The sequence below is a fragment of the Apium graveolens genome, chromosome 1 (assembly GCF_009905375.1).
Source record: "Apium graveolens cultivar Ventura chromosome 1, ASM990537v1, whole genome shotgun sequence".
Taxonomy (NCBI): domain Eukaryota; kingdom Viridiplantae; phylum Streptophyta; class Magnoliopsida; order Apiales; family Apiaceae; genus Apium; species Apium graveolens.
This window is the reverse complement of record NC_133647.1, coordinates 192,362,397-192,434,485: the sequence shown is the minus strand read 5'-3', so window position 1 is coordinate 192,434,485 and position 72,089 is coordinate 192,362,397. Positions and strand designations below refer to the sequence as shown.

At 35.8% G+C, this 72,089-nt stretch overlaps 4 protein-coding genes and 3 pseudogenes across 4 annotated transcripts; 6 read left to right on the top strand and 1 right to left on the bottom strand.

The window, feature by feature from the left end:
- The first annotated feature begins 8,540 nt into the window (after window positions 1-8,540).
- On the top strand, window positions 8,541-10,021 carry LOC141714274 (heat shock cognate 70 kDa protein-like; annotated as a pseudogene).
- A 529-nt stretch (window positions 10,022-10,550) lies between these two features.
- On the top strand, window positions 10,551-17,478 carry LOC141723497 (heat shock cognate 70 kDa protein-like; annotated as a pseudogene).
- A 622-nt stretch (window positions 17,479-18,100) lies between these two features.
- On the top strand, window positions 18,101-19,820 carry LOC141723487 (heat shock cognate 70 kDa protein-like; annotated as a pseudogene).
- Window positions 19,821-32,321: 12,501 nt separating this feature from the next.
- Window positions 32,322-36,878, bottom strand: LOC141674493 (putative peroxygenase 4). Its single transcript, XM_074481200.1, has 4 exons — window positions 36,733-36,878; window positions 35,420-35,514; window positions 34,110-34,235; window positions 32,322-34,010 (listed from the first exon to the last, which is right to left on the bottom strand). Exons 1-4 carry the CDS (start codon window positions 36,757-36,759, stop codon window positions 33,863-33,865), a joined length of 396 nt encoding a protein of 131 aa, XP_074337301.1. The 5' UTR covers window positions 36,760-36,878; the 3' UTR covers window positions 32,322-33,862.
- A 9,145-nt stretch (window positions 36,879-46,023) lies between these two features.
- On the top strand, window positions 46,024-48,013 carry LOC141714258 (heat shock cognate 70 kDa protein-like). Its single transcript, XM_074517790.1, has 2 exons — window positions 46,024-46,230; window positions 46,356-48,013. The coding sequence occupies exon 2, from the start codon at window positions 46,409-46,411 to the stop codon at window positions 48,011-48,013; it is 1,605 nt and encodes a 534-aa protein (XP_074373891.1). The 5' UTR covers window positions 46,024-46,230; window positions 46,356-46,408.
- Window positions 48,014-48,337: 324 nt separating this feature from the next.
- Window positions 48,338-49,880, top strand: LOC141714253 (heat shock cognate 70 kDa protein 2-like). Its single transcript, XM_074517784.1, has 2 exons — window positions 48,338-48,404; window positions 48,952-49,880. The coding sequence occupies exons 1-2, from the start codon at window positions 48,338-48,340 to the stop codon at window positions 49,878-49,880; spliced, it is 996 nt and encodes a 331-aa protein (XP_074373885.1).
- A 16,362-nt stretch (window positions 49,881-66,242) lies between these two features.
- LOC141674482 (heat shock cognate 70 kDa protein-like) lies at window positions 66,243-68,569 on the top strand. Its single transcript, XM_074481189.1, has 2 exons — window positions 66,243-66,691; window positions 66,883-68,569. The coding sequence occupies exons 1-2, from the start codon at window positions 66,481-66,483 to the stop codon at window positions 68,538-68,540; spliced, it is 1,869 nt and encodes a 622-aa protein (XP_074337290.1). The 5' UTR covers window positions 66,243-66,480; the 3' UTR covers window positions 68,541-68,569.
- Window positions 68,570-72,089: the final 3,520 nt, after the last annotated feature.

Sequence of the window (72,089 nt, the reverse complement as noted above, 5' to 3'; positions counted from 1 at the left end):
CAGATTCTGAAAGCTTGCCTGAGACTGATGCTGATGAGGAGATGATGAAACTGTGTGCTCTTATGGTGAAAGGAATCACAAAGATTGCATACAGGAAGTTCAGGAAGGGAAAGAAGTTTCCCAGGAAAAGCATAAGTTCTGATAAGAAGAAATTCAGAAGATCTGAAGGAAGAGGAGGAAAGTCTGACAGAGGAGATTACACCAATGTTAAATGCTATAACTGTGGTGAGAAAGGCCACATATCTCCTGACTGCAAGAAGGTAAAGGGTGATAAAGGCAAGGCTCTTGTCACAAAGCAGAAAAGCTGGACAGACACCTCAGACTCTGAAAGTGAGGAGAACTATGCATTAATGGCAAATGCTGATAAAGAAAGTGCTGAGAGCAGTTCTGAAGCTGCTGAAACAAAGGTACCTCAGACTACTTATGCTTTTCATACTGATGATATAATGAGTTGAGAAGATATCTTAAAACCATGTTTGTTAGCTATAGAGATCAAACTTTAACATGTGAAAGATTAACTTCTGAAAATCTTGCATATAAGAAAAGAAATGATTTCTTAGAAAAAGAGTTAGTCATATTCCATCAAACTCAGAAGGATAGAGATGATGTTTTTTATGTTAGGGATGAAGTGCTAAAAATGAATGAATCTCTAAAAACTGAGTTAGAAAAGGAAAGAGAGATAATCAGGACTTGGACTAACTCTGGCAGAACAACTCAAAATTTGCTAAGTAGTGAAAATTGGAAAGAGGGCTTAGGTTATGGAGAAAATAAGAATGATAAAGGAACTGAAGAAATTAAGCCTGTTGTTAAGCAAAAGCCAAAGTTAAAACCTGTTAAGTTTGTAACTGTAAAGTCTGATAATGAGAAATCAGAAGTTAAAGAGGAATTAACTTCTGACAAACTAAAACAGGAAAAGACAGCTGAAGTAAACATAGGCTTAATGACAAAGAAGCAGCTTAAGCATAAGCTGAAAGATGTCAAGAATACAAACAAGGTAAAATCACCTAAGAAAAATAGGAATGGAAAGGAAGGTGTGAATAAAAGCAATGATTATAAACCTGTTCCTGATGCACCTAGGAAAACATGTCATAACTGTGGAAGTTCTAACCATCTGGCTTCTTTTTGCAGGAAAAATAAGAATATTAACTCCTTACCTTCGAAATCAGGAGTTAAGAGTCAGTCAATTAGATACAAACCACAAAATCCTTGTTTTCATTGTGGTAGTTTATGGCATTCCATTTATACTTGTAAGGAATATCATAGTCTGTATTATGATTATTATCAAATAAAACCTTCTTTAAGAAAGTTTCCATTGTTCCTTCTAGTATAAATTCTGATTCAAAGTCTGATAATGTAAATTCTGATAAGAAAAATGTTAACATAAACTCTGATGCTAAATCCGCTGCAAATGTTAACAAACTTAATAAGACCAAAGGATCCAAGCAAGTCTGGGTCCTTAAAACTAATAATTAGTGGTCTTTATGATTGCAGGGCAACAGGAAAAATATTCTAGTTCTGGACAGTGGATGTTCAGGTCATATGACTGGAAATAAGGCCCTGCTATCAGACTTTGTGGAGAAAGCTGGCCCAAGTGTTTCTTATGGAGATGGCAACATTGGAAAAACATTGGGATATGGCAATATCAATCTTGGGAATGTCATCATTAAAGAAGTAGCTCTGGTCTCAGGACTTAAACACAACCTTCTGAGTATAAGTCAAATCTGTGACAGAGGTTATCATGTTGATTTCTTTGAAGAACACTGTGAAATTGTGAGTAAATCTAAAGGCAAAGTTATTCTCAAAGGATATAGACGTGGTAACATTTATGAAGCTAAGCTTTCAACAAGTACTGATGGCTCTGCAATCTGTCTGTTAAGTAGAGCATCAATTGAAGAAAGCTGGAATTGGCATAATAAACTCTCTCATTTAAATTTCAACAATATAAATGAACTGGTCAAGAAAGATCTTGTGAGAGGATTGTCAAACACAGTATTTGCTCCTGATGGTCTTTGTGATTCATGTCAGAAAGCCAAACAAAGAAAATCTTCATTCAAGAGCAAGACTGAATCATCAATTCTTGAGCCTTATCATCTTATACATGTTGATCTATTTGGTCCAGTAAATGTCATGTCTATTGCAAAGAAGAAGTATGCGTTGGTCATAGTGGATGAGTTCACCAGATACACATGGGTGTATTTCTTGCACACAAAAAGTGAAACTGCATCTATCTTGATTGATCATGTCAAACAGCTGGATAAAATGGTCAAAGATTCTGTGAAAATTTTAAGAAGTGATAATGGCACTGAGTTCAAGAATTTGATAATGGAAGAGTTCTGCAAAAGCCATGAAATAAAGCAGGAATTTTCTGCTCCTGGAACTCCACAGCAAAATGGAGTTGTTGAAAGGAAGAATAGAACTCTCATTGAAGTTGCACGTACAATGCTTGAAGAAGCAAAGCTTCCAACCTATTTCTGGGCTGAAGCTGTGCAGACTGCTTGTTTTACTCAAAATGCAACACTCATTAACAAGCATGGAAAAACACCATATGAGATGGTGAAGAAAAAGAAGCCAAATCTGAAATATTTTCATGTATTTGGATGCAAGTGTTTTGTTCTCAAGACTCATCCTGAACAGCTATCAAAGTTTGATCTAAAAGCTGATGAAGGAATCTTTGTTGGATATCCACTTTCCACAAAAGCCTTCAGAGTCTATAATTTGAGAACAAAAGTGGTCATGGAATCTATCAATGTCTCTTTTGATGACAAGAAGATCACTGGTCTTAAAGATTTCGTTGACCATGATCAGCTGAGATTTGAAAATGAAGACTCATATTCTGATACTGAAAAACCTGACAGTCTAAGTCCTGATACTACAAACTCTGACGGATTAAACTCTGATGTTATTGAAACTGTGGTGACTACGTTAAAGGAAGATGCACCTATGCAGGGGGAGCATACTCAAGATCCTACCACATCTCAAGAAACATCAGAACATGCATCTGGCTCTTCAAGTTCTGATTCGTCAAGTTCTGATAAGCCAAGTTCTGATAGTGCTGAAAATCTAAATACTGAAGAATCCAACTCAGAGAGCATAGTTTCAGAGGGAGCATCAGAAAATGAAAATGAAGATAGCATGGATCATGGGGGAGCATCCAGTTCTAGAGAAAACCTTCCATCTGCAAGGAAGTGGACAAAATCACATACACCTGATTTGATAATTGGAAATCCTGATGCAGGTGCAGAACTAGAACAGGTACTTCAAATGAGTGTCTATACAATTCTTTTCTCTCTTAGACTGAGCCAAAGAAAGTAGAAGAAGCTCTTCAAGATGCTGATTGGGTGCAAGCAATGCAGGAAGAGTTGAATGAATTTGAAAGAAACAAAGTCTGGACCCTAGTGCCAAGACCAAAGAATAGATCTGTTGTTGGTACAAAGTGGGTATTCAGAAACAAAACTGACAGTGATGGCATAATTACAAGGAATAAGGCAAGGCTGGTTGCAAAAGGATATTCTCAACAGGAGGGAATTGATTATGATGAAACATTTACACCAGTTGCTAGGTTAGAAGCCATAAGGATATTTTTGGCTTATGCTGCTCACAAAAAGTTTACTGTCTTTCAAATGGATGTGAAAAGTGCTTTTCTCAATGGAGAATTGGAGGAAGAGGTATATGTTGAACAACCTCCAGGTTTTGTAGATACCAAACATTCAGATTATGTCTACAGGCTTGATAAAGCACTTTATGGACTTAAGCAAGCTCCTAGAGCATGGTATGAGACTTTAGCTCAGTTTCTTCTGAAAAGTGGATTCAACAGAGGGCACAAAGGCCAGTTTCAGATGATGAGGAGGAAACAGCTAAGGAAGGGGATCAGGAATCTCTGATCTCACAAGACAAGGAATTTGCTCCAGTCACTTCTTCTCCATCAACTCCATCTCAGGAACCTGTATCTGACAAGGCTAATTCACCTTCTGTGTCTCTTGTTGATCCAGGCACAAGTGCTGAAATTGATATTCAGAACCTGGTTGTGCCTGAAATACTTTTCTTAGAAGCTCCAACAGCAAATAATCCTTCCACTACACCTGTTACTGATGCTGTTCAAACTCCTGAGTTATCACTAACACCTTCTCTGCATCAAGATGCTGATGATCAGATTTTAGGTGAGCATCAGGATATGGCTGTTGATCAGAACTTAGTATCAGATCAGCAATTAGAGGATGCTGAAGCCTCCATTGCTACTCACACTGTTGTCTTATCAGAAGATACTGATTCTCTAAGTTCTGATGCTGCAAATGTTGGAGACACTGGTGAGGCTGCTACAACTGTAGATGCTGATGAAGCAGGTCCTTCAGGACATACTCCTCCACTGACTCTTCCTAAGTCTGAACTGGTAAAGGAGTTTGTTATCAGGGATGCACCAGTACCTTGGAGTGAAACTCCTGCAGGTCAGGAGTGGACTAAGGAATGGAACTCAGTTTCATGTGTTCCAAATGCTTTACATCTTGCTGAGCACTTGACTAAAGCTGATGAAATGTTACATTCTGATGATTTTAAAACCCAGCTTAGAGTCACTGCATTGAGTACTAAACATCTACAAGGTCTTCATTCCAACACTCATGCAGAGCTACACAAGATTCAGGATAACTTTATCAAACAGGAACAAGTTTGGAAAATTGATAAGAAAAAGTTCTTCCAACCTACCATTGACAGGGTTGCTTATATTGAGAAAACTCAAGAGAAGCAACAAGCTCAGATTGATCAAATTCTGACAAATCAAGCTTCTCAGCAATCGCAACTTACTGAAATCCAGACCTCAGTGGAACTACTTATCTCTCTTTTATTACCTGCCGATGCCAAAAAGGGGGAGAAGGTAATTAAGTCCAAATGCAAAACCAACAAGACACTGCAAGGAAAGGATGATGGAACAGATGACCAAGGAAACTCTGGAATGGGTAGTGGTCATAGTCAAGGTAGAAGGTTTACATCAAGACAAGCTAGTCACAGAACAAGTTCTGATACTGGGAAAAGAATAAGTTCTGCTGCTGGTAAAAGGATAAGTTCTGATGAACTTCTAGATCTTGATGAGGAAATGTCAAGACAGTTATTTCTTCAAGAAAATCCAGGGATGGACTTGGAAAGTTTAAAGGAAGAAGAAGCCAGACTTAAATCAGAGAAAGTCACATCTAAATCTGAAGCTTCTGGTAAAAAGTTACTTCCAAAACCTAAAGACATTGTGATCAAAGAAAGGATACATACTGAAGAAACTTTGGCTAGATCACAACCACAGATAGATCCAAGATCCAAGGGTAAAGAAAAGGTTGGTGAACCTATCAAGCCTTATGTACCTCCTGAAGAAGAAGAAATTACTGGTGGAAAAGATGATCTTGCTCTGACTTCAAGAAAAGTTCTTAAAACAACCTCTGACATGGCTCAAGTTGTTCAGAGTCAAGAAATTGTAAGTTCTGATATTCAGAAGAAGCAAGTAACCTCTGACAGTGCTCAAGTTAACTTGATATCAGAAAATAGATCTAAAACACTCCTACCAGGATTCACTAAAGCAAAACAGACTCAATCTTTGAAGACTACTCCAAGTGGTTTTGAAGCAAGAGTAGTTACTGGAAAGGAAGCTAGAGATAAAACTGGATTGGGAAGTGCTGATGAAAGAAGAGTACACAACACTACCGATGATCTAACTTCCTTGAGTGAACCAGGTATTGGAGCAACTCCTGAGAGATTGAATCAACTAGAATCTGTACAGATGGTTTACCATACCTACTTGAAAGAATACATCATATTGTATTTCATGACAGATGGTAGGGTTTATCATATAAGACAAAATGTCATTCCTTTGAAGTATTTTGAAGAATTGGAGCATGTACTTTTCTTACTTCAAGTGGATGACAGAATAACAGAGACTGCTGCAAACTACTTAAAAGAACAGATTCAGAGACAGAAAAGGCTTTATTCTGTTAAGTCTGACAGTAGATATGTTCCAAAGTACAGAGATCACAATGGGGATATTGTTGATATGAAGCCTAATACTGCACAGATCAGAACGTATCTTGGTATTAAGGGACTTGAATTCAATCTTGAATCTGACAAAGCTTATGTCATAAGACTAGACCAGGAGTTAAGGAAAGCAAAGATTAATGATCTCAGAGCTGCAATCTTTCAAACTGGTGAAGATACTGCAGAGCTTAAAGGTGTTAAAAGGAGAATGATTGATGAACTAAGATATGCTGAGAAATGTTTGTTGAAGAACTATCTCAGAACAACTCCTGACATCAGAGAGATCAGAAGTTAATGAAGCCAAGTCGAAGATCTACAACTGCTTAAATTCTGATATTTATACAGATTGAAGTTGTTATCAGAAGTTGAAATTGGTAAAACTTTAAGGACTGTAAGTTGTAGTTATCTAGTCTATTTCTCATGCATTTGTACTTAATATTTTTGACATCATCAAATATCTGTTTAACTTGTATATTTTGTTAATTTACAAGTTGGGGGAGATTGTTAGATATATTTGATAATGTCATGGCTGATATGTTTTATGTTTAGCTTTCAGATCTTGTGTGAACAGGATAGATCAGTACTTAACTGTTGATCAGTACTTATACTGGAAGTCAGGACTTAAGGATATCAGTACTTATATTATCAGGAGATAATCATCAGAAGATAGATATCAGAACTTAAGTGCTGAAGGACAACCAGATAAGGACAGTAGCTGATTAAAGGAAAGAAGATAGAGATAAAACATAAGAAGAGATATGCATGAAGAAGGAATTCCGTGAAGAATGGAATACTTGGAATAGAAGATATCTGATTGATATATTTTAGGAAGCAGAATTATATTCCATATCAATTAGCGATTATCTTGTAACTGTGTAGTATATAAATACAGGCATAGGGTTTACACTATAAGTGTTATCATTATCAAAGTTATTATTATATATAACCCTAGCAGCTCTCGTGATATTTGTTCATCACTGAGAGGTAACAGTTCCATATTGTAACAGAGTTTATTGTTTCAATAAAGTTTGTTTTCTGTTACTCAAGTTCTTTAAGTTCGATTTGAGTGTACTATACACTGTATTCACCCCTCTACAGTATGTGTGTGACCTAACAGGGTTAGTCTTGTTAACAGGCATGAATTTGTGATAAGCAGTCTTCTCACAAATTGGGGGAGATTGTTGTGCAAGACATGCCTGTATCATAACAAGACTAAGTCATACTGACAACCCTAAGATTAGTTGTATTGTAACCTTAATCTGTAATTCATACTTGTAACACTTAATGTCTGTAAAATATAAATGGAGCAGACTGGAGCAGACTAAGAATTCTATCTGAAAGAAGATCAAGAAGATCATGCCTCAGAAGAATTATGAAGAAGCTTGGAGTTGAATAAATCTGTTTGGTGTAAAACATTCTAAGTCAAGATCTCTACAAGTCACATAATTAGTGTTATAGAGAAATCATTCGAGAACTCCAGAATGACTTATCGAGAAGTCATTTAAACTCCAGAGAGTACCGACGGATGAGTAACATCTACCCGACGGATGAGCAATATCTACTCGACGGATGAGGAATGTCTACTCGACGGATAAACAATCACTACTCGACGGATAAGCAACATCCACCGGGTGTAGAGAACTCAGGAATTGTCTGTCGAGAACTCAGAGATATCGACAAGTATACATTCATTAGAGAACTCTGAGTTATCGATAAGCCAAAGTCCATTAGAGAACTCTGAGTTATCGATAAACCAAAATTCACTAGAGAACTCAGAGTTGTCGATAAGTCTAGGCAACAATGAAGTTTCAGAGATATCGACAAGCCAACATGCCTATCGAGATGTCGAGTTCTCTACGGCTTAATTGGAGATCTCGAAGTGAAGAAATTTCTTTAAGTACAGAATTGCAGAACAGTTCAATATTCAAGGTTGCAAATCAACAAACAATTCACACAGCTGGATTGACAAGTCTACAAAAAGCAGCTTGAGAGACGTGCAAGATCAACGACAAAGATTAACTGACAGAGGAGATTAAAGTAATCACGGGAAGCTAAAGATATGCTAAGCCAGAAATGGAAGATTTGCTTTTCTATAAATAGAAATGACAAGTGACAGTTTAGAAAAGCTAATAGCATGTTTATTATCCACCGTGTAAACCAGCAGTTAACTGAGTTATAAAGTTAACACTGGTCCTCTAGTTAAATATAGAGAATAATAAGATTAGAAAAATTGTGTGTTCTCTCTCAAGAAAGAAGCTAAGTTCTAAAACAAGAACTTAGAGATTTTGTAGCAAAACACTGCTTGATTTTTAATATAAAATTAAGTGAGTTTTGAAGATCTTTGTTTTACATATTTGCTGAGCTATTTATGTTTAACATCCATTCTACTAAATCATTAACAACAACCAACTGCTAAAGTCTAAGTCGATCGAAAATCAAACATTTAAGCCAAAACACATTCACCCCCCTCCCCTCTGTGTTCTATTCATACCTAACAACCAACTGCTAAAGCCTAAGTCGATCGAAAATCAAATATGAAGGAAATTGCTGAAGATTATCTCGGAAAGAAAGTGAAGAATGCTGTTGTTACTGTACCTGCACATTTTAACAACTCGCAAAGACAAGCTACCAAAGATGCAGCTACAATAGCTGGACTTAATGTGTTGCGGCTCCTTGTTGAGCCGACAGCTGCTGCAGTTGCTTATGGTATTGACAAAAATCTTACAAGTAGTTCGGCAGGAGAGAAAGTTGTCCCTATTTTTGATCTCGGAGGGGGTACTTTTGATGTTTCTCTTCTTAAAATTAAAAAGGATAATTTTGAAGTACTAGCTACTGCGGGCAACACTCACCTTGGTGGTGAGGATTTTGATAACCGTATGTTAAACTATTTTGTCGAGGAGTTCAAGAGGAAGCATAGAAAGGACATTACTCGAAATGCTAAATCTCTTAGAAGATTGAGGAACGAATGTGAAAAGGCGAAAAGAATTATCTCACATAATGCCGTAACAACTATTGATGTAGATTCTTTGTATGGAGGAATTGATCACTCCACAAAAGTAACTCGTGCCAAATTTGAGGATTTAAACTTGGATCTTTTCAGAAGTTGTTTGGATACTGTGGAGGATTGTCTGAAGGATGCAAAGATGGACAAGAGCAGTGTCCATGATGTTGTGCTCGTGGGTGGATCTACTAGAATTCCAAAAATACAACAACTACTGCATCAGTTTTTTGATGGGAAGGAACTATGTAAGAACATAAATCCAGATGGGCCGTTGCCTACGGTGCTGCTGTTCAAGCTGCTACATTAAGTGGGGAGAGTAATCAGAAAATCAAGAACTTGGTTCTGCTTGACGCTACTCCTCTGTCTCTTGGGGTTGAAGTCAAGGGCGAACTGATGTCTGTAATTATTCCAAGGAACACAACTATTCCTAATTCCATGCAAGAAAATTTCTACACATGTAGTGATGATCAAGAATCTGTTATGGTCTGCCTTTTCGAGGGTGAGAGAACAAGAACCAGCGACAACAATTTACTTGGAGAATTTGAACTATATGGCCTGCCTCCCGGCCCAACGGGTAAAGTTGAGATTTCAGTGACTTTTACAATCGATGCTAATGGGGTACTGAATGTTTCTGCTGAGAATAGGGATTCTGGAATGAAAAACAGCATTAAAATCAAGAAAAGAGGAACCCTTACGAGGTCGGAGATTGAAAGAATGGTAAGAGATTCTGAACAATTCAAGGCCGAAGATGAGGAGTTCAGGAGAAAGGTTAGGGTAATGCAGGCATTTGAGAATTACATATACTACGTGAGGGACGATACCGAAAGAAATTACAGGCTTAAAGCTTCTGTTAAGAAGTTGATAAACTATTCAGTCAAGGAGGCTATCGAGTGGTTAAATGCAAACCCAAATACTGAGATTTATGAGTATGAGTACAAGAAGCAGCAATTTGAAGAAATGTGCAATCAACTCATTCCTGGCATTGCAGGCTTCAGGATTGAAGAAATTGAATAACCACGCTATATATAGATTACTACATAGTTTACAAAATAGTTAAAACCTCTGAACTTTCTTCCATAAATTACTATATAATATGCTTTTGTGTTTCACTTCGGTCTGAATATGGTATGTATAAAATCCAACCTGGAACTCATTCAAGTTTATGTAAACGTCAAAAGCAAAAAATATCACATTCAGTTAGATCCATTACAGTCCAAACCGAATGCAAACCTATCACGCCATGCCTGGTCTGTCTTGATTTTTGGTTGTTTGCTCCACCCTTAAAATACGATTTTACAAGAATTCTAAATGTTTTTTTGTTAAACACAAAAGCAACATAAAAAAATTCAAAAATTACACCATACAGATAATAAAATAAAAATTCGTAAAATGACGTGCAATAGACCGGTCATAAGTTTTAATACTATTGTTCGACATGACTGTAAAATGTCACAATAAATATACTGAATATTTCAGTATTTTTATGTAAATGAAAAAACTTATAGCATACAAAGAGTTGTTAGAGTTACTAAGCACTGGAAAGTCAGAAAGTGCAATCAAACTGTTGCACTTCTCCATAATGTGGACTGAGTTTATAAAGCTTACAGTACTACCAGTAAATATCTTGCAGATATCTTCGGTCGCTGCAACATACTGATATACGCTTGCATGTAAAAATGGCCAATACAGATGAAGTGGCCGTTGGAATCGATCTAGGCACAACATACTCGTGTGTTGGAGTTTGGCAAAATGATAGAGTTGAAATCATCGCAAATGATCAGGGAAATCGTACTACTCTATCATGTGTTGCTTTCACTGATACGGGGCGTTTCATTGGCGATGCTGCTAGAAATCAGGCCGCTCTTAATCCTGTCAACACTGTCTTTGGTACAGATTATATAAATTTTTGGAGTTTCGCTTGAAGTATCTTTCCTTTTTTTACATTGTCAATAGCTTTGTATACTATAATTTTGTACATTTAAACAACACTACTAGAAAAATATCAATAAACATCGGTTCTGCTGATGTTAAAAAATCCCTTTAACTGTTAAGTTTAGTCAAATAATTGTCCTGTTTTTCAGCATTGTTTTCTAGTAGTCGTTAGTTTTGTGTTAGTTTGAGTCAGTCAAGTTTGTTTCCTGATTTGTAGCACTAGTTGCTTAGTTCTAGCAGTAGTGGGTAGCGCACTAGTTTCTATCTATTTATTCAGTTGTTTTTCATCATCAATAATACAAGTTATTGTTCTCAGAGTTGTTATCTACTTCTAAATTTAACACTTGGTATCAGAGCGGTAACCTGAAAGAAGATGGGTTCAGAAGCCAGTTTTATGGGAGCCTCCATTCCTAAGTTCGACGGTGACTACGATCATTGGAGTATGGTCATGAAGAATCTCCTTCGATCCAAGGAGTATTGGATTGCTGTTGAATCAGGCTACACAGAACCAGAGAGCAGGAACAAGATGTCAGCAGCGAAGATCACGAGTCTGGAGGAGATGAAACTGAAGGATTTGAAGGCTAAGAATTACTTATTTCAGTCGCTTGATAAGTCAATTCTTAAGATAATCACTCAGAAGGAAACGTCTAAACAGCTCTGGGACTCTATGAAGCTGAAGTGTCAAGGAAATAATCGTGTGAAAAGGGCTCAACGCAATCGCTTGCGACGGGATTTTGAGGTCTTGGCAATGAAGCAGGGTGAATCGATCACAGACTACTTTGGAAGAGTAATGATGGTAGCAAACGACATGAGGAATTATGGGGAAAAGGTGGATGATGTCAAGATCGTTGAGAAGATCTTAAGAACTCTTACAGACAAGTGGAACTATATTGTTTGTTCCATTGAGGAAGCCAAGGACATAGATCAACTATCTGTGGATGCCTTGCAAAGCTCTCTGCTTGTTCATGAGCAGAAGTTCAAAGGAAGTGGAGAAGATGAACATGCCTTGAAGGTGACTCATGGTGAGAAATATGGTGGAAGGGGACTGCGTTCTACTTTTTGAGGAGGTCGAGGACAAGGCAGAGGCAGAGGTCGCCAATCATGGAACAAAGAAACTGTTGAGTGTTACAAGTGTCATAAACTTGGGCACTTTCAGTACGAATGTCAAGCAAATTATGCAGGTTTGGAAGAATCAGAAGAAATGGTACTAATAGCGTATGTTGATGGGCTTGGAGGTGAACAAGATGTTGCATGGTATATTGATTCGGGTTGTAGCAATCACATGTGTGGAGACTCATCTTTATTCTGTGATCTGGAAGAAGGGCTAAACAAGGTGGTTAGATTGGGGAATTCCACAAGCATGAATGTTGGTGGAAAAGGAAGTGTTCGATTGAATATCAAATGAGTTAATCATCTGGTTCAAGATGTGTTTAATGTGCCTGGGTTGAAGAACAATCTTCTTTCTGTTGGACAGCTGCAAGAGAAGGGCTTGTCTGTGCTAATACAATCAAATGAGTGTCGAATTTATCACAACACAAAGGGCTTAGTTTTCAAAACCACCATGACAGCAAATCGGATGTTTGTGTTGTTTTCGAAATCTCAGTCACTCAAGGAAGAAAAAGAAGATTGTTTTCAAGCAATCACTGAAGACATGACTCATCTCTGGCACCGAAGATTTGGTCACCTCAACTACAAAGGATTGCAGACTTTGCAAACAAAAGGCATGGTACGAGGCTTACCAATTTTTCTGCCAGTGACAAGGTGTGCACTGATTGTCTAAAAGGAAAACAGCATCGAGATGTCATTCCAAAAAGAAGCACATGGAGAGCATCAGTCAAGTTGGAATTAATTTATGCTGACATTTGTGGTCCAATCTCTCCAATTTCAGAAGGCAAAAAGAGGTACTTTATCAGTTTTATTGATGACTATAGTAGGAAAGCATGGGTTTACTTTCTTGCCTATAAATCAGATGCTTTCAATATCTTTAAGTTATATAAAGCTTTGGTTGAAAAAGAAGCGGGTGGAGGTGTGTCTATCAAATGTCTCAGAACAGATCGTGGTGGTGAATTCAACTCAGATGAGTTCAAGGAATACTGTGCAGTGAATGGGATCAAGAGACAATTAACGGCGGCATACACACCACAACAGAATGGCGTTGCGGAGCGTAAGAATAGAACTGTGATGAATATGGTAAGGAGCTTATTGATTGAGAAAAATGTTCCAAGGAAGTTCTGGGCTGAGGCAGTGAACTGGGCATTCTATGTTCTTAATAGATGTCCTACAGTGTCAGTAAAGGAAATAACGCCGGAGGAAGCTTGGTGTGGAATGAAGCCGTCAGTCAAGCATTTCAGAATTTTTGGCTGTATAGCACATGTTCATGTACCAGACGCACGACGAACAAAACTTGAAGACAAGAGTACCTGCTGTGTTCTTTTTGGCGAAAGTGAAGAATCTAAGGCATATCGCCTGTACGATCCCACCTCTAAGAGAATTATTGTCAGTCGGGATGTTGTCTTTGAAGAAGATGCCCAATGGGATTGGAGAAGGGGCACTGAAGATGACAGCATATTTGATGTGGAATGGGAAGATAACACAAGTGAAAAGGAGGAGCAAACCACTGCTGTGAATGAAGACGACAACATAGGTGGTGGTAGTGACGATGGAAATGCAGTCTCTCCTGTCATAGCAGCTCGAAACCGAAGAGCTCCGGGTTGGATGGATAACTATGTCTCTGGTGAAGGTCTTTCTGACGAAGAAGGCGAGGATGAGGAACAAACTCATTTAGTCCTGTTCACTCATGTTACTACAACTGATCCTACTTTTTTTATGAGGCAGTTAAAGATGAGAAATGGAGGACAACCATGGATATTAAAATAAGCTCTATTGAGAAGAATAAAATATGGGATCTCATGGAACTTCCGGCAGGAGCAAAGAAAATAGGGGTCAAATGGGTATATAAGACTAAGCTAAATGAGCTGGGAGAGGTGCAAAAATACAGGGCTCGTTTAGTCGCAAAAGGGTATGCTCAGGAATACGGAATTGACTATAAAGAAGTGTATGCTCCTGTGGCTCGTATGGACACAGTTCGAATGATCTTGGCTCTTGCTGCACAAAGGGGTTGGTGCGTGTTTCAGCTGGACGTCAAGTCAGCCTTTCTTCATGGGAAGTTAATAGAAAGTGTATATGTGGAGCAGCCGAAGGGCTATGAAATAAAGGATGAGGAACATAAGGTATATAAGCTTAACAAAGCTTTATACGGACTCAAGCAGGCACCACGGGCATGGTTCAGCCGCATTAAATCATATTTCAGGAAAGAAGGTTTTAAGAAGGAGGATAGTGAGCAAACTTTGTTTACCAAGGTTGAACAAGGTAAATATTTGATCATTAGTTTGTATGTTGACGATCTAATATTTACAGGGGATGATGAACGCATGATATCTGATTTTAAGAGCTCGATGATGAGGGAGTTTGAGATGACAGATTTGGGTAAAATGAGGTATTTTATGGGTATTGAGGTGATGCAGTTCGATGGTGGTATATTTATTAGTCAAGCAAAATATGTGGTGGAAGTATTGCGTAGATTTGGAATGGAGCACTGTAATCCTGTTGGAAATCCAATGGTTCCAGGAATAAAAATCTCAAAGGATGAACATGGTGATGAGATGGATGGTTTGTTATTTAAGAAAATGATCGGAAGTCTAATGTATTTGACGGCTACAAGGCCGGATATAATGTATGTTGTGAGTCTACTCAGCAGGTACATGTCAAGACCTACAGGAGTTCACTACGAGGCAGCAAAAAGGATTCTACGTTACTTACAGGGTACTTCAAAGTTTGGCATTTTCTATAAAAGGAATGGAAACCATGAGTTGATTGGCTTTACTGATAGTGATTATGCTGGATCACTGGAGGATAGAAGAAGCACTTCAGGCTATATTTTTATTCTAAGTGGAGCTGCAGTAGCTTGGTCCTCTCGAAAACAACAAATAGTAACTTTGAGCACAACAGAAGCTGAGTTCGTAGCAGCTGCAGGAAGTAGTTGTCAAGCAATATGGATGCAAAGAGTGTTGAAAAAGATAGGTTACAAAGGTAGTGAAACCACTCTTATTTTCTGTGATAACAGCTCAACAATTAAGCTGTCTAAAAATCCGGTGATGCATGGAAAAAGCAAGCACATTGATGTGCGCTATCATTTCTTGAGGGAGCTTGTGAACGATGGAATTATGCAGCTTCAGTTCTGTGGTACAAGGCATCAGATTGCAGACATTCTTACTAAACCACTCAAATTGGAGTTGTTTCGAGAGCTGAGAAAGAAGCTTGGTGTTTGTGAATTTCCAGGAGGTAACTAGCTGCAGCTGCAGTCTAGTTCAAGGGAGGGAATGTTAAGTTTAGTCAAATAATTGTCCTATTTTTCAGCATTGTTTTCTAGTAGTCGTTAGTTTTGTGTTAGTTTGAGTCAGTCAAGTTTGTTTCCTGATTTGTAGCACTAGTTGCTTAGTTCTAGCAGTAGTGGGTAGCGCACTAGTTTCTATCTATTTATTCAGTTGTTTTTCATCATCAATAATACAAGTTATTGTTCTCAGAGTTGTTATCTACTTCTAAATTTAACATTAACATCGGTCACCAATGCAACTGATGTTAAAGGGGTGATGTCTATTGACTGTTTTCTTGTAGTGCAATTGTTAGGTGTAATTCACTTTTGTATTATTGTATGAGCTTTGTGCAAATATTTGAAAGCGCAGACCGATGGTTTTTACGTGAGAATTGGGCTCATGCGTGATGGCGCCTAATTTTGTATTTACACTGATGTTTTTCAGATGCCAAAAGGTTGATCGGAAGGAGATTCCTTGATTCAACAGTACAAAGTGACATGAAGCTCTGGCCATTTAAGGTTATTTGTGATCATGATAACAAACCTAAAATAGTTGTCAATTATAAGGTGTGGAGAAAAAATTCTCACCTGAGGAGTTGTCTTCAATGGTTCTTCTTAAGATGAAGCAAATTACCGAAGATTACCTTGGAAAGAAAGTAGTGAATGCTGTTGTTACCATCCCTGCATACTTTAATGACTCACAGAGACAGGCTACAAAAGATGCAGCAACAATAGCTGGCCTCAACGTGTTGCGTCTCCTTGTTGAGCCGACAGCTGCTGCAGTCGCTTACGGTCTTGACAAAAATCTTACAAATAGTTCAGCAGGAGAGAAAACTGTGCTTATATTCGACCTTGGTGGTGGTACTTTTGATGTTTCTCTTCTCAAAATCAAAAAAGATATTTTTGAAGTCCTGGCTACCGCTGGCAACACTCACCTTGGTGGTGAGGACTTTGACGATCGTTTGCTAAATCATTTTGTTGAGGAATTTAAAAGGAAGCATAAAAAGGACATCAGTAACAATGCTAAATCTTTAAGAAGATTGAGAAATGCTTGTGAAAAGGCGAAGAGAATATTGTCACATAATGCTATGACAACTATTGATGTGGATTCTTTGTACGATAGAATCGATTACAGCACAAAAATTATGCGTGCTAGATTTGAGGATTTAAACTTGGATATGTTCAGAAGTTGTTTGGAAACTGTGGAGAAGTGTCTTGTAGATGCGGGGATGGACAAGAACAGTGTTCATGATGTTGTACTTGTGGGTGGATCTACTAGAATTCCAAAAGTGCAAGATCTGTTGCAGCAGTTTTTCGATAGGAAGGATCTCTGCAAGAACATAAACCCTGATGAGGCTGTTGCCTATGGTGCTGCTGTTCAAGCTGCTATATTAAGTGGGGAGGGTAATCAAAATATCAAGAATTTGGTTCTGTATGATGTTACTCCTTTGTCTCTTGGCCTTGCAGTCAAAGGTGCACTGATGTCTGTTATTATTCAGAGGAACACAACTCTTCCCAATTCAATGCAAAAAGTGTTTCGTACTCGTAAAGATGATCAAGAATCCGTTCAGATCAGTGTTTATGAGGGTGAGAGAGCAAGAACGGAAGATAACAATTTACTCGGAGAGTTTGAACTATCTGGCCTGCCACCTGGCCCAAGAGGTAAAGTTAAAGTTTGTATAACCTTCACAATAGATGCTAATGGTGTATTAAATGTTTCTGCTGAGAATAAGGATACTGGAAAGCAAAACAGCATAAAAATCAACAATAGAGGAACGCTCAGGAAGGCGGAGGTTGAAAGAATGATAAGGGACGCTGAATAGTTCAAGGCAGAGGACGAGAAGGTCTTGAAAAAGATCAAGGCAGTGCAGGCAATTGAAAATTATGTATACAAAGTGAGGGACAACATTGAAGGAAATTACAAGCTTGAAGCTTCTGTTAAGAAGACTATAAGTACTTCTATCAAGGAGGTTATTGAGTGGATAGATGCAAACCCAAGTGCCGAATTTTACGAGTATGAATACAAGGAACAACAGTTTGAAGCAATTTGCAATCAACTCATTCCTGGCATTGCAGGCATCAGGATTGATGAAATCATATGACTTCCTTTTAAAGTTGCAAGATTGAAATATTTTTTGTGTTTGGATTTTAAAATTACTTTCACGTATTTGAGTTTCTCCTAGGCATCAGATTGCAGACATTCTTACTAAACCACTCAAATTGGAGTTGTTTCGAGAGCTGAGAAAGAAGCTTGGTGTTTGTGAATTTCCAGGAGGTAACTAGCTGCAGCTGCAGTCTAGTTCAAGGGAGGGAATGTTAAGTTTAGTCAAATAATTGTCCTGTTTTTCAGCATTGTTTTCTAGTAGTCGTTAGTTTTGTGTTAGTTTGAGTCAGTCAAGTTTGTTTCCTGATTTGTAGCACTAGTTGCTTAGTTCTAGCAGTAGTGGGTAGCGCACTAGTTTCTATCTATTTATTCAGTTGTTTTTCATCATCAATAATACAAGTTATTGTTCTCAGAGTTGTTATCTACTTCTAAATTTAACATTTACATCGGTCACCAATGCAACTGATGTTAAAGGGGTGATGTCTATTGACTGTTTTCTTGTAGTGCAATTGTTAGGTGTAATTCACTTTTGTATTATTGTATGAGCTTTGTGTAAATATTTGAAAGCGCAGACCGATGGTTTTTACGTGAGAATTGGGCTCATGCGTGATGGCACCTAATTTTGTATTTACACTGATGTTTTTCAGATGCCAAAAGGTTGATCGGAAGGAGATTCCTTGATTCAACAGTACAAAGTGACATGAAGCTCTGGCCATTTAAGGTTATTTGTGATCATGATAACAAACCTAAAATAGTTGTCAATTATAAGGTGTGGAGAAAAAATTCTCACCTGAGGAGTTGTCTTCAATGGTTCTTCTTAAGATGAAGCAAATTACCGAAGATTACCTTGGAAAGAAAGTAGTGAATGCTGTTGTTACCATCCCTGCATACTTTAATGACTCACAGAGACAGGCTACAAAAGATGCAGCAACAATAGCTGGCCTCAATGTGTTGTGTCTCCTTGTTGAGCCGACAGCTGCTGCAGTCGCTTACGGTCTTGACAAAAATCTTACAAATAGTTCAGCAGGAGAGAAAACTGTGCTTATATTCGACCTTGGTGGTGGTACTTTTGATGTTTCTCTTCTCAAAATCAAAAAAGATATTTTTGAAGTCCTGGCTACCGCTGGTAACACTCACCTTGGTGGTGAGGACTTTGACGATCGTTTGCTAAATCATTTTGTTGAGGAATTTAAAAGGAAGCATAAAAAGGACATCAGTAACAATGCTAAATCTTTAAGAAGATTGAGAAATGCTTGTGAAAAGGCGAAGAGAATATTGTCACATAATGCTATGACAACTATTGATGTGGATTCTTTGTACGATAGAATCGATTACAGCACAAAAATTACGCGTGCTAGATTTGAGGATTTAAACTTGGATATGTTCAGAAGTTGTTTGGAAACTGTGGAGAAGTGTCTTGTAGATGCGGGGATGGACAAGAACAGTGTTCATGATGTTGTACTTGTGGGTGGATCTACTAGAATTCCAAAAGTGCAAGATCTGTTGCAGCAGTTTTTCGATAGGAGGGATCTCTGCAAGAACATAAACCCTGATGAGGCTGTTGCCTATGGTGCTGCTGTTCAAGCTGCTATATTAAGTGGGGAGGGTAATCAAAATATCAAGAATTTGGTTCTGTATGATGTTACTCCTTTGTCTCTTGGCCTTGCAGTCAAAGGTGCACTGATGTCTGTTATTATTCCGAGGAACACAACTTTTCCCAATTCAATGCAAAAAGTGTTTCGTACTCGTAAAGATGATCAAGAATCCGTTCAGATCAGTGTTTATGAGGGTGAGAGAGCAAGAACGGAAGATAACAATTTACTCGGAGAGTTTGAACTATCTGGCCTGCCACCTGGCCCAAGAGGTAAAGTTAAAGTTTGTATAACCTTCACAATAGATGCTAATGGTGTATTAAATGTTTCTGCTGAGAATAAGGATACTGGAAAGCAAAACAGCATAAAAATCAACAATAGAGGAACGCTCAGGAAGGCGGAGGTTGAAAGAATGATAAGGGACGCTGAATAGTTCAAGGCAGAGGACGAGAAGGTCTTGAAAAAGATCAAGGCAGTGCAGGCAATTGAGAATTATGTATACAAAGTGAGGGACAACATTGAAGGAAATTACAAGCTTGAAGCTTCTGTTAAGAAGACTATAAGTACTTCTATCAAGGAGGTTATTGAGTGGATAGATGCAAACCCAAGTGCCGAATTTTACGAGTATGAATACAAGGAACAGCAGTTTGAAGCAATTTGCAATCAACTCATTCCTGGCATTGCAGGCATCAGGATTGATGAAATCATATGACTTCCTTTTAAAGTTGCAAGATTGAAATATTTTTTGTGTTTGGATTTTAAAATTACTTTCACGTATTTGAGTTTCTCCTATGTGGGTAGCTGTTGGTTTAATTGTTTGTCGAAATGCAGTTTCTGTTGCTAGTAGTTTCTGATATCACATAGTTGATATTCTGTCCTACATCAAACTTATTACATTGTTTTATAATAATTAGGATCTATGATGGCTTACCTAAACTAACATTCTGTACTCTAATTATTACCTTAACTACTGGGTTACATACTCCAATTGTTGAAGAAAATGTTCCGGCCACCCCCTTTTTTTGGTACTGTCCACAGAATGTCTCAATCAAACATTCACAATTTACAGAAAACAATGTTTGTTTTCTAGCCTGTGGCTGTCCATGTAATTTTCCTTTCAACATTTGGGTTGCATTTTAAATATGTGAAGTGAAACAGCAGAGTTGGAATCGAAAGCAAAAAATGGAAGCTATATCACCACAAGTCCACAACAGGTTAGGAGTTAGGATCACATCTATATCTTCACTGATCAAACATTATAACAAAGTAGATGGCACACTGATTTATCCGTGGGAACTGGGAACCCGTAAGGGGGATAAAAAAACCAACTCTTCGACGAGACAAATTTAAATGGTACTTCTCGTCCAAAGTATTGGTCTACCAATTGGAGATGCAAAAGCAATTTTTATGATTAGAGCTGGTTGCAGTGTTTGTAGGATAGACAGAGGAAGATGGGCAGGTCTCTTGGTTTCTCTATAGACATCGGTTTTTAAATTATTTTACATCAGTCCAGAACCGATGTCTATTGACGTTTTTCCAGTAGTGCTATAGCATTAGCTCGTTACATAAGTAACACAAATAATGATATTGGAGACTTATAATAGTTGACCATCATTAAATTGCTGTGTTAAGACTGGATCATAATCTATTGAGCATAAGGAGCACGTGGTTACACCACCTGTCAACTTGACACAGCCTGGCAATTCGTGACAACACATCACCAGCAACACCAGCAAGTTGTTGCTTCATTTCTTTCTATTTATAGAAATGTAACAAACTCTAGGCTTGGTTGGAATCTGTATATATAGAGAATTAGTTAGGCTTGTTTTTCAATCTAGTTTTTTTACATAATCTGAAAATACAATGTATAGTCTTCTTCTTCTGATTGAATGTAAAATCTAGTTTCTCCGTTGTTGTTCTTGAGTATTTGAGATGCATTCTGCTAAAACTAACATGGTATCAGAGCTTTTGATGAAGATCTCAACGTTCATCAATGATTAGTTCTGTATTTTCTCTCCGTCTTTTCATCGAACACCTGCAGATCCAAGGTGTTTTCTGTTCTAAACTCCTAAAAAATTGTTTGATTCAGTGAAATTAGTTGCAAATTTGTTTAGAAAAGTAATTGTTGCTCCGATTTGTCCTGATTACTTGATTGATAGAGATAGTTTGCTGATTGATTCGCTGTCTTTGCTCGATATAATCCTTTTTCTGCATCAAAAATGGCTGAAACTGAGACTACTGTTGTTCAATCAAATCTTGATCCATCAAGTATGTATTACATTCATCCTTCTGATGCTAATACAACTCAACTTGTTTCTGTTAAGTTTAATGGAAACAACTTTAATAACTGGAAAAGATCAATGATGTTGATTTTATCTGCAAAGAACAAGTTAAGTTTTGTTAATGGAACACTCATTCCACCTGAGATAACCTCTACTGATTATAACGCTTGGGAACGATGTAACTCTCTAGTTATTTTATGGATTTTGTTCAATCTTGACGAAACAATTGCGAGAAGTGTCTTGTTTCTTAAAACTGCAAGATCGATCTGGAAAGACCTAGAGGAAAGGTTTGGAACATCTTCAATTACAGAATTGTACTCTTTGGAGCAAGAACTGATTGAGATTTCTCAGAATACACAATCTGTCTCTGAGTTTTACACAAGACTCAAAACAGTGTGGGATAGTATAGATGATGTTGATCCTACTCCTGTTTGCACTTGTGAGAAATGCACCTGTGAACTGGGGCAGAAATTCTTGAAGAAGCAGCAAGAACGAAGGCTGTTACAGTTTCTGCTCAAGCTGAATGATAAATATAGTGTTGTTCGAGGCCACATTATGATGATGAATCCACTACCAACAGTATCTCAAGCCTACAGGCTAGTAGCTCAAGAAGAAAATCACAAAGATTTATCTCAATTATCTTTTTAATCAGAGAGTGTAGCATTTGTTGCTGATAAGAGGAACTATATCTCATACAACTCTCAAAGGTTTCATCCTCAGAATTCTCAGAATTTTCAGAATTCACAGAGCTCTCAGAATATGTCACAGAATAATCAGAAATTTCGACCTCAAACCTTTACTCAGAATCATTCTCAAAGTTTTATGTCAAAACGACCATCTAAGCCAGGAGCAAACTACTTCTGCACTCATTGTAAAGTCCAGGGTCATAACATTGATAGATGCTTTCAGGTTCATGGCTTCCCACAAGGATTTAAAGGATCCAAAGAGAGAAGACCTACTTCTGCTGCTGCTGCAGTCATGGCTCAGACTTTTACTGATATTCAGGATTTTGATAATCCACAGGAGATATCAGGCCCTGTTAACAATGGTCAACAAAATCCTCTTACTGATGTCCAGTACAACCAATTGATGAGCTTTTTGCACAAGCAATTTCCATCAAATGATCATTCCAGTGATACTTCTACTGGCCATGCTCTCTTAGCAGGTAATATCTGTCTAATGAGTACCTCTAAATCTGGATGGTTAGTGGACAGTGGTGCCACTGACCACATCTGTCCTGACTTGAATAAATTTACAGAATACAAATGTGTAATGGATTCTAAAATGACAATTACTATTCCAGATGGCAGTAAGATACCAGTATTACATAGAGGAACTATAGTTCTAAATGCCAATATCACCTTGAGAGATGTTCTTCATGTTCCTGAGTTTCACTTCCACCTGATATCTGTTAGCAAACTATGCAGAGATATGGACTGCAAAATGATTTTTTCTGATACAGACTGTGCTCTACAGGTCCATTTGAAGAAAGAACAGCTGATGCATCTTGGTAATTTGGTTGATGGACTCTACAGTGTTAGCAATTCAAATTCTTCTGCTCAAACTCCAACTCAGACATTTTGCAATGCATTTCTATCTCAAAGCTCAGATGAAGCAAAGCTATGACACATGAGATTAGGCCACCTTCCTTTTCCTCAATTAAAGCTCTTGAAACCTGAATGTAGCATATCAAATACTGTTAGTTCTATGATTTGTCAAATATGCCCTGCAGCAAGACAATGTAGAATTTCATTTCCACATAGTTCCATCAAGACAAAACAAGCTTTTGAACTATTACATATCGACATTTGGGGTCCCTATAAGACTAAGACTTATACGAATTGTCAATTCTTCCTGACCATAGTAGACGATTTTAGTCGTTATACTTGGATTCACCTTTTGCAGCATAAATCAGAAGTATGTTTTGTGCTTGAATCATTTGTGAGTTATGTAGAGAGACAGTTTCAAACCAAGGTGCTTACTATTCATTCTGATAACGCTTTAGAATTGACAAAAGGAGCTTTGAAACAATTTTATCTTAAACGAGGAATTGTCAATCAAACAACATGTGTCCACACCCCTCAACAAAACGGGGTGGTGGAACGCAATCATCGTCATTTATTAGAGACTGCTCGTGCTCTATTTCTTCAATCTCAAGTTCCAGCAAAGTTCTGGGGAGATAGCATTCTTTCTGCAGCATATCTAATCAATCGAATGCCTCTCTCTAGCATCGGTAATTCTTCACCTTATTTCAAACTTTATAATTCTGTTCCTTCTCATGATCACCTTAGAAGCTTTGGCTGTTTATGCTATGTTTCTGTACCTAAAGTCCATCGTTCTAAGTTCAATTCTAGAGTAGAGCCTGGAGTTTTTCTTGGTTATCCCCCTAACAAGAAGGCTTATAAAGTTTTCAGTCTTACCACTAAACAAATTGTGATCTCTCGAGACGTTAAGTTTCATGAATTCCACTTCCCTTTTCATTTGCTTTCCAATATTTCTGATTAACAATATTCATCATCCATCTTTCTTCCTAGCACTACTGTTCAGTCTAATATTTGTCAGGAATATTTTCCCATTATATCATCCACTAATAATGATGTTATCTCTAGTACTACTGATCCTCCAGAATTTTCATCTACCAATACTGAAACTAATACTACTGATATCATTTTTTCTTCTCTCGATAATACTCAAACTGATGCCCCAATTGTTCCACCTACAAGAACTTCATCACGACAACGCACTACACCTTCTTACTTAAATGACTACCACTGTCACATTGCCACTCTTTCTACTTCTTCTCACCATTGCAATTTTGTTTCCTCTGCCATGTTTAGTAAAACACATAAATCTCTTCTTTCTACAATTGACAACATCACCGAACCATCATCATATGCTGAGGCTGCTCGTGACCCAATTTGGGTGGATGCCATGAATAAGGAATTGCAGGCCCTTGCATCCAATCATACATGGGATTTAGTGCCCCTTCCACCTGGTAAAAAACCCATCGGTTGTAAATGGGTTTACAGAGTTAAACTAAAGTCTGATGGTTCTCTAGAACGTTGTAAAGCCCGGTTGGTTGCAAAAGGATTTACTCAGCAGTACGGTATTGACTATGAGGAAACATTTTCCCCTGTTATTAAGATGGTTACTGTCTGTTGCCTTATTGCTTTAGCTGCTAGTCGTCACTGGGATCTTTTTCAACTCGACGTCAATAACGCATTTCTTCACGGGGACCTCAAAGAAGAAGTTTATATGAGGCCCCCTCCTGGATTACATGTGAGCAATAACCTTGTTTGTCGTTTAATAAAGTCTCTATACGGTCTTAAGCAAGCTTCCCGAGAGTGGTTCTCTAAACTTCTGCACGAGCTTACTGATCAAGGGTTTATTCAGTCAAAAAACGACTACAGTCTCTTCATTAAACGTACTGGTTCCCTTATTACAATAATGACAGTTTATGTTGATGACATTATTATCACAGGAAATGATCTTTCTTCCATTAATCATATCAAGGCCCATCTTCATACAGTTTTTAGCATCAAAGATTTGGGACGTTTGCAATACTTCCTCGGAATTGAAGTTGGTTATTATAATAATGGGATCACTTTGAGTCAATCCAAGTTTACCAAGGAATTAATCACAGCTTGTCCATTTGAGCTTCCTCGTAAAGCTTCTACCCCATTACCCCTCAACCTTAAACTAGTTTCTGATGATGGTACATTATTACCGGCTCCTGACATTTACAGGTCCTTGGTAGGCAAGCTCAACTATCTCACCAACACACGCCCTGACTTAAACTATGCTGTCCAAGTTTTAAGTCAGTTCATGCAAACTCCACGTTCTTCTCACCTTGATGCTCTATTGCATACCATCAAGTACATTTCCACCTCTCCCAGTCAAGGAATATTATTGCGTGCTTCTAATACATTGACACTTCAAGCCTTTTCAGACAGTGACTGGGCTGCCTGCCCTATGTCACGTCGGTCTGTGACTGGTTATGTGTTACTCTTTGGTGATTCTCCTGTTTCCTGGAAATCAAAGAAGCAAGCAACCATTTCTCGATCTTCTTCAGAGTCCGAATATCGTGCTATGGCTTCTGCTGCAGCTGAAGTCACATGGACTGTCAGATTACTGGAGGAACTAGGTCTGCAAAACTTGACTCCTGTCACTCTTCACTGTGATAACCAGTCAGCCATCCACATTGCTAAGAACCTTGTCTTCCACGAGCGTACGAAGCACATAGACATTGATTGTCACTTTACTCGGGACAAGGTCTTAGAAGGCTTGCTGCAACTTACTTATTTACCCACACACAATCAGTTGGCTGATGCTTTTACTAAAATCATGCCTCTACCACAGTTTCAGAATCTTATTTCCAAGCTGGGAATGTATTCTACACCTCCCATCTTGAGGGGGGGTATTGAGCATAAGGAGCACGTGGTTACACCACCTGTCGTTGACACAGCCTGGCAATTCATGACAGCACATTACCAGCAACACCAGCAAGTTGTTGCTTCATTTATTTCTATTTATAGAAATATAACAAACTCTAGGCTTGGTTGGAATCTGTATACATAGAGAATTAGTTAGGCTTGTTTTTCAATCTAGTTTTTTTTACATAATCTGAAAATACAATATATAGTCTTCTTCTTCTGATTGAATGTAAAATCTAGTTTCTCCATTGTTGTTCTTGAGTATTTGAGATGCATTCTGCTAAAACTAACATAATCTTAGGTAGATAAACTTCTTCCTAGCTCCATATTATTTCAATGTAGCTAGTACTTGTTTGCAGTACGTAAGATGATGGGTTCCCATGTATTCACACCAAAAATCCTATTGTACTCATACTGCAATATAGTTTGCTGCAACAATCACTTGCCCTAGACCGGACCCTATAGGAAGGAGATGGTCGACAACAAACGATTGTGAAGAATAAATATCGGTTACTAATCTTAATTGTTTAATCCAAGGTGTACCCGGCGGCTAGCATTAAAGTTATCAAATCTTCCAAACCTTCGTGTCAAGATCCGAGCTAGAGACCCCTTTCAAAAGTCCTCAAACATCATGTCAAGTGATCAACTATTTCAAAACTTCAACGATCTAAAGCATGATATTTATATTATGCACTCATGCTTAGATGTTGCAAACAGATCAGGTCCCCTTTTACCAAACTCTTTCTTGAACAGTAAATATTCATCTCAACAAACATTCTCAAGAACTACTAATATCTGATAACAGCTGCAGCACAATTTAAAGACGACCTCCTTTTTGTTCATCCATTACTAAGTCAACTACTCATCATTTAAGACTACTCAAGTTAGATGATGAAAATTAGGGTTGTTCACGAACCGAGCCGAGCCGAGTTTTGATCGAACCGAGCCGAACTTTAATTTTTTTCTGACGAGCCGAGCCGAGCTTTCTTAACGAACAAAAACCTGTGTTCGAGCTCGAGCTCGTTAACGAACGAGCCGAACACGAGCTTTTATCGAACAAAATCGAGTCGAGTCGAACCGAGCCGAACACGAGCTTTCTCCATCAAAACGAGCCGAGTCGAGCCGAGTCGAGCCGAGCCGAGCTGAGCTGAATTAAAAAATTCTGGTCAAAACACCGGTTGACTGTTAAAATAACAAACCAAATACTTTTATTTTTTTCTAAAAATTTTGTCATATCACTAAAATATATTGATCTTAACATCCGTACGGTTGGATCATTCATAAATATTTTTAAAAAAATCGAAACATTAATACGATACTAAACACTAATTACAAGTACAAGTCAAAACACCGGTTGATTGTTAAAATAACAAATCAAATACATTTATTTTTTTCTAAATTTTTTGTCATATCACTAAAATATATAGATCTTAACATCCTTACGGTTGGCTCATCTGTAAATATTTTTAAAAAATCAAAACATGAATACGAGACTAAACACTAGTTACAAGTATTGTTCAAACAAGTGGTTGATTGTCAAAATAACAAACAAAATAAATTTATTTTTTTCTAAATTTTTATCATGTCACTAAAATATATAGATATTAACATCCGTACGGTTGGATCATTCATAAATATTTTTAAAAAAATTGAAACATTAATATGAGACTAAACACTAGTTCTGAGTACTGTTCAAACAAGTGGTTGATTGTCAAAATAACAAACAAAATAAATTTATTTGTTTCTAAAATTTTTATCATGTCACTAAAATATATAGATATTAACATCCGTACGGTTGGATCATTCACAAATATTTTTTAAAAATTAAAACATTAATATGAGACTAAACAATAGTTACAAGTAAATGTCAAAACACCGGTTGACTGTCAAAATAACAAACCAAATACATTTATTTTTTTCTAAAATTTTTATCATGTCACTAAAATATATAGATATTAACATCCGTACGGTTGGATCATTCATAAATATTTTTTAAAAATTGAAACATTAATATGAGACTAAACACTAGTTACAAGTAAAGGTCAAAACACCGGTTGACTGTTAAAATAACAAACCAAATACATTTATTTTTTTCTAAAAATTTTATCATATTACTAAAATATATTGATATTAACATCCGTACGGTTGGATCATTCATAAATATTTTTTAAAAAATCGAAACATTAATATGGGAGAAGTACTAGCCAAAATACTAGTTAACTGTTAAAATAGCAAACCAAATATATTTATTTTTTCTAAATTTTTTATTATATCACTTAAATATATAGATCTTGACATCCGTACGGTTGGATAATTTTTATATAATTTCAAAAAATCGAAACACCGATCAGGAAATAAATACTAGTTACAAGTAATAGTCAAATTACTTGTTAATTATTAAAATATCAAATTAAAAAATTAATTTTTAATATCTGAATTTTTTCAAATTACTAAAATATATATTTTGACATTCATATAGTTCAATAATTTAAAAATATTTATAAAAAATCTGAATCAAATTCATAATAATTAAATATATAAAAAATAAATATTTTTTTAATTTTTTTTCGAGCCGAGCACGAGCCGAACCGAGCCGAGCCGAGCTCGAGCCGAACATGCCAAAAGCTCGGTTCGAGCTCGTTTTCTTAACGAACACATTTTTGTGTTCGAGCTCGAGCTCGAGCCCTTAACGAACCGAGCCGAACCGAGCCCTTAACGAGCCGAGCTCGAGCTTGTTCGCGAATGGCTCGGTTCGCGAACAGCTCTAATGAAAATTGATCTGTACATGCTTTTAGGTGGTTGATAACTTAATGTTGTTAAATTTATCTTTTAATTTCCACCAAGTTATGATTCACCATGGGCCCTTATTTTATGTCATTTCATCATAATACAAACTTCCCAACTAATGGTGTTTATTCTAATGGCATTACAAAGGCAATGCAGAACATTACAAATTAAATGTGGTATTAAGTTGGGTGGGTGGATGCAATAAAAATACATTTGGTGCTCTTAAACAGACATGATCCCACACATATAAATATGTTTAGTACAATGCAAAGATTCATTTCAATGTAATATACTGATATGCCATCAGCCATACTATGCTTCCTGATTTCGAGAATATTGGCTCTCAATACTATGCTTCGACCATTTCTAGGAATTTTTAAAGGCTTAATCTAGTTTCCTCATTCCGACGAAGGTTCTTTTACTTACGAGTACCACATTTAGAACATGATTTTTGTTTAAGCACAGGAGTTCTTGCAATTAATATTATATGGGGCGGCGTGGTGTAAGATTAAACGTCTATTAGTTTCATATGTTATAAACAAAGATGTGTATGGTGTAATGCATATGGATCATAAACTCTGCATTAGCTGATAAGCACCGGTTCTCAGTCTTAAAGCACTGCAGAAAAATGACCATATATGTTGCATTGTATAAAAATGTAATATGCCAAATTAATTCAAATGATACAGTATCTCACTCGTAAGTAGGATTAAGGAAGGTATATCACAATCCTAATTCGTCAATAAAAATGAAAATGTAGGTCCATATAATGTTCCATCTCTCTGATGCTTATATGCAGAATGAGAAGGAACTGAAGTATTGTTCATTATGATTATACTTGGCTAGTCCACTAAATTTTTCTATGACAAGCGCACTACATATTGCAATCCACTCATTTGTTATTTGGTAGTTATGTTTCTCAGTTTATAAATATTTTAAAAATTTGAACATATGACCCTCTCAGTTTAGTTTAACATAAATTGCTCAGCTTTTATGATAATTTTGAAATTAATTAACTCCTCTGATGGAATTGAACAAAACATGTTCATTATTTAAAACTTCCATCTCAATATTAACATTTAATTACATTTCTTCAATGCTAAAAGTATACAGAATTTGGATGTGTGCACCATGAAATAAGAGTGTGAATAACACAAAGCACTTTTAACTTTGTAAATGAATTAATTGACACTGAACACCTGTGAACACTGTGATTAATAGTACATAAGACAGGGCGTAAACAACAAATGAGCATGCATAGAATTGTAATTTTAGTGTGTGTGTGTGTGTTCATGAGTCATGGCCTTGTTTTGAATGAGTTTTTTGAATTTGCATTTATTTTGGAACCAACTACCACATCAATGCAATGAAATTTTAAGTGGCAAAGATATTGTTCTGGATGGGGTGCTAATATTATATAGCTCTGGTACAGCAAAACCATGTTTAACTGGGAAAATGAGTGCTAATTGTGTAACACAATATCCGCCAGTGCAAAGCAGATCAAACTTGATAATGACTCAATATGCATTCTGGGTTAGTTCACTCTGTAAAGACAATAGCCTAACCTGGAAGCTAGCCTACATGACTCTACAGCCTCTATCAATTAATTTTACTATTTTTTGACTTCATTTCACTTTCCCTTTTAGGGTCTCAAGTACAGTGGAACTTCATCTTGTTCCAAGTGAAAAGCAGATTGCAAACATATTTACCAAGCCACTTGATGAATCAACATTCACAAGATTAGTAAGTGAGCTAGGTATGCTTAATTATTCATAAATTTATGTCCTCTTTATAATCTGCCCTGAAGCCTGAAATGAATTTGCTGAAAGAACAAAGTTGGTTTTAAGTAAAAATTATTCTATCAATGGATATTCCCTATCCGTTGAAAGCCAAAATTATTCTATCAACGGATGTTCATTATCCGTTGAAAGACAAATAGATTTCTGGTAATTTTATCCCTCAACGGATAAAATAGTGTTGATCATCAACGGATAACTATTTACCTTATCCGTTGAAGTGTCACATCAGTTACTTTAAGTGAGTCACAGCCATTGATTCTTTTACTCAACCGTTGATACAGATATATATTGTTGTATATATTTGTATTAAAGGCAGTTTTCAGAATTTCTACAGTTTTCTTTATTCTTAAACGGCTGTAATTTATTTAAAAGTATCATTTAATCATTTTATTTACGTTTTAACTCAAGAAAGTATAAAAGCCCATTGATTTCTTATTTTCACTTTACGCTTTCTTGCCATTTTTATTCTCCTTCTCTCCCAAAACTCTCAAGTTTTTCTCTGCAACCTCTACTCACAACAATGGCACCAGTAGTCAAAATTATGTCTCAGTCTGGATTTGTTTATGAAAAGAACAATTTCGTAGCCTTGGTTGAAAAGAATGAAGCTCATACTGACTATCACAAGATGATGGACTTCATCAAGAACTGCAAACTAAGCTATGCAATGCTGGAAGCCCCAACCATTTACTGTGAGGTAACTGAAAACAAGAAGTTGCAAACATAAACTACCAAAAATTTGTATTTTTCTGGCATACAACTACAATTACTCTTGTATATCATCAAAGATTGAACTCTATGGTATAAACATGTGATTATTAATTCTGTATTACTTAATTCAACAATCTAAACAGATAAAATAAAATAATTAGTAATTCAACAATCTAACCCTACTTTCGAGTAAGATATACTGCGGTATGTTTAATTTTGCTTGATGGATTGATTATATTGTTTCATTTTGGTTAAGAAATTTTAGTTTTTTTTCATCAACCGGAGAAGAAGAAGCTATAGTCTGTAAGCTATGAAGTAGGGACATGATAAATTCTAGTAGCTTGATCTGATAAGTTCTTGCAGACCTGGCAAATAAGATAACCAGATCGGTTTCAGATCGAATTAATTTTGAATCGGTTTCATTTTCGGATTATGATATATCTGGAGACCATTTGGATCAGAACTGATTCGGTTCGGGTATAATTCGGACTAAAATCGGAGGAAATTCAGATTAAAATTGGAAAAATTCGGTCGGATTAAATTCGGTTCAAATATTTCCGGATCAGAACTTATTCATTTTTTTCAATTTGTGAGACTTAAAAAATATCTTTTGATTAAATTTAGTATTTTTAATATAATACTAGTATTTAACCCGTGCAATGCACGGTCGTTTTTATCATTATATATTATAAATTTTAATTTTAATAATATGTTACTTGTAGGATTCGATATTTTATCACTTGAATAATAATTTTTAAAAATATATTTAACGGTTCTCATCAATTTGATCTGACGGCTCTAAATTGAGTGACCAAGAACCAACAACCAAAATTTTAATATTTCGTCTTTAATATAATAGTATAGATAATGTATTTTTTTATAAAAAACTATGATTAGATAATTATGTTAATATAAACATAAAATTGGTTTAAGTATAAATTTTTCTTAATTCGGTTCATATTCGGTTTAAATAATATGGTGTTCAGTTTTGATCGGTTCCAAGTTATAATAGGATCTAGTATTTCAGATCATTTTCGATTGGGATAATTTTCGGATCGGTTTAAATCGATTTTCGGATAATTATTTGATTGTATAATTCGGATCTCGAATCGGATCTCAATTTCATAAATTTCGGTTCGGTTTTTCGGATACAGACCCATTTTTTCACGTATAGTCGTCAGTTTGCGGTAAGTTTGCATGTATATGAAAATTTACTCTATACTAATAACACCGGACCAAAACCTTGTCATTTTTTCTCCTTGATAAGATTATTACCAAGCGCAAGGTCTAGATTTCAGCTGAACTTGCCTCTAGTTAATTAAGAACTCGTGCTAATACTCTGGTTTTTAAACATACAGGCATGTTCATAATTATGAGATCACAAACGCATAACCAAATTAAAGTCACAAACCACCATCCACGGAGGTGATCGTGGTGGTGGTGGAACAACGGGCTTACTACGAATCCGAAACAATGACATTTCATAGAAGTCATCATGATTTGACAAAATCTTCGTGGAAATGTTCAAGAAAACTGTTACGTAAACATTTATCAATTGGATCAGTAGATGTATTATGGATGTGGAGCGGAGCGTTGAATAAACATATAGTAGTAGTACTATTACCTGCAATGGTAGGATTGTCTCTGTACAAGTTGATTTAAAAATTAAGAAGAAAACATGTGGGAGATTAAAGCAATAGCTTAGTGGTATTCTATTGTAACATACCAGGAATGTGTGTTATGTTTGTTAGGGACTTGAGGTTCAGTCTTACTATATAAACAGAGCAAAGGTGTGTTGTAGAATCATCATGAATGAAATAAAATCAGAGTTCCTCTCTGTCCTTTCTTCTCTCTTTCATACTGAAGCTTTCTGCAGTCGACCCGAAAAACTCCATCGACTTGTGTAGTTGTTTTGGCTGCTAGGCAAAGAATGTGGTTGTTGCACCAGAGACTGAAATTTCACCAATAATTTGTAAAACCAAATCCTTGGCAAGCAAGTAGCCCAGCATTTGCTCTTAGTCAAGAAGGTCACTGCAGGCCTGCGGAGGTGCTGCTAGGGACAGATTCTCACACATGTACAGCGGGTGCATTTGGTAAGTTTGCGACAGGTAGAGGTAATACTGATGCTGGTATTGTCCTAGGAACAGGAAAGCTTTTGCTAAAGGTGCCTCTAACTTTCAGTTCGAAGGATCTGATTTTACAAATTATTGGTGGAACTTCAACTCTGATGCAACATACAAGTCCATAGAGTTCATCGGGTCTATTGCAGACAGCCACAGGATCAAAGAGAGACGAAAGGATAGAGTGGAACTCTGATTTTATTTCATTCATGTTAATTTTGCGGTTAATTCTTAAATACTATAAGAAAGGTTAGTTACAAAAAACCTAGCTTCCCTATAATTATAATTTTTCAAGATTATTCGAACAATGTATCAGTTGATTGAATGAAACATTACAAAAACCTCGCGACAAGGGAAAGATTGCTATTTTTTATAGCACATAGAATAGAGCACACTGGGGTCGCAACTTCTTATTTAATACGTATAGTTTAACAGAATCCTAAATACATCGACATGGTTAGTCATGAATGTACTGCACCTATTGGTTTCATCAACCCTTGTGCCCTTAAGATAACTTGTAATTTAGTACTATACTGCTGTAATTATGTACTTGTGCCACTACTTTAGGCCCTAGATATTCTGCTGTAAGCCTGTAACAATTACTTGAGGCAACAGAGTTTATTTTAGTCAACAGGTGACGAGGATATAGGGACATGATACTACAAGTACGATAAGCTATGATTTAGAGAATATACTTTAGTGTCTGATTATTAAGGAGAAACCATACTATTTTTTATCAGAAGCAGCTTTGTCCTTAGCCATCTGCTCAAACAAGCTTCCATCATAGACAGCTTTAATTGTATCTCTATGCAATAAACCATCCTTATCCTTGCAGAGCACATACAAGATCTTCCATTCGACATAACTAGCAAGCCTGCAACCCATTTACCCCACATATATAGAGTACTTCCGAGAAAAATTAAATCATGTATGTACTTCTACAATAGGATTTACGAGGGAAGATAAAACAAACCATCCAGAGTAGTTCTTGGGTTCCCTATTTCCTTTAACCATTGCCATCAGCTCGTCTGATGTTAAGGCACTTTTATTTGCAATCGCATGCTTACTAAAAATCTCTTTGAACTTTTTAGGAACAAACCTTCATAATAACATATGAAACAAAAAAGGTTAAATACGTCTTGAATTACAACTTTTGCGAACGTTATTACTATATTTTGATCAATGCTCATATCTACATCTTAATATATATGAAGTCTTGCTTAGTCTATTCTTGATTTATTGTGAATTGCACCAACAGAACTTGGCACAAACCTGGCTTATTTTTGTTTAGCAGATATTTTTATAAGAAATTGTAATTGATTAGGCCAAACTCTATAAAGGACGGTAACTAGTAGCTACAGAACTGTATCAATTAGAGTATTCAATTATGTTAACAAGGAAAAGATCTTAATAAACTGGACTCACTTGCAATGAACAGATATATTCTTCAGCTATATTGTCATTAATGAAGATTGGAGTCAATGACTTTCTGAATATGAATGGCTGAAGAGGACTGGATGGATTGGAATTACTTGCACATACAATGGAGCGTATTACTTCTACAATCTAGTGGATTGTATTACTTCTACCATTGATAAACTGAAATACTTTTGAACTCAGCGGTGGGAGTGCTTTCACAGTTTAAACGGTTGGAGTTGCTTTCACAATTTGAATGAATTGGAATGGCATTATCACTTCTACTATCTATTGTAAGACGAGATCTAAGCATGCGTGAAATGTATAGTCATTAATAAGATTACGATTTTTCTGTTTGGTCGGAAAAAATGGAAGAACAAATGCAAACAAAAATTCAAGGTGAAAGAAAGATGTACTCTGGAAGAGTAAAAATATTGGGGATAAAGCAAATTTATTATGAAGGGGACAAATGAGAACAAGAATGTCTCATTCATCTACAAATATGTGGGATTGAAGTATAAATAATTTATCTGGAAAGAAAGGAAGGATCAATAATTATGCATAATTATCTACAGACAGTACAAATTTCAATTTTTACTCCCACCTAGATTCGTTCTCCCTGACCAAACACATCATTGTAGTAGATGAGGAATTCTTTGAGACAGGTGATTAAAGAAAGATATAAGTAGAAGAAAATTTCTGCTTCCTTCACAAATTTATAGTATCATAACATCATGAGTGCCAGAATTTAAGCTACTAGGGACACATTTGGAACCGAATATACAAACTCGAGACCTGGCTAAAAATTGTTATTTGGACTTGTGAAGTCAATTTTATGGACAATAAAGAGTATGCAGCACTACATACCTTCCTTCAGGGTCATAAACATCAGTGTCACTCCCATGTTTGCCCTTGTGAATATTCTGTATATCAATTGGGAAGAGCAGAGAAGGAAATTTTCCCTGGATCAAAAAATATTAAAATTCAAGCTTCATGATCAGATAAGTATAGTAGGACAAATAGGCATTAGAATATTTCTTCGTTAATCATATAGATGTATTATCGTTCTATCCTATATTTATAGGACACATACTTAAACAAGATACTTCAGATTATAGAATTAATGATCTATTAAGTAAATGATAAAGACAAAGTACATGTGTTAGGTAAATTTAACAGACAAATAATGTGTAATCAGTCACAATAAGTCTTTCTGCGAAGCCACCTATAGCACTCTGCAATTTTTGGAACCAGTATCTACTGTATCAAGTCGCCAACACCCAGGCCCCTCACTGGTCATACTTTTTTATTTTTTTTGAAAGAGAACTGGTAATGCTTAATCTAAATTTGTTCTCCATCTTTTTACTTCTTTCTTGGTAATCCATATACATGTCTTGTTCCTCTATAAGTCATTTTATTATGCAAGGTAACACTCCTCAAACCTTCAAAATTCACTATATCATTATACATAATTTAGTGATTTGTTAAAAGAAAGATTTTGAACACAAATCTACAATTCAAATCCATCATGCTAGAGTATGTTAGAGGTACGCATATGCAGAATAGAGAAATTAATGAAGAGAAAGGGGTGCGGAAATAGGATTTATCATCTACGGCCACAAATCTTTGATCATAGTTTCACAGCTGGTTGCATTCACTCAGTTTCTACCAACAGGTGGAACACGATCCAATGGAGATATTGGATAGCGTAGATATTTCTACAACAAAGGAGCGTGAAAAGCTTACTCTAGATTATAAAATTAATAATGCCTAAGATAATAGTAACTCCAAAATCAATGTGTCTATAAGATTTAAGGAAGCAAATAGTCGTATAATAATTCAAAACCAGTCTTCCTCGGATGCCACTAAATAAATGATTAATTAACGCACTTCCCTGTTGTTAGGAATTGGGTAATTTTTCCACTGTCAAGTGTTCAAAGGCTCATACCTGGCAAATCTTTTTACCCCAACCATTCCACCCACCTACCACTAGTGCATCTCTTTCAGCCTTTCATGCACATCTAAACATGTGTGCCATTTTAGCTACAATCTCTACAAACCTCCCCCGTTTACAAATTATATGTACAAGTTTTAATTACTAAATATATTTGTTACCCGAACTCAGCTGAAAGTGTCGAAATGATCGGTGTCTAAAATGGGAGGGGGGTGGAGAAAATTACAGGGCGAGTCTTGGAACTGAGGCCCATGTTGATAAAAATGGCAGCAACAGAAATACGCGTTACTACGCTAAAATTAAGCTCGAATATAGAGTACTAGAGCATCTGATTTAGCGCGTTTGTCAAATAAATTCTTATTCTTCTCGAAATTCTTTTATTCCTTGTTCTAGTAGAGTATAAGGCAGATATATTAAGTTTTTCGCATAAAAAATGCATATGGAATACCTTCCATGAGAGTCATAGACACCAGAATCACTTCCATGCTTTGCTTTTTGAATGTTCTTTATCTCAATTGGAAAGAACAGAGAAGGACATTTTCCCTACACCACAGAAAATAGTTGCTTACAATTTAAGTCTATTGAAATATTCTCTACTTTATATCTGTCACCAAAATTTGTTAAGGATTTTGCCCATAATGCAGTGAGCATATCTGACAAGGTAAGCAATCACATTTCTCATGTTCTAACTTATGTTTGTTAAACAATACAATTCCAGTGTCGAAATTACACGTATTGTTTTAGTTTCCATTGCACACTCAACATCTATATCAACATTAACTGAAACAAAGGCACCTTTACCCAACAGACATCAAAACTGCATATTACTAATAAATTTTCTGCTATACCAGACCCACAAAGTTTACCGTTTAAGTCATATCTACAGTCTAATGCACATATTGTTTGGAAATAATTAAATTCTTAATTTGGTAGCTGGACCAAGATGGACATCACCGGATTAAATTTAGGGTTTTCAGATTGTAAATGAATTTCCAATGGATTAATATTTAATATATTAAATTTCTTATTGTTAGCTGAATTTGTATAAATTTGCAATTAGCGCTAAATTAGCATTCTGTAGGTATGAACCTAGAAATTACAATTACAATGTATATACGATTTTGTTTATATAAAAACAATATAAATATGTGGTATATAAGAATCAAAAAACGGGTAAAGTATTACATATAGAATTATAAGTCATATATGAATAAAAAAGAATAAAAATTGTATATTTAGAGCTATAGCAAGATTTAAAAAAGGGTGAAACCAAAAGTTCGTAAAACCGAAAAGAGGTGAATCCAAAGTATCCTTTAAAAGATGATTTCCTTATTAATTAATAATAACACTGTTTAAAGGATTCCATTTTATTATTTTAATAAAAAATAAAAAAGAATTCTACGAAAAATAGAAATATCGTAATTATAATATGATTTTAGTCTATATTTTGTTAAAAACAACATAGAACTCTACATGAAAGAGAACTATAGGGGTGAAACCAAAATACGGCCTAACCGTACTAAGATGAAACCAAGTACACTAATAATTTGGAGTTCTACGAAAATAGAATTGTAATCATATTACGGTTTGAACAATTTTATTATTTTCTAGTGGTGAAACCAAAATATAATTTTTTATAATATTCATACCATTTTATTAAAATGGAATTCTACCAACAATTTAAAAAATTTCAATTTAAACACATGGCCTATTTACTTGGTCGTGGTTTATATTTCTCGGAACCTATTTAGTTGAGTCAATTTATGAACTTATTTATTTTAAAATATAATTAAAAATAGAATTTAAACCTATAAAAATAAAAAAAAATTATGGCTTATAAAAAATTCAAAAATGAGTAAAAATAATACATATACAATTATAAGTCATATAGGAATAAAAATGGATAAAAATAATACACTTGGAGTTATAAAAGGTGAAACCAAAAGGTGGTGGAACTAAAAAATAAGTGAATATGTTTCGTTTATTAATAAAGAATAACGGGTCAAAATAATACATATAGAATTATAAGTCATATGGAATCAAAAATAATAAAAATATTACACCTAGAGTTACACCATGAATCATAAAAACAAAAAAAACAAAAAGTGATAGAACCAAAAAATAAGTGAAAACAAAGTATCACTTAAAAAATTATTAAATATGAAAAACAGGTAAAAATAATATATATATATATAGAATTATAAGTCATATAGGAATAAAAAAGATAATAATAATACAATTAGAGTTAGAGTTATAACATGAATCATGAAAAGTGAAACCAAAAGGTGGTGGTACCAAAAAATAAGTGAAACCAAGTACCACTTGAAAGGAGTTTGGCTTATTAATAAAGTTATTAATTAAAAAGTAGTTTTTGGTGCTAAAAATAATATCATGACTTCAATAGTTAGTTCTATATTTTGTTCCAAATCTCATCAACTCTCCAAGTACCCCACTATTTTAAATACAAAATTAATATTTCTAGCTAATTTTTTATTTTTTGATGAGGTCGGAATTACAGCTTCACCTATCTTTTGTTTTATATTTAACACAAATTATAGTATTGTACTATTTTAGCACAAGATTGATAAAATTTAGTTTTTGTTCTATAATATAGGTATAGAACAAGATATAACACAACAACATTGGACTTACTCTAAAAGTATAATTGTTTAAAGGAAGTTCAATGCGAGATGAAAAGTGGGTTTGGTGCTAAAATAACATTATGCTAGTTGTATTTTACAACAAGATAATTTCATATTTAGCTAATATTTTATCGAAGTCATTTACTTTACTTAAAAGAAGATCTCTTTTAACTCCATTATTAATTATTTGTTGATGTGGTTAGAATGACTATATGCATTCTTGATGTCAAATATAAGATTAAGTATTCATTTATGCATTTATCCATGAATATATAGTTATGTATTGAAATTGAGTTTTATGATTTTAATTTTATATTATAACTACAAGGATAGATATAGCTATGCGGATCACTCAGCAATGAACTTCAAATGATAACATAATGTTTAAAAAGATCGAGTTCAATTATTATGAATAAACTAGCATAATAACCCGTACGATGCACGTGTCATTTTCTAAAATTTTTTTATGCATCATGCAATTATAATGTTCTTAATTGTTTTATTGTTTGTAAATGCTGTACAATGTCTAACGTATATCAAATAGTTGATTGTTTATCAATGTATATTATTTTCATAAAAGACAATACAAAATTACATAACGTTTCAAATATAACTCATTAAGCAATATATATATATATATTTATTTGTGTTGTATAATTTGTATTTAATAAATGAATATAAATAGGGTAGCCAGTGTACGTTTAAAACGAAATGATTATACTTAATCTGTAGAATGCCGTTAGTATGTTTACAAATAAAAAGTTAAAAAGTAACATTTATGTTGAATATAGAGTTAACCAAAAATTTAGAATTTTATTTAAATAAACTATATCTACTGGTCTATATTATTACTGAGTTCACTACTAACTTACAATTAACTTACTCAATTTAAAAAAATAAAAAATGCATAATTGAAATCAGGATGACTTGCAATCATAATATACAATAATATAAAATTTACATTATTGTAATATAAAAGTTGATTTTAATGAAAAGGGTTAGTTTTTGAAATTCAACGTTTATATGCATGGAAAAATGTTAGTTTTTTATTTACACTACGGTTGCCAAAGTAACATTAAGTTATGTATGTGTCAGTATGTAAATTGTAGTATGTTACATTTCTTAGTAAATTACAATGGTTTCAATTATTTATATGCTAAATATCTGATTTATGTACATGTATAATCACTATTAACATCCAGTGAGACAAATGATTACTTAAAAATACATGCATTTATAATTATTCAAAAATTAAAATTATGTAATAAATAAATTGCAATAATTTATATATGGTATTCATATTATTTCTGACAAACAATCTATATCTAGTTTTTACACAACTAAGTATCAATCATGGTTGTAACATAAAAACACATGCGATATTATGGTATAGTGGTATGAGGTTGTATAGGTGAATGAAATATCTTGAGTTCGATTCCCACAAATGTTCTCCTATTATATATAGAAGAGAATATATGTGACTTGATATTATTTAACATCCGGTTAGAGGTGAAATATGCATATTTGATTATTTGAGTAACTTAAAAAATGAAATAAATTAAATATATTACGTGATGCATTTAAAAATTACCAGAACATCTAGTATTTTTGGGCATAGAACGGTCAAATGCCCATTATAATTTACAGTGAATTGAATTGTAAAGGAGTAGGATACGAAGGGTTGTTTAGAGTTACTCTGCACCGGAAACTGGAATCAAACTGTTTCACTTCTCTATTGATGATTGATTCAAGTTCATAAATATATGCATTGCAAATCAAGAGAGAAAATACTGAGCAAGAAAAGATGAATCTGCATTATCATTTTTAGCCTCTGCCTTTTACAATCACCTCAGTTTATCTTATATAGGACAGAGAGCATTAATTTGGCTACTGGACAAAATAGATAAAACGTTCCTCTACCTAACAACCTTAATTTGCTATAGGAAAATAGAATGACAGCTGGAAAATAGATGTGGTCCCTCATTACTCCCCCTCAAGCTGGAGATGATGGCAAAGCTGAAGCTCCAAGCTTGCGAAAAAGATGACGGTGTTGAACTGGGAGGATCTTGGTAAGTATATCAGCTACTTGGTCATTAGATGAAAAATGAGAGGGTTGGATGACACCAGCTTTGATCTGATCACGGAAAAAATGATAGTCTATTTCCACGTGCTTAGTACGCTCATGTTGTACAGGATTAGCAGCTATGGTCAATGCTGTTTTATTATCACACTTAAGTTGTGTAGATGGCAGATTTTTGAAGCCCAGATCTTTGAGAAGGCTGGATAACCATGTTACTTCGCAAGTGGTCATGGCCATTGCACGGTATTCCGCCTCAGCGGATGAGCGAGCCACCACACTCTGTTTCTTCGACTTCCAAGGTATAGGTGATGTGCCCAGAAATATGCAATAACCTGTAGTAGATTTTCTGGTGGCAAGACAACTAGCCCAATTGCTGTCGCAGTAGGAAGTAAGGTGAGCAGCACTAGAGGAGGCTAGTAAGATGCCCTGTGAAGGTGATCCAGCAAGGTATCGAATGAGGCGTTTTGCAGCTTGAAGGTGTGCTGTTGTAGGGGCATTCATATATTGACTGAGCGTGTGGACTGTGAATGCTATATCAGGGCGGGTTATTGTCAAATATATGAGCTGGCCAAGTAAGTGTTGATAAGGGATGGGGTTGGGAAGTGGGTCTCTAGTAGTTGGTGTGAGTTTGAGGTGAGAGTCCATAGGGAGTGAAAGAGGTTTATAATTAAGTAAGCCATGTTCTGTGAGAAGATCGAGGGTGTATTTTTTCTGTGATATAAAAAAGCCAGAGGTTGATCTGTCTACCTCAAGACCTAAAAAATAGCTGATAGGCCCGAGGTCTTTCATATGAAATTGGGCAGAAAGCATTTGTTTAAGGTGATAAATATCTGCCATGTGAGAGCCACAAATCAACAGATCATCGACGTAAACAAGTACAGCAAGAGTAGTGGTAGGTGTTTGCTTTAAGAAAAGGCTTTAATCAGATTTTGATTGTTTAAAATCAAGGCTGAGAAGGGTTAAAGATAGTTTTGAAAACCATAAATGAGGGGCTTATTTAAGACCGTATAGAGCTTTAAGTAACTTGCAAACTAAGTTGGATTTAGAGATACCTTTATCTGCATCATTCAGAGAGATTCTACACCCAAGATGGGTATATCCAGGTGGCATTTTCATGTATACATCTTCGAGGAGCTCTCCATGTAGAAAGGCATTGGATACGTCCATCTGGAAAGTGTACCAGTCTTCTATGGCAGCAACAGCCAACATGGTTCGCACTGTTGTCATTTTGGCAACAGGTGCGAATGTTTCTGTGTAATCCTCTCCATATTTTTGTCTGCAACCCAAGATGACAAGACGAGATTTATGTCGTTCAATGCTACCATCCGGGTTAAATTTCTTTTAAATAACCATTTGCACCCAATTGTTGTTTTGCCTTGTGGGAGTTCAGTTACAGTCCAGGTGCCATTTCGTTCAAGAGCTTCTAATTCATCATTCATAGATGACACCCATTGATGTTGTTGGGCCGCTTCCTTAAAATGAACGGGATCCTTTGTTGTGGTGACAGTATCAAGGAAGCAGTTAAAAGATGCATTGATTGACAAATCTGCAATGCTGGCCACTGGTTGTGCAGAATAGTTAGTAACATGATCTTGTTGCCACTGTGGAGGTCGATGAGCCCTTGTAGATCGTCGAACAACAACAATGTCATCGTGTATGTCATTGTGAACAGATGGCTGTGAGGTTTGTAAATCATTGTTGGTTGTAGGGGATGGATGCCTTGAGAACTCATCAGAAATATATTCCTCATCAAACATGTGCAGACTTTGAGTTTGAACAGGGTTCGGCATGTTGATTGGGAGAGGCTGCATATAATGTAAACCCGCATTTGAAGAGAAGGGGAATATTTCTTCATGAAATTTGACATCTCTTGAGACAAATTCAACTATTGTGCTCAAGTTTAGAAGTCGATAGCCTTTCTTGGTTGCTGGATATCCTAAGAACACGCAAGGAATACCCCGAGCTGCAAATTTGTCAGTAGAAACAGTTGGGTTGTAACTAATGGCAAGACACCCAAATACCCGGATATTATCATAATCAGGAGATTCTGCATACAAAGCCTCATAAGGTGATTTATTACTCAACAAAGGAGTGGGTAACCTGTTAATCAGGTGCACAACAGTCAAAACACAATCTCCCCATAGGTGCAGGGGCAAATTTGCTTGAAATCGCAAAGCACGAGCTGTTTCCAGAATAAACCGATGCTTTCTTTCAACTCTTGCATTTTGTTGTGGCCTATAGGAGCAGCTTGTTTGATGGATAATGCCTTTATCAGCATAAAATTGCTTACACAACGCATTCACAAACTCCATTCCATTGTCAGACCGTATAGATTTAATAGAAGCAGCAAAATGGGTCTTGACGTAGTTGTAGAAAGCTTTCAACGTCTTCAAGGAGTCTGACTTATTGGACAATAGATAAACCCAAGTGTAACGTGTATGATCATCTACCAAGGTAAGGAAATACCTACAAGTTCCTTTTGTATTTTCTTTATAGGGTCCCCAGATATCTAGATGCACTAAGTCAAATGCTACTTTAGCATGTGATTCACTACTGGGAAATGGTAGTTTAGTGAACCTAGCAAGTGGACAGGTGAGACACACAGTTGAGTAGTGTTTGGGCAAATTAGGAAGATTACTGATTTGTTTAACTTTATCAATAGGCGCGTTCCCCAGTCTATGGTGCCAGAGGTTTAGATTAGCACTGGTTGTGGAAATAAGTGACAAATGTTGAGATTTTCTATTTGATTCTTGTGTATGATGGGTAAAAGAGTGAACAGGAAGCACTGATGGTTTATGTGGATTATAATAATATAAACCATCTCTAGCAATACCTACTCCTACCACTTTATGAGAGCTAACATCAACAATGTAACAATGGTTTGAGAAAAACTGAACTTGACAATTATTATCCTTTATTAGTCTTTGAACAGACAATAAATTGTGCTTAAAACTGGTAACACGCAAGACACCGGTAAGGTTTAAACCATTAGGTAAAGAGACAGTACATGTATGTGATATTACAGTGGTATCCCCATTTGGCAGATTAATACGAGGTGAGTTACTTGTTGGAGCTGCATTTTGAAGAAAGGTCATATGGGGCGTCATGTGGTCCGAAGCACCGGAGTCCAGAATCCATTCATAATTCAGGGTGGTTGAGTTATGACAAGATATCATTCCAGAAAAATGGAACTCCAGATCATCCTCTGGTTCTAGGGCCTTTGTGGAGCTTAACTGTAATTGAGGTACCAGTTGTGTTAATTGCTCGAGCTGTTGAGGTGTAAACAATAGGCCTGGACTAGTTGAGTTTGAAGTTGTTGTTGCATTAGACGCCATCTTGGAGTGTACTGATTTTGAAGGCCATTTAGACAAAGGAGTATTATTCAAAATACGCCCACTTGGTGTATTGAGGTTGCCTCTGTGTTTTGGATGCCATGGAGGGTATCCAATTACGGTCCAACACCTCTCACGAGTGTGGCCTTTGACATTGCAAGCAGAGTATTGTACAGACCTTTGATTATCAGAAGAGCGAGGTTGGGTGCTCCTACTGTACATAGCTGATAATTCGAGATCAGGAGTGACTGAATGCAACAGATTTCTTTGTGCTTCTTCTTGCTGAAGGATAGAGACAGCTTGCTCAACACTTGGCAAGGTAGCAGACATTAGTAGCTGACTACGTTGAGGACCATAGACTTCATTTAGTCCATTCAAAAGTTAAAAAAGTCTAGCTTCCTCTTGTTGCACCTCTATTTTACTCAAGAAGATTTTTATTTCATCAGTGGGGTTAAGAATGGCAGGAAGAAGGTTCATCGAGTCAAGCTCTTCCCACAATATTTTCATTGTGGTGTAATATTCATTAATGGAGGCAGTATGTTGACAAACTTCATAAAGATCTTTGCTTAGCTTATATTAGCGCGACCCATTTGTCAAAGTAAATCTCTTTTCCAAATTTTTCCACATTTCAGATGCATTATTCATAAACATTATAGATTGACGAATAGTTGAAGAAACATTACCTGTTATCCAGGAAATAACCATGTTGTTACAAGCTTCCCACATTTCTGCCTTTGTGTCATCATCTTGTGGCTTGGTTATGGTTCCATTCATGAAACCCAATTTGCGTTTGGAGGCTAGGTTTATTTCCATGGATCGACTCCAAGATCTATAGTCTGCTGAGCCTTGTGAAGAAAGAGTGGGTTTAGCATGTCTTGATAGGATAGTTTAGCAGTGGTTCCCATTATAGTCACAGATCTGGTGTAAAGAAGAATAAAGTTTGAGTTTTAAAGATAGAGACTAGAGAGAGAAAAGTTGATCTGAGAGTGCAGAAAGATTAATGATAAGGAAAGGTGTTTGTTAAGAAAGAAAAGATTGACAGCATCAGAGAACTAGGAGAATCTTATATATAGGCAGGAAAGAAGACTCTGATACCATGACGATTGATTCAAGTTCATACATATATGCATTGCAAATCAAGAGAGAAAATACTGAGCAAGAAAAGATGAATCTGCATTATCATTTTTAGCCTTTGTCTTTTACAATCACCTCAGTTTGTCTTATATAGGACAGAGAGCATTAATTTGGCTACTGGACAAAATAGATAAAACGTTCCTCTACCTAACAACCTTAATTTGCTATAGGAAAATAGAATGATAGCTGGAAAATAGATGTGGTCCCTCATTATCTATAATGTAGAACGAGTAATAAAACGTACTCTTTATACTTCAATGATATTACTCTGCAATTTTAGATATCTTCGCTTGTTGCAACTTGGTCTGATATACATTTGCATGTAAAAATGACCAATAATGAAGTAGCTGTTGGAATTGATCTAGGCACGACATACTCGTGTGTAGGCGTTTGGCAAAATGATCGAGTTGAAATCATTGCGAATGATCAGGGGAATCGAACAACTCCATCATATGTTGCTTTCACTGATACGGAACGTTTTGTAGGAGATGCTGCTAGGAATCAGGCTGCATTGAATCCTGTCAACACTGTCTTCGGTAAAAATTTCAATATCTGTTTCGAGTTTTAGGTGTAGTTAAGTTTTTTTATTTTATAATTTTAATATTTGTGTGTATGTTGATCTTTGGATTTGATTAGTTTCTAATATTATGTGTGCATGTAGATGCTAAAAGGTTGATTGGAAGGAGATTTTACGATTCGACTGTACAAAGTGACATGAAGCTCTGGCCATTTAGGGTTATTGGTGACCATGCTGACAAGCCCAAGATAGTTGTGAGTTACAAATCTGTGGAGAAACAATTCTCTCCCGAGGAGTTATCTTCTATGGTTCTTCTGAAGATGAAGGAAATTGCTGAAGATTATCTTGGAAAGAAAGTGAAGAATGTTGTTGTTACTGTACCTGCACATTTTAACGACTCGCAAAGACAAGCTACCAAAGATGTAGCTACAATAGCTGGACTTAATGTGTTGCAGCTCCTTGTTGAGCCGACAGCTGCAGCAGTTGCTTATGGTATTGACAAAAATCTTACAAGTAGTTCGGCAGGAGAGAAAGTTGTCCTTGTTTTTGATCTTGGTGGTGGTACTTTTGATGTTTCTCTTCTTAAGATTGAAAAGGATAAGTTTGAAGTACTAGCTACTGCTGGCGACACTCACCTTGGTGGTGAGGATTTTGATAACCGTATGTTAAACTATTTTGTCGAGGAGTTCAAAAGGAAGCACAGAAAGGATATTTCTCGAAATGCTAAATCTCTTAGAAGATTGAGGAATGCTTGTGAAAAGGCCAAGAGAATCCTCTCACAGAATGCTACAACAACTATTGATGTAGATTCTTTGTATGAAGGAATTAATTACAGTACAAAAATCACCCGTGCCAGATTTGACGATTTAAACTTGGATCTTTTTAGAAGTTGTATGGATACTGTGGAAAAGTGTGTGGACGATGCTGAGATGGATAAAAGCGATATCCATGATGTTGTACTTGTGGGTGGATCTACTAGAATCCCGAAAGTGCAACAGCCGTTGCAACAGTTTTTTGATAGAAAGGAACTTTGCAAGAATATAAATCCTGATGAGGCAGTTGCCTATGGTGCTGATGTTCAAGCTGCTACATTAAGTGGGGAGGATAGTCATAAGATTAAGAATTTGGTTTTGCTTGATGTTACTCCTTTGTCTCTTGGGATTGCAGTCAAAGGTGTGTTGATGTCTGTTATTATTCCCAGGAACACGACTATTCCAATGTCAATGCAAAAAGTATTCCGTACTGCTCGTGATGGTCAAAAATGTGTTAAGATCAGTGTTTATGAGGGGGAGAGAACAAGAACTGAAGATAATAATTTACTGGGAGAGTTTGTCCTATCCGGCCTGCCACCTGCCCCATGGGGTGAAGTTGAATTTACAGTAACCTTTAGAATTGATGCTAATGGTTTACTAAATGTTTCTGCTGAGAATGAGGATACCGGGCTGAAAAATAGAATTAAAATTAACAAAAGAGGAATGCTCACGAAGGAGGAGATTGATAGAATGGTAACAGATGCTGAAAAATTCAAAGCTGAAGACGAGGAGTTCAGGAGAAAGATTAAGGCAATGCAAGAATTTGAGAATTGTATATATAACATGAGGGACGAAAGCGAAAGAAATTATGAGCTTGAAACTTCTATTAAGAAGATGATTAGTTATTCTTTCAAGGAAGCTATTAAGTGGCTAGAGGCAAACCCAAATGCTGAAGTTTACGAGTATGAGTACAAGAAGCAGCAATTCAAAGCATTAAGCAATCAACTTATTCCTGGAATTTCAGGCATCAGGTTAGAAGAAATTGAATAATTCATTTGTTTAATTGCAAGTGTTTTAATGTTTATTGTGTTTGAATTTTCAAAATTACTTTACAGATGTGGGTTATTTATATTATATGTGGTGTAGTTGTTGGCATGATTGTTTCTCCTAATACATTTTATATGCCAACAGTTCCTTAATCTTACATCACAATGTTGTTTCCTATCAAGATTTGGGTTTACATTTTACATCAGTGAAGTTAAACGGCAGAGTCAGAATCAAAACTAGATTCAGAAGTTATATCACCACAACAGCCTTAGAAGTTAGATCGCATCGATATCATTGCTGATTAAACATAATAACAAAGTAAACGATATGTTATCTCGCTTCGTGATTAGAGCTGGTTGCAGTGTTTGTAGGGTAAACAGAGGGGTAGGGACAGGTCTCCTGGTTACATACCGTAAGAGATTGACCTTAATCATTAGGAAGGATATAATATACTGATCTTAATTAATTAAATCTAGAATGACCTAGCAACTAGCTTTTACATTATTAGATCTCCCAAAACCTTGATGTCAGAATCCTAACTTGAGACCGCATAGTCAAAAGAGTTCTGATATTATGTTAAGTGACCAATTATTTCAAAGCCTCAGACGTTGGAGGGGTTTTAATATGAATATCATGCATTCGTGTTCATATGTTTATAACAAGCACTACTTGGTTAAAGTATTACTCTTTAGCTAATAACAGGTCTCCTCTTACCAAAACTCTTTCAAATATTTAGATCTCAACAAACATTCCCAAGAACTACTGATATCTGTCGACTGCAACACGATAAAACGACGACCTCCTTTTTTAGTTCATCCATTACTAAGCCAACTCCTCATCATTTAAGACTACTCAAGTTAGATGATGAAAATTTTAATATCTGTGTATATGTTGATCTTTGGATTTGCTTGAAGATTTTCTAATATTGTGTGTGCATGTAGATGCTAGAAGGTTGATTGGAAGGAAATTTTACGATTCGACTGTACAAAGTGAAATGAAGCTCTGGCCATTTAGGGTTATTGGTGACCATGCTGACAAGCCCAAGATAGTTGTGAGTTACAAATCTGTGGAGAAACAATTCTCTCCCGAGGAGTTATCTTCTATGGTTCTTCTTAAGATGAAGGAAATTGCCGAAGATTACCTTGGAAAAAAAGTAAACAATGTTGTTGTTACTGTACCTGCACATTTTAACGACTCTCAAAGACAAGCTACCAAAGATGCAGCTACAATAGATGGACTTAATGTATTGCGGCTCCTTGTTGAGTCGACAGCTGCTGCAGTTGCTTATGGTATTGACAAAAATCTTACAAGTAGTTCGGTAGGAGAGAAAGTTGTCCTTATTTTTGATCTCGGAGGGGGTACTTTTGATGTTTCTCTTCTTAAAATTAAAAAGGATAATTTTGAAGTACTAGCTACTGCGGGCAACACTCACCTTGGTGGTGAGGATTTTGATAACCGTATGTTAAACTATTTTGTCGAGGAGTTTAAGAGGAAGCATAGAAAGGACATTACTCGAAATTCAAAATCTATTAGAAGATTGAGGAACGAATGTGAAAAGACGAAAAGAATTATCTCACATAATGTCGTAACAACTATTAATGTAGACACTTTGTATGGAGGAATTGATCACTCCACAAAAGTAACTCATGCCAAATTTGAGGATTTAAACTTGGATCTTTTCAGAAGTTGTTTGGATACTGTGGAGGATTGTCTGAAGGATGCAAAGATGGACAAAAGCAGTGTCCATGATGTTGTGCTCGTGGGTGGATCTACTAGAATTCCAAAAATACAACTACTGCATCAGTTTTTTGATGGGAAGGAACTATGTAAGAACATAAATCCCGATGAGGCCGTTGCCTACGGTGCTTGATACGACCCGCACTTCCAGACTATTAATTCTAAATTGAAAACTAATACAAAATACAATTATTAATCAAAAAATTTATTACATAGGTGACTACTACAAAAGCGCAGCTAACGGAAGTCCAAAAGTCAATCTACTCAAATTCTAAGTCCTCGAACTCCAATGATATTCAACTCGAACTCTTGGGCGAAACCTGAAATTTGAAAGAATGAGCTATACAGCCCAGTAAGTATAAATAGACTAACTATTTAAATGGAAAACAATGGGTGTTTTTAATGAAACGAATTTTCTCAAAACGATAATAATTTTGTAAAAATAATTTCTAAAATAAATCCAACCCAAAGTTTTATAATTTAAAATTCAGAATTTAAAACAGAACATAGCAGATTTTATAACAGATCAGAACAGAGTAAAACAGAACGAAATGATAATTCTTATAAACACCACAGTCTTGATCTACAGCCACACTTTACTAGTAGCCGGCATCTAATTCTTATTCTTATTATTTATACCACACTTTGCCAGTGGTCGGCATCTAAAGTTCAATAATTATACGCCCTTAATAGGTATCTAAAGTTGCACAATCGTGCGCCTACTAAGGGTATCTAAGGCTAGTTCCGGAACTATAACGTAAATTATGAACGGGTTCGAAAACGTAGAGACTGGGTTTCAAAAGATTCTCGTGTCTTATTTCTTATACAGTTCGAAACAGAATTCTTATATCTTTTACGAAATTCGAAAATCAGAGTATCAAAACTTTTTCGAAAACAAAAGTAAGTCAAAAAGTACTTACTTTAAAACTTGATCAGATTTGAATTTACTCTTTTTGACCATCTAAACGACGTTTTCTTGGAAAATACAAAACACGAAAGTTTTAGAGAACGAAAAGACCTTTCCGAAAAGTCTAGGATCACTGAATTCAGAGTTACAATAAATTTTCTACGAATTTTACAAAACTGCTGATTTTTGTTGAGAAGAGTCCTACGAATTTTAATGATTAAAATGAGAAGGACGAATATGATCTATTTATAACGATACAAAACCCTATATCTTAACCTACAAGTTATCCATATTAGAATCTGATCCAAATTTTAGTCTCATTAGTCAAACGAAAATTTTAAATCCTAATCTTTATCTAATTTTAATTCTTTTTATTCTATATTTCTATTATTCAATTATTATTCTTATTCTAAAAATTACGGGATAATACATACTACCCTCCTTAAAAAGAATTTGGTCCCCAAATTCACAACAATCCTATGCACGTCTACGCCCCATAATCTCTATAGGTCTAACTTAAACTATGGTCCACAGGAACGCATCCTAGAGAATGTACTAGTCCTATTGTTAGATATGTTTGATAATGTCATGGCTAATATGTTTTATGTTTAGTTTTCAGATCTTACTTAAACAGGATAAATCAGTACTTACTGGAAGTCAGGACTTAAGGGTATCAGTACTTATATTATCAGGAGATAATCATCAGAAGATGTATATCAGAACTTAAGTGCTGAAGGACGTTCAGATAAGGACAACAGCTGATTAAAGGAAAGAAGATCGAGATAAACATAAGAAGAGATATGCATGAAGAAGGAATTCTATGAAGAATAGAATACTTGGAAGAAAAGATATCTGATTGATATATTTTAGGAAGCAGAATTATATTCCATATCAATTAACGATTATCTTGTAACTGTGTAGTATATAAACACAGACATAGGGTTTACACTATAAGTGTTATCATATTCGAGAAGATTATTAATTGTAACCCTAGCAGCTCTCGTGATATTTGTTCATCACTGAGAGGTAACAGTTCCATACTGTAACAGAGTTTATTGTTTCAATAAAGTTTGTTTTCTGTTACTTGAGTTATTAAAGTTGGATTTGATTGTATTTTACACTGTATTCACCCCCTCTACAGTGTGTGTGACCTAACAAGTGGTATCAGAGCCTATATGTTAACGCACATACAGTTTAAGATCCAACCACAATCATGTCTGACACAGAAACTCCAATTAAGCCTACCAAAACTGAAGAATCTCCAAAGACACAAATTCAAAGTCGGTATGAAACCATCAGAGTTCCCATATTGAGACCATCTGAATATGTCATATGGAAGGTGAGGATGACCATGTTTCTGGAAGCTACAGATCCAGAATATCTTGATAGAATCAAGGAAGGACCTCACAAACCAACCAAGCTCGCTGTTGCAGTTGCAGGTGAAGCAGCAAAGACTGTACCAAAGGAGAAAAATGATTACACTACTGAAGATATCACATCAATTGCTAAGGATGCCAAGGTCCGACACTTACTGCATAGTGCCATTGATAATGTAATGTTAAACAGGGTAATTAACTGCAAGACTGCAAAGGAGATATGGGATGCTCTGGAAATAAGGTGTCAGGGAACTGATACAATTAAGAAGAACAGGAAGACAATACTCACTCAAGAGTATGAACACTTTGACTCAAAGGCTAATGAGTCATTGACTGATTTATATGATAGATTTATCAAACTCTTGAATAATTTGTCACTGGTTAATAAGGAGTATGATCTTGAAGATTCAAACCTTAAATTCCTGTTAGCTCTTCATGAATGCTGGGATTTGAAGGCAACAACAATAAGAGACAACTATAATCTTGATGAAACAACTCTTGATGAAATTTATGGAATGCTCAAGACTCATGAACTTGAGATGGAACAAAGAAGCAAGAGAAAAGGAGGAAAGTCAAGGACAGTTGCTCTTAAGGCTGAAGAAGAATCCCCCAAGGCAGCTACCTCAAGGAAAGACAAGGGTAAAGCTCTTTTCACAAAGTCTGATACTGAGTCATCAAGTTCTGAAAGTGATGATGACTCAGATTCTGAAAGCTTGCCTGAGACTGATGCTGATGAGGAGATGATGAAGCTGTGTGCTCTTATGGTGAAAGGGATCACAAAGATTGCATACAGGAAGTTCTGGAAGGGAAAGAAGTTTTCCAGGAAAGGCACAAGTTCTGATAAGAAGAATTTCAGAAGATCTGAGGGCAAAGGAGGAAAGTCTGATAGAGGAGATTATACCAATGTCAAATGCTATAACTGTGGTGAGAAAGGCCACATATCTCCTGATTGCAAGAAAGTGAAGGGTGACAAAGGCAAGGCTCTCGTCACAAAGAAGAAAAGTTGGACAGACACCTCAGACTCTGAAAGTGAGGAGAATTATGCTTTGATGGCAAATGCTGATAAAGCAAGTTCTGAAAGCAGTTCTGAAGCTGCTGAATCAAAGGTACCTCAGACTACTTATGTGTTTTATACTGATGATATTAATGAGTTGAGAAAATATCTTAAAACCATGTTTGTTAGTTATAGAGATCAAACTTTAACATGTGAAAGATTAACTTCTGAAAATCTTGCTTTTAAGAAAAGAAATAATTTCTTAGAAAAAGAGTTAGTTATGTTCCATCAAACTCAGAAGGATAGAGATGATGCTTTTTATGTTAGGGATGAAGTGCTAAAAATGAATGAATCTCTAAAAACTGAGTTAGAAAAGGAAAGAGAGATTATCAGGACTTGGACTAACTCTGGCAGAACAACTCAAAATTTGCTAAGTAGTGAAAATTGGAAAGAGGGCTTAGGTTATGGAGAGGATAAGAATGATAAAGGAACTGTAGAAATTAAGCCTGTTGTTCAGCAAAAGCCAAAGTTAAAACCTGTTAAGTTTGTAGCAGTAAAGTCTGATAATGAGAAATCAGAAGTTAAAGAGGGATTAACTTCTGACAAAATTAAACAGGAAAAGACAGCTGAAGTAAACATATGTTTAATGACAAAGAAGCAGCTTAAGCATAAGCTGAAAGATGTTAAGAATGCAAACAAGGTAAAATCACCTAGGACAAATAGGAATGGAAAAGAAGGTGTGAATAAAAGTAATGATTATAAACCTGTTCTTAAAGCTCCTAGGAAAACGTGTCATAACTGTGGAAGTTCTAACCATCTGGTTTCTTTTTGCAGGAAGAATAAGAACATAAACTCCTTACCATCAAAGTCAGGAGTTAAGAGTCAGTCTGTTAGATATAAGCCACAAAATCCTTATTTTCATTGTGGTAGTTTATGGCATTCCATTTATACTTGTAAGGAATATCATAGTTTGTACTATGATTATTATCAAATAAAACCTTCTTTAAAGAAAGTTTCCATTATTCCTTCTAGTGTAAATTCTGATTCAAAGTCTGATAGTGAAAGTTCTGATAAGAAAAATGTTAACATAAACTCTTATGTTAAATCCGCTGCAAATGTTAACAAACTTGATAAGGCCAAAGGATCCAAGCAAGTCTGGGTCCTTAAAACTAATCATTAGTGGTTTTTGTGATTGCAGGGCAACAGTAAAAATATCCTAGTTCTGGACAGTGGATGTTCAGGACATATGACTGGAAATAAAGCCCTGCTATCAGACTTTGTGGAGAAAGCTGGCCCAAGTGTTTCTTAAGGAGATGGCAACATTGCAAAAATATTGGGATATGGCAATATCAATCTTGGGAATGTCATCATTAAAGAAGTAGCTCTGGTCTCAGGACTTAAACACAATCTGCTAAGTATAAGTCAAATCTGTGACAGAGATTATCATGTTGATTTCTTTGAAGAACACTGTGAAGTTGTGAGTAAATCTAAAGGCAAAGTTGTTCTCAAAGGATACAGGTGTGGTAATATTTATGAAGCCAAGCTTTCAACGAGTACTGATGGTTCTGCAATCTGTCTGATGAGTAGAGCATCAATTGAAGAAAGCTGGAATTGGCACAAGAAACTCTCTCATTTAAATTTCAACAATATAAATGAGTTGGTCAAGAAAGATCTTGTGAGAGGACTGCCAAAGTCAGTATTTGCTCCTGATGGCCTTTGTGATTCTTGTCAGAAGGATAAACAAAGAAAATCCTCATTCAAGAGCAAGACTGAATCATCAATTCTTGAGCCTTATCACCTTCTACATGTTGATCTATTTGGTCCAGTAAATGTCATGTCTATTGCAAAGAAGAAATATACTATGGTCATAGTGGATGAGTTCACCAGATACACATGGGTGTATTTCTTGCACACAAAAAGTGAAACTGCATCTATCTTCATTGATCATGTCAAACAACTGGATAAATTAGTCAAAGATTCTGTGAAGACAAAAAGGAGTGATAATGGCACTGAGTTCAAGAATTTGATAATGGAAGAGTTCTGCAAAAACCATGGAATTAAGCAGGAATTCTCTGCTCCTGGAACTCCACAGCAAAATGGAGTTGTTGAAAGGCAGAATAGAACTCTCATTGAAGCTTCACGTACAATGCTTGAAGAAGCAAAGCTTCCAACCTATTTCTGGGCTGGAGCTGTGCAGACTGCTTGTTTTACTCAAAATGCAACACTCATTAACAAGCAAGGAAAGACACCATAGATGGTAAAGAAAAAGAAGCCAAATCTGAAGTATTTTCATGTATTTGGATGCAAGTGTTTTGTTCTCAAGACTCATACTGAACAGCTATCCAAATTTGATTTAAAAGCTGATGAAGAAATTTTTGTTGGATATCCACTTTCCACAAAAGCCTTTAGAGTCTATAACTTGAGAACAAGAGTGGTCATGGAATCTATCAATGTCTCTTTTGATGACAAGAAGATTACTGGACTTGAAGATTTTATTGATCATGATCAGCTGAGATTTGAAATGAAGACTCAAATTCTGATACTGAAAATCCTGACAATCTAAGTCCTGATACTGCAAACTCTGATGGATTAAACTCTGATGTTATTGAAACTGTGGTGACTACGCCAAAGGAAGATGCACTATGCAGGGGGAGCATACTTAAGATATTACCACATATCAAGAAGCATCAGAACATATATCTGGCTCTTCAAGTTCTGATTCGTCAAAATCTGATAAGCCAAGTTCTGATAGTGCTGAAAATCTAAATTCTGAAAAATCCAACTCAGAGAGCATAGTTTCAGGGGGAGCATCAAAAAATGAAAATGAAGACAGCATGGATCATGGGGGAGCATCCAGTTCTAGAGAAAATCTTCCATCTGCAAGGAAGTGGACTAAATCACATACACCTGATTTGATAATTGGAAATCCTGATGCAGGTGTCAGAACTAGAACAGGTACTTCAAATGAATGTCTTTACAATTCTTTTCTTTCTCAGACTGAGCCAAAGAAAGTGAAAGAAACTCTTCAAGTTTCTGATTGGGTGCAAGCAATGCAGGAAGAGTTAAATGAATTTGAAAGAAACAAAGTCTGGACCCTAGTACCAAGACTAAAGAATAGATATGTTGTTGGTACAAAGTGGGTATTCAGAAACAAAACTGACAGTGATGGCATAATTACAAGGAATAAGGCAAGGTTGGTTGCAAAAGGATATTCTCAACAGGAGGGAATTGATTATGATGAAACATTTGCACCAGTTGCTAGGTTAGGAGCCATAAGGATATTTTTGGCTTATGCTGCTCACAAAAAGTTTACTGTCTTTCAAATGGATGTGAAAAGTGCTTTTCACAATGGAGAATTTGAGGAAGAAGTATATGTTGAACAACCTCCAGGCTTTGTAGATTCCAAATATCCAGATTATGTCTACAGGCTTGATAAAGCACTTTATGGACTTAAGCAAGCTCCTAGAGCATGGTATGAGACTTTAGCTCAGTTTCTTCTGGAAAGTGAATTTACCAGAGGAACTATAGACAAAACACTATTCTACCTCAACCATGGAAAGGACTTACTTTTGGTCCAGATTTATGTTGATGATATCATTTTTGGATCTACAAATGACAAACTTTGCAAAAATTTTGCCAAACTGATGCAGTCAAGGTATCAGATGAGTATGATGGGGGAACTTAGCTATTTTCTGGGCCTTCAAGTCAAGCAGAATGAAGAAGGCACTTTTATTTGTCAAACTAAGTACACCAGAAACTTGCTGAAGAAATTTGGAATGCAAGATTGTTCAAGTGCATCCACTCCCATGGCCACTGCAACAAAACTGGACAAGGACACTGGTAAATCAGTAGATATTACTGATTACAGAGGTATGATTGGCTCTCTACTCTATCTAACTGCTAGTAGACCTGATATCATGTATGCTACCTGTCTTTGTGCAAGATTTCAAGCAGATCCAAGAGAACCTCACTTAACAGCTGTGAAATTTTTTTTCAAGTATCTTAAGGGAACAGCTGATCTGGGATTGTGGTATCCCAGAGAATCAGATTTTAAACTAATAGGTTACTCAGATGCAGATTTTGCAGGTTGCAAAATTGACAGGAAAAGCACAAGTGAAAGCTGCCAATTTCTTGGAGGCAGATTGGTTTCTTGGTTTAGCAAGAAACAAAAGTCAATTTCTACATCAACTGCAGAAGCAGAGTATATTGCTGCAGGAAGCTGTTGTGCACAGATTCTTTGGATGAAGAATCAATTACTGGATTATGGGTTAATATATTTCAAAATCCCTATTTACTGTGATAATCAAAGTGCTATTGCTATGACAGGTAATCCAGTTCAACACTCAATGACAAAGCACATCAGCATCAGGTACCACTTCATAATGGAACATGTGGATGAAGGTACAGTGGAATTACACTTTGTTCCAACAGATCAACAACTAGCAGATATCTTCACAAAACCACTGTGTGAAGCTACTTTTACAAGATTGGTAAATGAACTTGGAATGGTTTCAGGTTCTTTCTCTAAATCTGCTTAGTTTTGTTCTGATGCATCAGACTTTATGATCAGTATTTACAGAAATTACTCTCTTTGTGTATTCTGTGCTTAATTGAAAATTTGCTTGAGTACTGACTGTTGTCTGATGTAAGTTTCTAAACTCTGATTGTGATATGTCTGTTAATATAATTACTCAATCCTATGAGGATACATGTGCTAGATGCTGACCTAGTAGTCTTAAATAAACTAGGGATCCCATGTTAGAAGTAATTATTTATGTGGAAATCTATTTGACACAAGCAAATTCTGATATTGAGCTTAGTTGAGTTTACTTTATCTATCTTATTACTAAGTCACAAACTAGAATAATGCTTCTCATCTGTTAAGTTCTGACGCTAGTAAATCTGTTGAATGTACTAAGTGCTGATAAACCTCTCTTATTAAAAGAAGAAGAAAAGATTCAAGGATTAAAAATCAGGTACTCCTTTGAGATCTAGAGTAAAAATGTGGAAGGGAAGACCCAAGTGCATTGCTGGTATTAAGTAATATGCATCAGAAAAGCAAATAAAATATTTTCTTGGTGACTTTTCACACTCTATGATTACTGGAGAAATACTCTGATAATAGCATAAATTCTGATAAGCAGTCGTGACTCACTTAAACTGAGAAGCCACCGTACAATGGAATTTAAAAAGATGCACAAAATTAGCACAAAATAGTTGAGGTGGACTCAAACATGAATTCATTCAATAGTAGGTTTCAGAACAATGACAGGTTTTTAGTAAAGTTTTAGTTATGCCTTATTTCTAAGATGTACTGAATTGAATTAGACTTTACTCTTTGTCTGATATTTAGCTTAATGCACACACTCAACACTCCATATGAATGATGAAAATAACTGTGGTGATCTATGTTATTTTAGATGAACAGTTTCTGTGTCACATTACACAAATTCTGAGGACAAGTTCTGATTGCATGTTCTGATGATTAAGTTCTGAAGAATCTAAATCAGAATTTGTGTGAGGACTTACTAAGATAGGCATTCGTTTTTCGAGTTAAGAAATTATGTTCTGGTAACTGTTAAGTTCTTATATAAGTCTAAGTTCTGATATTAAATTCTGATTCTTTACTTGACTTATTTGTGCATAAAATCTAAAAACAGTTTCAGTTTAAATCAGACTATGTTTGGGTAGAATATTAACAGTCAATATCATTAGGGATAGTGGTTCACATACCCGTACAGTAATTTTTTTTTTACTTGTTAGTTGTGCGCATTAACCCTGACTTACACTTCCAATGACTGTTTTCCTTCTTCCAAGTCTGGGGAGACGAGGTAGAATTAATTCTACCTGTCAGCATTAAATCTCTTTGCGTCTCCTGGCATTCTTTTGCCTATAAAATCAACCACTTCACATCAGCCTACACATCAACTCTTTTATCACAAACTCACTCTCGTTTTACATTTACCACCACAAATGGCTGCATTTGGCTGGTTCTACAACTATGGCGATGAGACTGTACATGTCTTTTTAAATGGGATTCCAACTACATACCCTATCGCCAACATCCCTCACAATCTCTGGATTCAATTTCCAGAGGCTATTAAACGTGATCTGGTGGCAGTTCGAAGAGAACTTCACCTTCGTCGCCTTCGAAAGCAGGAGCAAATAATACGTCTTGCTATTCTCTTTGTCGAGAGTCGGAAGACGAAATAACTTATTTTCTTCTTCCTGTTCTTCTTCATCATCAGCTTTGTCAGGCTTCTTAGCTTGGGATATTAGCTGTTGATGTTAGGTTTAGCAGCTTAGAACAATCTTGTAAAAGTTCTGATGTAATTTAAATTTCATGAATGTATTCTCTTAATATATTAATAAAATTTCTTTTTTTGCAAGTTCTTGTCTCTGAGATGTTCTGAAATGCATTGATAAATTCTGATAAATATTTATATTTTGATGACCATTACAATTTAAATTTAAATTAAGTTCTGATTTTATGTTATCAGTACTTATTCCCTTGATTTATTTTGGTCATTCTTACTCGAATTTTTTTTTTCAGAATATTGGTGTTGCATTGAAAAATAATTGAATAAATGGAAACAGTATCAATTCTGAATTAAAACTGATTTACCTTGATTAATGGAATAACTGGGTAAGTGGAACGGTTTTTCCTTGAAAAACTGCAAGTAGGTAAGTAATGATTACTGTTTTCCCGTGCCCATTAACTATTCGTTATTACTGCATGTCTGAAAAGTGTCCAACGATAACATTTTTTTTCAAAGTATAAGTAAGACGGAGAGAGGATTTTTTTTAATCTTTTATTCACTTTTATACTTTATCTCTCTATACGCTTTTACTCTCTTTCATCTCCTGACGTTGGTTTTTCAAATAGACATTTTATCAAACACCTAACAGGCACTCTTAAATCTTGATTATTTTCATGGCACCTAAGGATTTGATCATTGATGGAGCTAAATTTGTTCCAAACAACTATGCTGCAATTCTTGATAATGCTGAAGCTCCGTCTGAGTTACATTTTGTGCAAGATCTTCTTGCATACAGTGAAATCGGGTATGTATTGACCCAACCTTCAACCTTTTCGAGCCAACAAGTTCTGACATTTTGGAGGACTGGAAACTTTGATAATGGTGGTCAAAATGGTACTCCTAGTATTGTTTTCGAAGTGGGTGATTCTACATATGGGGTAACTCCTGGTACAATTCGCAAGGCCCTACATCTACCAGAAGGATGTACTTTTTCAACCCCGGAGGAATCAGCTCTTAAAGAGTTCATGACTAGTTTGGGGTATGAGCAGAGTTTGGCAAAGCTTGGGCAGTTGAAACGGGCTCATATCAGAAAGGAATGGAGCTTCTTATTTGACTGTATAACTAAAGTTTTTGGGAATAAATGTTCAAACTTTGATGCTATTCCTATAATGAGTCAGCACATCGGGTATGCTATCATTAACCAAACTCATTTCGATTTTACAACTGCTGTGATAGATTTTATTGGGGATAGGATGACAGAAGATAGGAATGTTGTCTACTTTGCTAGATTTTGTCAGCTTATTTTTAATCATTGTTGTGCTGATAACCCCCAACCTACCACTGACTTAACTCCATCTTTCAAAATTGTAAAACGAGCCTTTAATGATTTGGCAACTACTGATGTTAAGAAAAAAGTGGTTAGATCCTTACAGATTCCTCAAATTGTAAGAAAGATCTTAGTAAATGCTGATCCTGATACCTACAGATCTGTTTATCCTGATGTCCAACCAACCACCACATCTCAAACACCACAACAATCATCAGCACATACCACTCATACTACTCAACCTACCCTCAGACAATATCTCAAATCATATCTCTCTACTTCACAGACATTTCAACCTTCATCCTCAGCACCTACTATGAAGCCTTCATCTTCCCAGCCTAAGAGGACAAAGACTGTTCCTCAAACACCTCAGAAGAGAAGGAGGATTGTTTTGAGAGATGAATCTGACAGTGAGGAACAGGTTTCTACATCATAACCTGTTGTCAAGGAAGCTGAGAAAGTTCCTTCTCAGAAGGATTCTGCAATTGGGAGATCTAGGCTTCTCAAAAGGCTTAGAAGAATGACTGTTGATGAAACTCCCAAGGAATCCATATCTTCAAAGAGATACAAGAAACAAAGGGCAAAAAGGCCAGTTTCAGATGATGAGGAAGCAACAGCTAAGGAAGGAGATCAGGAATCTCTGATCTCACAAGAACCAGAATCTGCTAAAGCCACTGCTTCTCCATTAACTCCAACTAAGGAAGCTGCTACTGATAAGGCCAACACACCATCTGTGTCTCCTAAGACTGTATCTCCTCTTAATTCAGGCACAAGTGCTGATATTGATATCCAGAACTTGGTTGTGCCTGAAGTACTTTACTTAGAAGCTCCAACAACAACTAATCCATCAACAACACCTGTTACTGATGCTGCTCAAACTCCAGAGTTATCTACTACACCTTCTCTGCCTCTAGATGCTGATGATCAGAATATAGGTGAGCATCAGGATATGGCTGTTGATCAGAACTTGGAACCAGATCAGCAATTAGAGGATGATCCTGAAGCCTCCATTGTTACTTATACTGTTGTTTTATCAGAAGATACTGCTTCTGTAAGTTCTGATGCTGGAAATGCTGGAGATACTGGTGATGCTGCTCTAACTGCAGATGCCGATGAAGCAGGTCCTTCAGGACATGCCCCTCAACAAACTACTCTTAAATCTGAACTTATTAAGAAGTTTGTTACAAGAGAAGCACCAGTGCCTTGGAGTGAAACTCCTGCAGGACAGGAGTGGACTAAGGAATGGAACTCAGTTACCTGTGCTCCTTCTGCACAGCATCTGGTTGAGCACTTGACTAAAGTTGATGAGATGTTAATTACTGATGATTTCAAAACACAGCTTAGAGTCACTGCATTGAGTACTAAACATCTACAAGGTCTTCATTCAACTACTCATGCAGAGTTACATAAGATTCAGGAAGAATTCATTAAGCAAGAACAAGTTCAGAAGATTGACAATAAAAAATTCTTCCAACCTACCTTTGACAGAGTTGCTTATATTGAGAAGACTCAAGAGACACAACAAGCTCAAATTGATGATATTCTGAAAAATCAAGCTTCTCAGCAATCTCAACTTAATGAAATCCAAGCCTCAGTGGAATTGCTTGTCTCTCTTCTATTACCTGCTGATGCCAAAAAGGGGGAGAAAGTAATTAAGTCCAAATACAAAACTGATAAGACACTGAAGGGGAAGGATGATGAAAAAGATGACCAAGGAAACTCTGGAATGGGTAGAGGTCATAGTCAAGGTAGAGGTTTCTCATCAAGAAAAGCTGAAATCACAAGTCACAGGACAAGTTCTGATACTGGAAAAAGAATTAGTTCTGCTACTGGTAAAATGATAAGTTCTGATGAACTTTTAGATCTTGATGAAGAAATGTCAAGACGGTTATTTCTTCAGGAAAATCCAGGAATAGACTTGGAGAGTTTAATGAAAGAAGAATCCAGACTTAAATCAGAGAAAGTCACATCTAAATCTGAAGCTTCTGGTAAAAAGACATTTCCAAAACTCAAAGGCATTGTGATAAAAGAAAGGACAAATACCGAAGCAACATTGGCTAAATCACAACCGCAGATAGATCCAAGGGTAAAGAAAAAGTTGGTGATCTATCAAGGTTTATGTGCCTCCTGTGAATGAAGAAATTACTGATGAAAAGGATGATCTTGCTCTGACTTCAAGAAAAGTTTTTAAGACAATCTCTGACATGGCTCAAGTTGTTCAGAGACAAGAGACAGTAAGTTCTGATATTTTGAAGAAGCAAGTAACCTCTGACATAGCTCAAGTTAACTTGATATCAGAAGATAAATCAAAGACACTCCTACCAGGATTCACTAAAACAAAACAGACTCAACCTTTGAAGACTGCTGCAAGTGGTTTTGATGCAAGAGTAGTTACTGGAAAGGAAGCAAGAGATAAAACTGGATTGGGAAGAGCTGATGAAAGAAGAATACAGAACACTACCAATGATCCAACTTCCTTGAGTGAACCAGGTATTGGAGCAACTCCTGAGAGATTGAATCAACTGGAATCTGTACAAATGGTTTACCATACCTACTTGAAAGAACACATCTTGTTGTACTTCATGACAGATGGTAGGGTTTATCATATAAGGGAAAATGTCATTCCACTGAAGTATTTTGAAGAACTGGAGCATGTATTGTTTTTACTTCAAGTGAATGACTCAATAATAGAAAGTGCTACAAACTATTTGAAGAATCAGATTCAGAGACAGAAAAGGCTTTATTCTGTTAAGTCTGACAGCACATATTTTCCAAAGTATAGAGATCACAAGGGTGATATAGTTGAAATGAAGCCCAACACTGCTAAGATTATAACTACCTTTCTGGGTTACAGGGCTGTGGAATTCAATCTTGAGTCTGATAAAGCTTATTTGATCAGACTGGATCAGGATATAAGAAAAGGTAAGATTAATGATCTCAGAGCTGCAATCTTTGAAATTGGTAAAGATACTGCAGAGCTTAAAGATGCTAAAATGAGGATGATTGATGAACTTAGATATGCTGAGAGATGTTTGTTGAAGAACTATCTCAGAACAACTCCTGACATCAGAGAGATCAGAAGATAAAGCCAAGTCAAGATCTACAACTGATTAAATTCTGATATTTGTACAGACTGAAGCTGTTATCAGAAGTTAAAGATTGGTAAAGTTTTAAGGACTGTAAGTTGTAGTTATCTAGTCTAATTCTCATGCATTTGTACTTAATGTTTTTGACATCATCAAATATCTGTTAAACTTGTATATTTTGCTAATTTATAAGTTGGGGGAGATTGTTAGATATATTTGATAATGTCATGGCTAATATGTTTTATGTTTAGTTTTCAGATCTTACTTAAACAGGATAAATCAGTACTTACTGGAAGTCAGGACTTAAGGATATCAGTACTTATATTATCAGGAGATAATCATCAGAAGATGGATATCAGAACTTAAGTGCTGAAGGACGTTCAGATAAGGACAGCACCTGATTAAATGAAAGAAGATCGAGATAAACATAAGAAGAGATATGCATGAAGAAGGAATTCTATGAAGAATAGAATACTTGGAAGAAAAGATATCTGATTGATATATTTTAGGAAGCAGAATTATATTCCATATCAATTAGCGATTATCTTGTAACTGTGTAGTATATAAACACAGACATAGGGTTTACACTATAAGTGTTATCATATTCGAGAAGATTATTCATTGTAACCCTAGCAGCTCTCATGATATTTGTTCATCACTGAGAGGTAACAGTTCCATACTGTAACAGAGTTTATTGTTTCAATAAAGTTTGTTTTCTGTTACTTGAGTTATTAAAGTTCGATTTGATTGTACTTTACACTGTATTCACCCCCTCTACAGTGTGTGTGTGACCTAACACCTATACCTAATACACTCCGAAGAACAGCCTGCTCTTGATACCGACTGATACGACCCGCACTTCCAGACTATTAATTCTAAATCGAAAACTAATACAAAATACAATTATTAATCAAAAAAAATATTACAGAGGTGACTACTACAAAAGCGCAGCTAACGGAAGTCCAAAAGTCAATCTACTCCAATTCTAAGTCCTCGAACTCCAATGATATTCAACTCGAACTCTTGGGCGAAACCTAAAATTTGAAAGAATGAGCTATACAGCCCAGCAAGTACAAATTGACTAACTATTTAACCAGAAAACAATGGGTGTTTTTAATAAAACGAATTTTCTCAAAAAGATAATAATTTTGTAAAAACAATTTCTAAAATAAATCCAACCCAAAGTTTTATAATTTAAAATTCTATAATTTAAAACAGAACATAGCAGATTTTATAACAGATCAGAACAGAGTAAAACAGAACGAAACGATAATTCTTATAAACACCACAGTCTTGATCTACGGCCACACTTTGCTAGTAGTAGGCATCTAATTCTTATTCTTATTATTTATACCACACTTTGCCAGTGGTCGGCATCTAAAGTTCAATAATTACGCGCCCTTAATAGATATCTAAAGTTGCACAATCGTGCGCCTACTAAGGGTATCTAAGGTTAGTTCCGGAACTATAGCGTAAATTACGAACGAGTTCGAAAACGTAGAGACTGGGTTTCAAAAGATTCTCGTATCTTATTTCTTATACAGTTCGAAACAGAATTCTTATATCTTATACGAAATTCAAAAATCAGAATATCAAAACTTTTTCGAAAACAAAAGTCAAAAAGTACTTACCTCAAAACTTGACCAGATCTGAATTTACTCTTTTTGACCATCTAAACGACGTTTTCTTGGAAAATACAAAACACGAAAGTTTTAGAGAACGAAAAGACCTTTCCGAAAAGTCTAGGATCACTGAATTCAGAGTTACGATATATTTTCTACGAATTTTACAAGACTACTGATTTTTGTTGAGAAGGGTCCTACGAATTTTAATGATTAAAATGAGAAGAATCTGATCCAAATTTTAGGCACATTAGTCAAACGAAAATTTTAAATCCTAATCTTTATCTAATTTTAATTCTTTTTATTCTATTATTCAATTATTATTCTTAGCGGGAGGGTAATCAGAAAATCAAGAACTTGGTTCTGCTTGACGTTACTCCTCTGTCTCTTGGGGTTCAAGTCAGAGGCGAACGGATGTCTGTAATTATTCCGAGGAACACAACTATTCCTAATTCCATATTTTCAGAGCAAAATGTTATTTTCAGAGCTCTTTTTTTGTTTCCAGAGCAAAATAATACGAAAAGACCAAATTACTCTTACATTCATATTTTTTAGGGCTTTGATTGTAAATGCAGGGAGGACAGTTTTGTCTTCTCACACTGATGCAGATCTGGAAATAAAGAAACAGGTCTGGAAATAACATTTTCTGCAAAATATTGAAGTTTTTCTGGCGCACCTCATGATAAAATAAATTCCTGCGCGATTTGGTTCCTTTAAGATTTGCCTGGTCTGTCTGTGATTTTTGATTGTTTGCTCCACCCTTAAAATAAGATTTTACTAGAATTCTAAATGTTTTTTTTTGTTAAAACACAAAAGCAACATAAAAAAAATTCAAAAATTACACCATACAGATAATAAAATAAAAATTCGTAAAATGACGTGCAATAGACCGGTCATAAGTTTTAATACTATTGTTCGACATGACTGTAAAATGTCACAATAAATATACTGAATATTTCAGTATTTTTATGTAAATGAAAAAACTTATAGCATACGAAGAGCTGTTAGAGTTACTAAGCACTGGAAAGTCAGAAAGTGCAATCAAACTGTTGCACTTCTCCATAATGTGGACTGAGTTTATAAAGCTTACAGTACTACCAGTAAATATCTTGCAGATATCTTCAGTCTCTGCAACATACTGATATACGCTTGCATGTAAAAATGGCCAATACAGATGAAGTGGCCGTTGGAATCGATCTAGGCACAACATACTCGTGTGTTGGAGTTTGGCAAAATGATCGAGTTGAAATCATCGCAAATGATCAGGGAAATCGTACTACTCCATCATGTGTTGCTTTCACTGATACGGGGCGTTTCATTGGCGATGCTGCTAGAAATCAGGCCGCTCTTAATCCTGTCAACACTGTCTTTGGTACAGATTATATAAATTTTTGGAGTTTCGCTTGAAGTATCTTTCCTTATTTTACATTGTCAATGGCTTTGTATACTAGTATAATTTTGTAAATTTAAACAATTGTTAGGTGAAAGCGCAGACCGATGGTTTTTAGAACTGGGCTCATGCGTGATGGCGCCTAATTTTGTATTTACACTGATGTTTTTCAGATGCCAAAAGGTTGATCGGAAGGAGATTCCTTGATTCAACAGTACAAAGTGACATGAAGCTCTGGCCATTTAAGGTTATTTGTGATCACGATAACAAACCTAAAATAGTTGTCAATTATAAAGGCGTGGAGAAAAAATTCTCACCTGAGGAGTTGTCTTCAATGGTTCTTCTTAAGATGAAGCAAATTGCCGAAGATTACCTTGGAAAGAAAGTAGTGAATGCTGTTGTTACCGTCCCTGCATACTTTAATGACTCACAGAGACAGGCTACAAAAGATGCAGCAACAATAGCTGGCCTCAACGTGTTGCGTCTCCTTGTTGAGCCGACAGCTGCTGCAGTCGCTTACGGTCTTGACAAAAATCTTACAAATAGTTCAGCAGGAGAGAAAACTGTGCTTATATTCGACCTTGGTGGGGGTACTTTTGATGTTTCTCTTCTCAAAATCAAAAAAGATATTTTTGAAGTCCTGGCTACCGCTGGCAACACTCACCTTGGTGGTGAGGACTTTGACGATCGTTTGCTAAATCATTTTGTTGAGGAATTTAAAAGGAAGCATAAAAAGGACATCAGTAACAATGCTAAATCTTTAAGAAGATTGAGAAATGCTTGTGAAAAGGCGAAGAGAATACTGTCACATAATGCTATGACAACTATTGATGTGGATTCTTTGTACGATGGAATTGATTACAGCACAAAAATTACGCGTGCTAGATTTGAGGATTTAAACTTGGATATGTTCAGAAGTTGTTTGGAAACTGTGGAGAAGTGTCTTGTAGATGCGGGGATGGACAAGAACAGTGTTCATGATGTTGTACTTGTGGGTGGATCTACTAGAATTCCAAAAGTGCAAGATCTGTTGCAGCAGTTTTTTGATGGGAAGGATCTCTGCAAGAACATAAACCCTGATGAGGCTGTTGCCTATGGTGCTGCTGTTCAAGCTGCTATATTAAGTGGGGAGAGTAATCAAAAGATCAAGAATTTGGTTCTATTTGATGTTACTCCTCTGTCTCTTGGCCTTGCAGTCAAAGGTGCACTGATGTCTGTTATTATTCCGAGGAACACAACTCTTCCCAATTCAATGCAAAAAGTGTTTCGTACTCGTAACGATGATCAAGAATCCGTTGAGATCAGTGTTTACGAGGGTGAGAGAGCAAGAACGGAAGATAACAATTTACTCGGAGAGTTTGAACTATCTGGCCTGCCACCTGGCCCAAGAGGTAAAGTTAAAGTTTGTGTAACCTTCACAATAGATGCTAATGGTGTATTAAATGTTTCTGCTGAGAATAAGGATTCTGGAAAGCAAAACAGCATAAAAATCAACAATAGAGGAACGCTCACAAAGGCGGAGGTTGAAAGAATGATAAGGGACGCTGAACAGTTCAAGGCAGAGGACGAGGAGGTCATGAAAAAGATTAAGGCAGTGCAGGCATTTGAGAAATATGTATACAAAGTGAGGGACAACATTGAAGGAAATAACAAGCTTGAAGCTTCTGTTAAGAAGACTATAAGTAATTCTATCAAGGAGGTTATTGAGTGGATAGATGCAAACCCAAGTGCTGAATTTTACGAGTATGAATACAAGGAACAACAGTTTGAAGCAATTTGCAATCAACTCATTCCTGGCATTGCAGGCATCAGGATTGATGAAATCATATGACTTCCTTTTAAAGTTGCAAGATTGAAATATTTTTTGTGTTTGGATTTTAAAATTACTTTCACGTATTTGAGTTTCTCCTATGTGGGTAGCTGTTGGTTTAATTGTTTGTGGTAATGCAGTTTCTGTTGCTAGTAGTTTCTGATATCACATAGTTGATATTTTGTCCTACATCAAACTTATTACATTCTTTTATAATAATTAGGATCAAACTTATTACATTCTTATTACAGCAGAGTTGGAATCGAAAGCAAAAAATGGAAGCTATATCACCACAAGTCCACAACAGGTTAGGAGTTAGGATCACATCTATATATCTTCACTGATCAAACATTATAACAAAGTAGATGGCACACTGATTTATCTGTGGGAACTGGGAACCCGTAAGGGGGATAAAAAAACCAACTCTTCGACGAGACAAATTTAAATGGTACTTCTCGTCCAAAGTATTGGTCTACCAATTGGAGATGCAAAAGGAATTTTTATGATTAGAGCTGGTTGCAGTGTTTGTAGGATAGACAGAGGAAGATGGGCAGGTCTTTTGGTTTCTCTGTAGACATCGGTTTTTAAATTATTTTACATCAGTCCCAAACCGATGTCTATTGACGTTTTTCCAGTAGTGCTATAGCATTAGCTCGTTACATAAGTAACACAAATTATGATATTGGAGACTTATAATACTTGGCCATCAATAAATTGTTGTGATAAGACTGGATCATAATCTTAGGCAGATAAACTTCTTCCTAGCTCCATGTTATTTCAGTGTAGCTAGTTTCTTTGTTTCTGATGTTTTATTATGTCCCATAGTTCTATACTATCCAATTTCATATTCTTTTCTAACACTAGGCAATAAAGATGTCTAGTTCGTGGTAGTTAATTTAATCATTAAAATTCAAGGAGATTGTTTTCTATAATTTTGTTTAGTACCATGTATAGACTCTGTAACTGTGATCTTGCGTTTAAATATACTCTGTTCACTTGCAGGTGCAAATGGAAAGTAAGTTTTAATTTGCTCGCTTTCAGACGTAAATGAAAGGCCCTGATGTTATAAGCCTATGAAAGTCGGAACATAATTCATTTTCTTGAGCATCTCAGTGCTAGACTATGTTCCTGCAGTACACACTGTAATGTTTGCTTAAGTTATGAAGGACATAGATGGTCGAGGGCAAGAGACTATTAGCACCATACCATGCCGCTGTATTATACTGCAGTACGTAAAATGATGGGTTTCCATGTATTCACACCAAAAACCTTATTTTACTCGTACTGCAATATGGTTTGCTGCAACAATCGTTTTCCCTAGACCGGACCCCAAAGGAAGGAGATGGTCGACAACAAACGATTGTGAAGAATAAATATCGATTACTAATCTTAATTGTTTAATCCAAGGTATACCCGGCGGCTAGCATTATAGTTATCAAATCTTCCAAACCTTCGTGTCAAGATCCGAGCTAGAGACCCCTGTCAAAAGACCTCAAACATCATGTCAAGTGATCAACTATTTCAAAACTTCAACGATCTAAAGCATGATATTTATATTATGAACTCATGCTTAGATGTTGCAAACAGATCAGGTCCCCTTTTACCAAACTCTTTCTTGAACAGTAAATATTTATCTCAGCAAACATTCTCAAGAACTACTAAAATCTGATAACAGCTGCAGCACAATTTAAAGACGACCTCCTTTTTGTTCATCCATTACCAAGTCCACTACTCATCATTTAAGACTACTCAAGTTAGATGATGAAAATTGATCTGTACATGCTTTTAGGTGGTTGATAAATTAATGTTGTTAAATTTATCTTTTAATTTCCACCAAGTTATGATTCACCATGGGCCATTATTTTATGTCATTCCATCATAATACAAAGTTCCCAACTGATGGTGTTCGTTCTAATGGCATTACAAAGGCAATGCAGAACAATTTTAAGGTAGACATAAACATATAAGGCTATTCTGATATCACCAAATTAAATGTGGTAATGAGTTGGGAGGGTGGATGCAATAAAAATACATTTGGTGCTCTTAAACAGACATGATCCCACACATATAAATATGTTTAGTACAATGCAAAGATTCATTTCAATGTAATATACTGATATGCCATATGGTTATGTATATGGTTCTGTGCTGGACTATTAATTTGGTCTTGTAATGTTTCCTGATTTCGAGAATATTGGCTCTCAATACTATGCTTCGACCATATCTAGGAATTTTTAAAGGCTTAATCTAGTTTCCTCATTCCGACGAAGGTTCTTTTACTTAGGAGTACCACATTCAGAACATGATTTTTGTTTAAGCACAGGAGTTCTTGCTATTAATATTAAATGGGGCGGCGTGGTGTAAGATTAAACGTCTATTAGTTTCATATGTTATAAACAAAGATGTGTATGGTGTAATGCATATGGATCATAAACTCTGCATTAGCTGATAAGCACCGGTTCTCAGTCTTAAAGCACTGCGGAAAAATGACCATATGTGTTGCATTGTGTAAAAATGTAATAAGCCAAATTAATTCAAATGATACAGTATCTCACTCGTAAGTAGGATTAAGGAAGGTATATCACAATCCTAATTCGTCAATAAAAATGAAAATGTAGGTCCATATAATGTTCCATCTCTCTGAAGTTATATGCAGAATGAGAAGGAACTGAAGTATTGTTCATTATGATTATATAAAGAACACTTGGCTTGTCCACTAAATTTTTCTATGACAAGCGCTCTACATATTGCAATCCACTCATTTGTAGCTTTATCATACATAAAGCCAACTATTTGGTAGTTATGTTTCTCAGTTTATAAATATTTTAAAATTTTGAACATATGACCCTCTCAGTTTATTTTAACATAAATTGCTCAGCTTTTATGATAATTTTGAAATTAGTTAACTCCTCTGATGGAATTGAACAAAACATGTTCATTATTTAAAACTTCTATCCCAATATTAACATTTAATAACATTTCTTCAATGCTAAAAGTATACAGAAGTTGGATGTGTGCACCATGAAATAAGAGTGTGAATAACACAAAGCACTTTTAACTTTGTAAATGAATTAATTGACACTGAACACCTGTGTGCACTGTGATTAATAGTACATAAGACAGGGCCTAAACAACAAATGAGCATGCATAGAATGAGTCATGGCCTTGTTTTGAATGAGTTTTTTGAATTTGCATTTATTTTTGAACCAACTACCACATCAATGCAATGAAATTTTATGTGGCAAAGATATTATTCTGGATGGGGTGCTAATATTATAATGCTCTGGTACAGCAAAACCATGTGTAACTGGGAAAATGAGTGCTAATTGTGTAACACAATATCCACCAGTGCAAAGCAGATCAAACTTGATAATGACTCAATATGCATTCTGGGTAATAGTTCACTCTGTAAGGACAATAGCCTAACCTGGAAGCTAGCCTACATAATTCTACAGCCTCTATCAATTAATTTTCTATTTTTGACTTCATTTCACTTTCCCTTTTAGGGTCTTGCAAACTGTTAAATTGTTGATATTAACAGAAAACAAGAAGTTGCAAACATAAACTACC

Coding starts and splice junctions, on each gene's coding strand:
- LOC141674493 (XM_074481200.1), bottom strand. CDS start 36,759: ATGGGCCTCAGTTCCAAGACTCGCCCT. Junction 35,515..36,732: donor TCAGTTCCAAGACTCGCCCT/GTAATTTTCTCC, acceptor TTTTTGATCCAG/GGAAAATTTCCTTCTCTGCT. Junction 34,011..34,109: donor CCCAAGAACTACTCTGGATG/GTTTGTTTTATC, acceptor AATGGGTTGCAG/GCTTGCTAGTTATGTCGAAT.
- LOC141714258 (XM_074517790.1), top strand. CDS start 46,409: ATGAAGCTCTGGCCATTTAGGGTTATTGGTGACCATGCTGACAAGCCC.
- LOC141714253 (XM_074517784.1), top strand. CDS start 48,338: ATGTTATCTCGCTTCGTGATTAGAGCTGGTTGCAGTGTTTGTAGGGTA. Junction 48,405..48,951: donor AAACAGAGGGGTAGGGACAG/GTCTCCTGGTTA, acceptor GTGTGCATGTAG/ATGCTAGAAGGTTGATTGGA.
- LOC141674482 (XM_074481189.1), top strand. CDS start 66,481: ATGGCCAATACAGATGAAGTGGCCGTTGGAATCGATCTAGGCACAACA. Junction 66,692..66,882: donor TCCTGTCAACACTGTCTTTG/GTACAGATTATA, acceptor GATGTTTTTCAG/ATGCCAAAAGGTTGATCGGA.